General features: G+C 47.5%; 1 long non-coding RNA gene across 1 annotated transcript; it reads right to left on the bottom strand.

The window, feature by feature from the left end:
• Positions 1-24,150: 24,150 nt before the first annotated feature.
• On the bottom strand, positions 24,151-45,137 carry LOC133243473 (uncharacterized). Its single transcript, XR_009735089.1, has 4 exons — positions 38,640-45,137; positions 37,422-37,583; positions 32,771-34,174; positions 24,151-32,678 (listed from the first exon to the last, which is right to left on the bottom strand). It is a non-coding gene; the product is annotated as an uncharacterized LOC133243473 (long non-coding RNA).
• Positions 45,138-72,089: the final 26,952 nt, after the last annotated feature.

The following is a 72,089-nucleotide window of genomic DNA, read 5'->3' as shown; positions in this document are numbered from 1 at the left end:
CACCATCGTTGTTGTTGTTCAGTCACTCAGTTGTGTCTGACTCTTTGTGACCACATGGACTGCAGCATGCCAGGCTTCCCTGTCCTTCACCATCACCTGGAGCTTGCTGAAACTCACGTCCAGTTGCCCCCTTCTCCTCCTGCCTTGATCTTTCCCAGCATCAGAGTCTTTTCTAATGAGTCGGCTCTTTGCATCAGGTGGCCAAAGTATTGGAGCTTCAGCTTTCAGCATCAGTCCTTCCAAAGAATATTCAGGGTTGATTTCCTTTAGGATTGACTGGTTAGATCTCCTTGTGGTCCAAGGGACTCTCAAGAGTCTTCTCCAACACCACAGTTCAAAAGCATTGATTCTTCAGCGCTCAGCCTTCTTTATGGTCCAACTCTCACATCCATACATGACTACTGGAAAAACCGTGGCTGTGACCATACGGCCCTTTGTCGGTAAAGTAATGTCTCTGCTTTTAAATACACTGTCTAGGTTTGTCATAGCTTTTCTTCCAAGGAGCAAGTGTCTTTTAATTTTACGGCTGCAGTCACCATCCGCAGTGATTTTGGAGCCCAAGTAGGTACACAATATCTGTTAGAGGTAGGAAAAAAGCAGGAAAGGGGCCTCTTTAGGTACTCATCTTTGATAAGTGTGTGTTTTTCCTCTCTCCGGGGGGCCGGCCAAGTCTTATGATGTCTGCACTCAGTGTTCTCCTCTTAGGGAACCTGTCTGCCCTCACACCCTCCCATCTGGGTCACCATATTCTTTTCCATCTAATCCATCTCATTCCATGACTGCAGCTGATTAGGCTAGAAAGGGCCCTTGATCTAGGACCAGAGGCTGTCCTGGTCTGGTAAGGAGACAACTTGGTCAGTCTAGTTCTGCCTCCTGAGAAAAATGTTTCACTTAGCTGCACAGAGAATCCAAGTCACTCAGCCATGGACAGAAGGCAAGATCAACCTGTTCAGGGCTGGTTACATTGTGAGAAACAGAGAATGACTGATGGAAGGAGAACAAAGAGAAGCAGAACTGCGTCACAACCCCAGGAGAGCCACAGAGAAGATGCTTAGGGCTTCCTCAGTACCCTCAGGCTGTCTAGCACCTGACCTCATGTTGCCTCACAACAAGCCACCCCCACCCCCACCATTTTTTGGGAAACATTTGAGTCTCATCTAATCGTGTAAACAACCCTCATTGTCTATGATGGCCTGTGTCTTACAGCTGGGCATTTCTCCTTTCCAGATGTCCTCTACATATCTTCCTCTATTTCTCCCTTCTTGCCTTTTTATTGCCTTCCCCCCACCTAGTGCTCTGGCTAACCAGACATTACATTTTTACTGCACACTGTTTTTCATAAAGTCATGGACCATCAGTCCTGTAAGGCACCTTCTAGAACTTTCTGCCATGATGGATATGTTCCATACCTGTGCTGTCCAAAATGGCAGCCAGCAGACACATGTCGCTGTTAAGCACTTGAAATGTGGCTGGTGTGACTGAGGAGCTAAACATTTTACTTTAGTTGAATCACTTAAAATTGAGATAGCCCCACATGACTAATGGCTACCCAGTTGGGCAGCACAGTTGTTCCGTCTTCTGATCCATGACCTCTTTTTACAGAGAAGCCTCTTGTTTTGAGTGTAAGAGCCGTGGAAGATCTGTTTCCTCTTGCAGTGGTTGCCTCCTCAAGTCAGCGCCCAGCTGTAGGACATAGCAGCACAGGGACTAGGGTGACGGGTCCCCACTGAAAATCAAGTGGTTGCACCACAGGTTTACACTCAGAGGCTCTCCACGCAAGGGCCTGTGTACAGTGGGAGTTGAGGGGCAAATCAGGGGATTGGGTGGAAGCAGGACAACATCGTAACCTCAAATTCAGGGCCACCTTTCTGATTCAGGGGACCTCCTCAGAGATGGTCCATGTCGTAGGACAGAAATGAGCTAGCTGATCTGGGGAAGAGCACGTGGGAGATTTTCATGGGCCAGATCGAAATGTGACAATTATCTTTATCGCTCAGATGCCATTGGCCAGAACAAAGTCATGTGGCCACATCTGGGCCATGCAGTCCAGCAGAAGCGCTTAGTCTTTTCACCTTCCACACTGTGGTACAGATGAGTCCAGAAGAGCTACAGGGATGGAAGGAGCCTGAGTTTCTGAATGACTCCTGGGGAGGAGAGCCTCCCATCCTTCAGGAACACCCATTTTACGACTTTATTTCAGTGATCATCTTTCGTTGCAGTAAGCTATTGCACCTTGGGGGTTTATCTGTTGCAAAAACCAGCATTTCCCTGGCTATTCCACCCCTAGGAAGCATATTTTCTCCTGAATGAGTCCTTACGTTGTGGATGGTAGGGATTGGGGTCTCTTTGGTGGTACAGTGAGGGGATGCCATCTTGTCAATTGCCATCTGAGATCTCAGACCGCAGTGATGCTCAGCGCCTGTGTTGAACTCAGAACTGACAGAGTGTAGGAGGGACCTTCCTGTTTCTCCCAGCCTACCCTCTGGGTGGCCATGGCTTGACAGACTCGCATTCCCCATGCTCTCCTAGGTCTCTGAATGGAAGGTCTCTGATGCCTACAAGGGATTGGAATTCTTCTGGGGGAGTTAAGGCCTACAGAGCAACCTGTCTGAGGAGCTGATGGCCTTCACTCTACATGGGCCACGTGGGGCTTCCCTCCTCTGGCTGGACCAGTGGGCCTCAGTGCGAGGGACAGGGAGACCCTTCATGCCCAAGAGCTCATGAGCCTCATTCTAACATGAGCAGCAAGGAGAAAGTCAGAGAAACTGCAATCACGATTTGAGTGAGGCCCATGATGGGTATTTCTTGGCAGAGGAATAAGGATCCTGGCCAAAATTCCCTGCCAAAATTACCCAGCTCTGAGAGTCACGTATGAAGGGCGCAGAGACTTTCTGCTTCATTAACCATAGTAGGGAATACAAGAGGAGGGTCAGGCTTGGGAGGGGAAATATTGAGACCACTTTGGAGCCCACCAAGTTTGGTGAGTCAGTGGGGTGCCCACATTGATGCTTCTAGCAGCTGCATGGGCATGGGAACCTGAGAAGGCTGAATCGAGGAGCAAACCCATGTCTGGAAACAAGGGATGACGGAAACTGTGGTGAGGGGAGGGAATGGCCAAGAGAGTCAAATGACAAGCAGGAGGAGGAGAACGAAGGGACACAGGAGAGGTGGGTGTCAGAGGAGCCACATGATGGGAGGGTGTAAGGGAGGAAGGAATGCCCAGCCAGGTGGGCCAGCGAGAGGACAGGAGGGCCACGGGCATGGAAAGGCCATTGCATCTGGTGACACGAGCTTATTGGTGGCCTGCGAGAACACAAGTTAACCCAGAATGACACTCACTGGTTGGCGGGGAAGCCAGGTGGAGATTTAAAATTTATGGCAGAGAGTCTGCAAAAAGGATAAATTGCCCCGTCGGGACTGTGAGCTAATTGTATCACGTGGTACGCCTGGGGCAGGGATGATCTAGCGGCACAAAGTAGAACCCACTTGTACAAGCTTAAGTAAAAAGGGAGAATTTATGGGAAGAACATGAGGCTATCTCCGAGATCCAAGGACAGAAAATGCAGCCGGCATGTGGGGGCAGGAACCAGCAATTGGGGAGCCAGCAGGCACCTTGGCAGCTCAGTCCTCATCTTTCTCTATCTCTGCTGCTCTGAGGTCTCTGATCTCTGCTTTCCTGCCATATGGCCTTTTTCTTCTCTCTCAGCTTTTTCTGTTGCTCTGTGCACACAGTGGAAAATGACTACCTAAGGTGGCCCTCCTGGTCTGTTCACTTCTTTCTCCTCCAGGCTCATACTGTGCCTGGCACAAGGCACTCAAGCTGCCAACAAAGACTGCCTAGAACCACCAAGGTGTCCCAAGGCCCAGTTTCTGGGAGAGCATTTGATTGGTCCAGTCGGGTCAGGTGACCTTCCCTGATCCAATCCGCTGTGACCAAGGGGAGGGTCTTGTGCCCTTCCTCAGTGGGAGCTGGGGAACAGCATCTTTGGAAGATGACACAGGGTGGTTGTTTTATTTTAAAATTATTTTATTATTTTATTTATTTAGTTTTGTCTGTTCTGGGTCTTTGTTGCTGTGTGCAGGCTTTCTCTAGCTGCATCAAGCAGGGGCTACTCTCTAGTTGGCCGAGCACAGGCTTCTCATTGCGGTGGCTTCTCTCGTTGTGGAGCCAGAGTTCTAGGGCATATGGGCTCAGTAGTTCTGGCGCAGGGGCTTAGTTGTCCCAGGGCATGTAGGATCTTCCTGGACCAGGGATCGAACCCATGTCCCCTACATTGGCAGGCAGATTCTTATCTACTGTACTACCAGGGAAGTCCCCAGGCAGGCTCTTGAAGAGGAGAATATGGTGGCCATAGTACTCTGATGCTCCAGACAAGCTGCAAACCCCTGATGTACCCAAAACAGAGGTCAGGCTCCACTTTAGTGATGGTCAGTAAACACTATGGAGGCCGTGAGAGATGAGGCATGTGCACCCACTGACAAGTGGCAAATGCGACTTTCCTGTGCCTCCTTTTTCTCCTCCATCACCAGTCCCCCTGCCCTCCCCCCACCCACACACCCAACCCCAGGGATACAACCCGAAGAGCTCATCAGGACCTCTCTCCCCCTCGACATCTAGGAGATTTCTCCAGGCTCTGCTCTCATCTTCTTGGTTGCCTTCCACTACCGAAATGAGAAGAGCTAAACTGGGGGTTGCGAGAGAGGGGTTGCAATGCTTGTCTTACTTGGAATGGCCCTGCCCCCACAGTACTGGGTCATGCAGTCTCAAGAGGAAGCAGTTAGGATAGTTTGACAAGTATTTATGTACAAAGGGACCGTCCACAAAGATGGACGGTGTAGGGGAACCACAGGGATAGCACAAGAGGCAGAAGCTGTTAACAACGGAGTTTTTTGTCTGTTTTGTTTTGTTTTTTACCACCCAGGGCCCAGAGGTGAGTAGAAGAGGCCACCTTAAAAGGAACCAGGACCGTCAGTGGGAGGGTCAGTCAGCCCAAGCAGATTTCTTTGGGAGAAAGTTGGGGAATAAACCTTCACCTCACTCTCCTCCTGCGCTCTGAGTTCTTGGCGGGGCTTCACCATTTGCTAGAACTGGCCAACAGAAAGTCGGAGGGTGGGGGGGCCCTTTGAGATGGGTGCAGACGGGTCAGCTTCCTGGGCCATAGGGCAGGGAGGAGGGAGATGGGGCGTGCCCCCTGAAGGGGAAAACGGAAGATGTTGCTTGCACCTGGGTCGCATCCTCTGCTGTGGGCTCCTCCAGGGCAAGCCACTCGGCTCCTCTGTTTCTGTCACCAGCTCCCAACCTACTGCCCAGGTCACGTTCCCAACCCGAGTTCACTGATGCCCCGAACGAATTCCGTGGCACCTCTTTGTCTCTCACATTGCCAGTGAACTGGCCACAAATGGCATTTGACTGAATGGGACCAGAAACTCTCTCCAAGGCAAAAGTTTAGAAAGTGGAAGGAGGAAAAAAACCAAATCAGAAATGCCCCAAGATGGAGGCTGAATGATGCTGCTGGAGCTATTTTTCACTTCCTCTTCAGGAAGTACAAATCATGAGCCGTACTGTCTTCCTCCTTTTTATTATGGCCTTTATGCTTATAATAAAACCAACCATAACTGGCACATGCAGTACTTTAAGGTTTACCAAGTGGTTTATGTGCCTTATCTCATCGGATCCCCTCAACAACGCTGTAAGTTGCACTGTATTATCTTTCCAGTTTTACAGACAAGGCTCAGAGAGGTTAGATGACTTGCCCAAGGTCACCCAGTGGGTATCATTGAGATCTCAGCTAGGACTTCAAGTCCATTTCTATTGCTGCCCAAGGTTAGATGGCCTCTCAGGCTTGTTCCTGGCTGGCCACACTGTCCGGAATTGGAAAGTTTGACTTTCAAGAGGATAAACAGCCGAGCGGAAACCAGAGTGAGCAAGAGCCAGAAATGATGCCGATGAACTGTGGAGCATGGGCCCTGTTGTTTTCTGCTGCCACCTCCTGGGTTACCAATACCCTTTTTTTCTATCTGTTCTTCTCGGCTTCAGATCCAAGCAGAACTAGGGTGGGGGTGGGGGAATGAGAGGAACACCCTCCCTACTCATTGCAAAGCTGCGTGCTTACTTTAAAGATTTTTAAATGGAATTCACTTGAAAAGGAAGGCAATTCTGACACATGCTGAAACATGGATGAAGTTTGACGACATGCTAAGTGAAATAAGCCAGGCATAAGAGGGTACATATTCTAGAATTCCATTGTTTAAGGTATTTAAATTCATAGACAGAAATCAGAATGGTGATCACCAGGGGCTGATGGGGAGGGAGGAATGGGGAGTTAGTGTTTAATGGGGGTGGAGTTTCAGTTTTGCGAGATGAAAAAGTTCTGAAGAGGGATGGTGGTGATGGTTGTATAACAAGTGGACTTAATGCCACTGTGTGCATGCTAAGTCGCTTCTGTCATGTCTGATTCTTTGCGACCCTATGGACTGTAGCCCACCAGGCTCCTCTGTCCATGGGGATTCTCCAGGCAAGAATACTGGAGTGGGTTGCCAATTCCTTCTCCAGGGGATCTTCCCAACCCAGGGATTGAACCCATGTATCTTATATCTCCTGCTTTGGCAGGTGGGTTCTTTACCACTAGCGGCACTTGGGAAGCCCTGCTGCCACTAAACATTCAAAACTGGTTAAAATGGTAAATTTTTGTTATGCATATTTTGCAGAATTTAAAAAAATTGAATCTGGTAAACATCTAAGGAGCCTCTACTCTGTGCTCTGCACTAGGAATTCCGAGCCAAAAAGTATCAGCCTTACCTTCAAGGTTGACCCTGTCGGGCAAAGTGACATGAATGAACTCAGAGCTGGATGAAAAGTGCAGTAATGCAGTGTGGGTGGGGCTGTAGGGGAGTGGGGAGGATCTGCTCCATCGCAGGAACCTCAGCCGGGCTCTCCTGAGACTGAGAGGGCTTCAAGCGTGAGAAAGAGATTGGGCAGGAAACGAAGGAGCAGGGACACACAGAACATTCCAAACAGAGAAATAGCATGAGGGAAAATATAGAGGTGTGAAATAGCATGTTGTTCTCTCCTTTCTTTGTTGGGATGTAACTGTAACCTCCTGAGTCTCTGGTGAAGAATGTGTGTGTGTGTGTGTGTGTGTGTGTGTTTATATTTATTTATTTGGCTGCGTCAGGTCTTAGTTTTGGAAAGTGGGATCTTCGATCTTCATTGCAGCATACAGATTCTTTAGCTGAGGCATGCAAACTCTTAGTTGCGGCATGTGGGATCTAGTTCCCTGACCAGGGATTGAACCCAGGCCCCTGTATTGGGAGTGTGGAGTCTTAGCCACTGGACCGCCTGGAAAGTCCCCTGAGGGGGTTTAATTTCCAGCCCCTCACAAACTGAGATGTGTGGCCCTACTGTGTATGATGATTATGGAGCTGATGCCACATGCCACCATGGAGCTTTGACCCCATCAATTTCCTGTTCAACAAGTGTCCACTGATCACCCACTTGGATGTCACAGCAAGGTCAAGCTGTCTTCAAGCTTCCGAAGTGGTTACTCTCAATTTCTGTGCTTTTCTTATTGTGGACTAGCAGTGGTCCATGGACCACACTTCAGGTAGCGCTGGTTTAGAAGATGGTGAATCCCTTACAGGGAGGAACCATTTCTTTATATTTTATCCATCCATTGGATTTGTAGCAGACCACTCAAAAGAAGGCCTCTCCTTTCCCCAAAAGGGATGCCTACCTGTTAATTAGCTAGTGTTTTCCCTGTGTTTTGAATATGAAAAGCCCTGCCTGTATTAAATACTATTATTATTATTAGCTTCGTGTCCACTATAGTGGATGTCATTTAATTAGAACTGCATAATAGGCAACTCTGCCTTAATTGGCTGGGATGTGGCTAAGAAACCCTTTCACGTCCGTGTCTGCATTCTCTGTTCTGTGGCCATCACATCACATTCTCTGGCAATGGGTCATTTTGGAGACCTTGGGTAGGGTTCAGGGAAGGTTATCTGGCTACTGATTAACACTTAATTAGCACCTTTTTCATGTAGCACAGCAGTGACTTTGTAAATTTAAAAATTTCAGGGGACCACTTAATGTGGAATTAAAGTACAAGTGCAATATTTAAGATGCATGAAATTGTTTTACGCATTACAGCATTAACTAGCTCTTAATTTATGCAGTGCATGCCAGCGAAGGGCAATTAAAGTGTAGCAGGGAAAAAAATTATAGATCTCTACGTTGTCCTGTCTTTTCCTCTAACGATGCTTTTGAAGGCTTTTGCAACATTCATATCTCAACTCCTATTCTAGATTTAGGAGTAAATGGTAAGTTCTGAAACTTGTTTGCCCCACAGGAATTGACATTATCTTTAAGCTGAACTACCTCCAACCATGATGTCCCTCTAGGGCCCAGAAATCCACCCAGGCCTTGGTGATTGGCCCAGGGATAGGCACATAAGCCCACTAGCCATTGAGATGTCAGGGGACATTTGTTGGAATTTATGGTACAGTGAGGCACACAGTGTCTTTCTTCATAGCCATTGGAAGGCGTTGTTCTCCTTTCCCCTGGTCAGTGTGGTGTGAGGATGTGAGGTTGGGAACAGTGGCAGCCGTTTTGTAAGCAGTCTGGAGTGGCAGGGGAGTCATTGTTTAGAATTTGGCCATGAATCCAACACCATGGGAAGCCATAAGGCCAGGATGAAGAGAGACCTAATCCTGGAAGATATTATGGGAGACACTGGATTGGGACTAGTCTGAAGGCCATTGGCTTCTGTACTCGTGAATTATACTGGAGCCTATAAATATACTGCACTTTCTCACCTCCTTGCCTTTATTTATGCTGTTCCCTTTGACTGGAATGCTCTTTTCCTTCCTTCTGCGTCTTTCAAGTCCAAGTCCTAATGCCACCCTTTTAAGAAGCTTTCCTCAAGCTGAACCATGCTTGGGATGCCCAGAACCATGCCCCCTTCCTCTAGGACACTCATGCCTCCTCTCACTTGAAATTCTTCTGCAAGGGGCACACGCTGCCCTGAAAAGATTGACACTACAAACGTGACTCTCCATCTCCCCCGAGAGGACCTAAGCTCTTTCTTCTGTCCCCAGCATTAGCATTGCACTTGGCACACTGAGTCCACAGAGTGCTGCAAACTTGTTCCTAGAAAGGAATGTTAGCGATATTAGGATGGTGTAGTCGGAAGAAGAGACAGCGCATTTGAGCATATGGTCTTCTTAGCTAATGCCAGTAGGAGAAGGAAAAAAAAACCTGGGTAAATGCTGCAGCTGGGTGGATTCCTGGGCCACTGCAGCTGCTGAGAGCAGGCAAGGACTTGCGAGGAGGAGGAGGAGTCAGTTAAGAGCCAGGCAGAATATTTGTCCCTCTGGTTGTAACTTACATAGATGGATACAGTCTCCAAGTACAAAGTCGAAGGCTAGGAAACTAAAAGTTTCCCGGTCACCCTCCTCCCTATACTCCACGTCATCTTGGCAGACACGAGGCTGAGCTACTCTGACCCCCCTCTAATCATTCGGAGTCTGGGCAGCTGACAGCCTCACAGTCCACACAGTGTTACTCTGGGTGCTGGCTCCAGCCAATGGCTGAGCAAGCTGGTAGCACCCAAGCCCGGCCATTTCCGCCCACATGGTACTGCTCTAATGGGCTCCCTTTGCTGGGAGCTGTTCAGATCTCCCGCTATGGCTGCTGGTTTCCCTGCCCCATCCTGCTTCTGCCCTGCTCCTTTCAGAGGTGTTTCCCCAATAAACCCTTGATGCTTCTGAGTCCATCTTATACCCATTTCCGAAAGAACTCTCCCAGAGGTAAAAACTGCTAACTCTTAGGGCTGTATTCTTCCAGCCCTTTTTTCTATTCAGTTATGTATATGTATGCATGCATACCAGCTAAAGGTTTGTTGTAATTCATTTTGTTTTTACATAAATGAGATTATACTGTGTATGTGAACTATTCTACAATTTTTAAAAATTTAGCACTTCTCTTGTGCACAGTAGATATCAGTACGCATAGGTATGTCTTTTCTTATTTGCTGTATACTATTCCACAGTATGGCAAGCTCATCGTTATTTAACCATTCTTATACTGATACTTCGGAGAAGGCAGTGGCACCCCACTCCAGTACTCTTGCCTGGAAAATCCCATGGATGGAGGAGCCTGGTAGGCTCCAGTCCATGGGGTTGCTAAGAGTCGGGCACAACTGAGCGACTTCACTTTCACTTTTCACTTTCATGCATTGGAGAAGGAAATGGCAACCCGCTCCAGTATTCTTGCCTGGAGAATCCCAGGGACAGAGGAGCCTAGTGGGCTGCCCTCTATGGGGTCGCACAGAGTCGGACACGACTGAGGCGACTTAGCAGCAGCAGCAGCAGCAGCATACTGATACTGATGAATGCTTGGGTTTTCTATCTTCTATTACTTTTTTTAAAGTATGTTTTTAAATTAATTTCTTTTTTTGGCTGTGCTGGGACTTTGTTGCTGAGAGCAGGCAAGGCATGAGAGCATTCTCTAGTTGTGCCAAGTGGGGGCTGCTCTAGTTGGGGTGCACAGGCTTCTCATTGTGGTGGCTTCTCTTGTGGAGCACGGGCTCTAGAGTGTGGGCTCAGTATCTGTGGCGCACAGGCTTAGTTGCCCCGAGGCATATGGAATCTTCCCTGACCAGGGATCGAACTTGTGTCCCCTGTGTTGGCAGGCAGATTCTTAACCACTGGACCACCAGCCAAGTCCCTTCTATAAATTAAGAATATATTTATTTATTTTGGCTGTGCTGGGTTTTAGTTTCAGCATATGGGATCTTTAGTTGTGGCATGTGGATCTAGTTCCCTGACCAGGAATCGAACCGAGGGCCCCCTGCATTGGGAATGCAGTCTTAGCCACTGGACCATCAGGGAAGTCCCTTTATCTTCTATTATTAATAATGGTGCTAGGAATGTGGTATGAGGGGATTTCAAATAACAATAAACTGAACATTATTCCAGACAGTTTATAAACTTGTATTAACCAAACCTTTTTGTGTGTTTCTGATGCTTTGACATCCGGGGCTTTTGCTAACCTAGGAGGGACTGCCCTTCCTAGGATCTGCCAGTTTCAGAGATGGTGAACAAACATCTTGCCTGAGCGTACCCTTCAAATGCAAATAAACCAATCCAGAGCCATACTCCTCACCACCTGTCTATCTGACTCTCACATTCCAGGCCACCATTCCCCAGCCCTAATCAGACAGCTAGGGGCTTCCCTGGTAGCTCAGCTGGTAAAGAATCCGCCTGCAATGCGGGAGACCTGGGTTCGACCCCTGGGTTGGGAAGATCCCCTGGAGAAGGGAAAGGCTACCCACTCCAGTACTCTGGCCTGGAGAATCCCATGGATTGTATAGTCCATGGGGTCGCAAAGAGTCAGACCCCACGGAGTGACTTTTACTTTTATTTTCAATCAAACAGCTAGGGGCAGCCCCAGTGCTCCGGAGCCTAGCCAATCCTCAACCTGCTTACCCGGGCTTGCCTGTTCCTTTTCGCAGAACCCACATTAAAGGCCCTTGCCCACCAGTTCCCACTCTCCCTCTGCTTCTTGACCAACCCCAGTGCTTCCCTGTGTGGCCCTCCTCCCGTGGCCTAGCCTGCCCCCTCCTCTTGGGATTTGTAAGTATAACCACTTATCTTGTCTATGCCTGTCATCATCTCTTGCTCTGTTGGCATCACCAGACCTGAATCCTAATAAAAAACCTATGTTCTGAACAGGAGGACCTCACACTGGCAAGGTGGAGCCAATATTTTCCTTTTCTCCCAAAGGTTCCAGCAGGCTTTCATTTGTGAACTTTCTGGGTGCATGTGAAATGCTAAATGTGCTGGGTTACTTAGGGCAGACACAAGAAAGAACTTCCCGCCAGTAAGCAAGTACACCAGAATAACCTTATTCCGGGAGCATCTTTAGAATAGTGGCGTCAACAGCCTGCAACAACAACCCAGTGAGCTGAATCCCCCACAGAGCAGAGGCAGGGACGGAGGCTGGCGGCCGGCTCCTGCTGGCAGAAGGCGTCAGGAATTCACCACTCAGCGGGGCACGGCCCCACCCCTCGCTGAAGGAGGCCAAGAGGTTCCCTCCGGCCGGTTCCTGCAGACAACTGCGGTCATCTGCACCTGAGAAGGGAGGGGGAGTGGGATTACCGCCTTCCCCGTTGCCCTGGGGCTCTGGGCCCGGTGACGCGGGGCATCCTGGCCTGTGTTCGCAGCTGCCTGCCGGGAGCCGGAGCCTGTCAGCTCGAGCGGCAGCGAGGGAAGACATTTCTGACACAAAACCCCAGGGGAATCCACGGAGGAGCTGGGCTGTCATTACTTATTAACAATGGGCCTGATCCCCAGCCAGGCAGGCCCAGGGAAATAGCCTGTAGGGAGGCCGGCCTCCCCGCTACGAGGTGGCTTAACACTCTCAGTGCCGGAGGGAGCTGTTGGGGGAGGGGTGTCAATTGTCACATTTTTTGCAGGGAAGAGGGGCCATTCTTTACATATTAGACAGAGGCGCGCCGGTCCTCGTCTTCGCCTCCTCCTCTCGGTGTCCGCATTCTTTTCCGCTTCCCTGCCCCCTCTGGTTTGAAGCCGGCAAACCCACAGGATGTGGGGGACTGCGCTCCTCCGGAGAAGGAAGATTTGAGCGTGCACACAGCCTGAAACCTGCGGCTAACATCCTGGTAACAGACCAGGAGAGGTGCACAGACTAGCTGGTCGTTCAATCTGGTTATTGCCTCTTTTCTCCCCCTCGATGATTCCTGGGCTCCGGCGCCGGCACTCTCTCTCCCAGCTCTGCGATCTCAGGTGGGCAGAGTCACCACCTGCAGGTCGAGCTTCCTGGGGAAGCAGAGGCTGAGATGGAGATTGGCATGGGGGACGTTTTTTTAGGGAGGATTTCTAGGATCAGCACCTGGAGATAGGAGGGGGGTGGAGGCCGAAGCCAGCAAAGGGGGAAACTGAACTACAGGGGTAGCTCGACGGAAGCCTCCGCTGGAGCCCCACGGAGATCTCTGGAGCTGGGGTGACCCTTCGGAGTGGTTCGCAGTTGGGCTGGAGGGGTGAGCCTCCAGACGCGGGCGTGGACCAGCCCCGGGCGTGGGCTGCTCCGGAAGCCGCCATGGCCCTGGGCAGGGCGGTTTCTTCAGCCTTGGGGAGGGGCTGAAGGCCACTCTCCAGCAGCCCAAGGTGTATGGATGGGGGAACCCGGCCACCACCCCCTTGCCTCCCCCGGAGGCCAGCCTGGCCTCCTTTCCTGTTTCATCTCCTCCCATTCTTCCCGCTATCCCTCCTCTCATCCCTCTTTTCTTCCCTCTTCCCCGCAGGAACTATCCCAGAGGTTTTCAAAATTTTAAAGGCCGTCCAATCCGGCGGGCCAGTGCAAGTTTACAATCAGCGAAACTGCCCTAATTGAGGCAGAAGGTCTGAGAACCACCCCCACCCCTCCCAACTCGGGCCACCGTCGTCTTTGCTATAAAACACTTCGTAATCCCTAAAAGAGCTGGCTGGCTGAACTCTGAGCATTTTTTTCCTCTCTAATTGGGCGGTTCCAAACTTCACCACAGGGGGTGCTAAATTGTCACGGGTTCTTTTATTTGTGTCAACGGGAGCAGGAAGCGTAGAATTGTTATGTGTCTGTAATGTAAATTCCGCGGCCGGATGTATCTGTTATCTATTCGGTTTCATGTACTTTAGGAGAAGGTACTGGACCTAACTGGTGACACGCACTTAGGAATAGTCAGGTAGCATGTTATCACCAAGCCCACGCTCTGGAGCCCACCAAGACCTGAGTTTCTTCAATCAGCCCCAGAGGTCTTGTTTATTAGCATAAAGGGCCTTAGTAATGAGTTCCCACTGGCGGAAGCAGTTCGAGGGGGGAGTGGATTGGTCAGGCATCAGAGCTGGACTTCAACACTTGGAGGGCTCAGGCTGGGAAGATGCGGTTCGCTCTGTGGTTGGTTCTCGAAGGAATGGCCCCGCGGGCTTGATTCCTAAATGATCCTACGAGCATCCAGTGACTGAATTGGTGAATCTTGTGCCCCTGGAGTCAGACTAGAAGGTTAGAGAATCCCGCTGCAAGACTTTCCTTGCATTTGCCTTGGGCAAACTTTCCTGAGAGGCGCTGCTGGAGCTTGTAAAGGATGGGGGGCTGGAAGGTCATGGAATTTACAGGACCAGTTATACGGCTGCTTTGCGTAGCTTGTTCAGAAGTTGGCTTAAAGACTTCCTCTGACAGTAACCTGGTGGCACGGTATGGAGAGGGGCCCTAAGACCTCACCCTCCTCGAATTACTGAAAGGTACAGGGCTTCCCTCATAGCTCAGTTGCTAAAGAATCCACCTGCAATGCAGGAGACCCCGGTTCAATTCCTGGGTTGGGAAGATGCTCTGGAGAAGGGAAAAGGCTACCCACTCCAGTATTCTGGCCTGGGGAGTTCCACGGACTGTATAGTCCATGAGGTCTCAAAGAGTTGGACAAGACTGAGCGACTTACACTTCACTTCACCTCTCTCACAGATTTACCAAAAAGAACCTAGTGGGTTTTTATGCAAGACCAAACTGGCTTAGGTCAAATAGCGCCAGCCTAAAACCCCACCTCATCTATAAAACTTTAATCAGCTGTGAATTACCACCTTCCCACATTAATAACCACTGTGTACCTCTGTGTTTTCTCTCGGGTATGATAGGGGTCTGCTCCTTGCATCCTCTGTCATAAGAAACTGTAAGGACTATATGCATTGCGTTCTTAAACCCTTCCCAAACTGGTTGGATTCACAAATTGGAGAGTGATGTCTTGGGGTTGTGGGGAGGTTAAAAAAAATCAGTGCTCAGAAGTTTCCGCAGCAGGGAGGCCCCCCGTGTTCATTATGAGCGGAGTGTGGATTAAGGGCTGGTATGCACAGGTGCCATGAACTGCACTGCCCTGTGTCTACACAGTGCTAGGGCAGATGAAGCTTGACTACTAACAGTGTCTGTCCAAGCACAGATCCTGTACACAGTCAAATAATCAATGCAAAACCCTGGCAAGGAGAGGAGATTAGGTCATTAGATCTGATGGCTTGGAATGCTGGTTGCCTGCTGAGGATGGGAACCAGGGTTGTGAGTTACATTCTCAACTTGGGTTAAATCTTCTCTCCGTACAGCCTGGTTCTGAAGGGTGGAGTCAGAGTCATCAGGAAACAGAGGGTTCTCAGCCAGCAGAATCATGCTTATCTGTATCAGGTAAGTCCCAGTGTGCAAGACCTTCGAGCACAACTTTGGTACTGAGTGTCTTTCGGCCCCTTGAGTGGACAAAGCATTTTCTCTGTCAGTGTCTGGTTGGATCTTTGTTGTTGTTGAGTCACTAGTGGTGTCTGACTCTTTGTGACCGTATGGAATGTAGACTGCCAGGCTCCTCTGTCCATGGGATTCTCCAGGCAAGAATACTGAATTGGGTTGCCATTTCCTCCTCTAGGGGATCTTCTTGACCCAGGGATTGGTTGGACCTTTACAGCTGCTGAAAATGTGAGGGTTGTGGGGCAGAGAGCTGCATCTCCTTGAGCTGACCAATAGCTATACCTCCCACGTTGCTTGCTGATGAAAGTCTAGATTTTTCCTGATGTTGGATAGCAATGTGTTTGTGAAAGGCGGGCTTAATTCCAGGACATGATTCATAATTGTACTAAACCATAGTACAAATAGTACTTTTTTTTTTAAACTGTAGTTGATTTACAATGTTGTATTAATTTCAGGTGCACAGCCAAGTGATTCAGTTATACATATATATATATATATTCTTTTTCAGATTCTTTTCCATTATAGTTTATTACAAGCTATTGAATATAGCTCCTTGTGCTATACAATAGGTCCTTGGTGGTTATCTGTTTTGTGTATAGTAGTATTTATATGTTAATCCTAAGCTCCTAATTTATCCCTCCTCTCTTCTTCTTTGGTAACCATAAGTTTGTTTTCTGTGTCTTTGGGTCTATTTCTGTTTTGTAGATAAGTTCATTTGTATCATTTTTTCAGATTCCACATGTAAGCAGTATCATATGATATGTGTTCTGTTTGGCTTGCTTCACTTTGATGATCGCTGGGTCCATCCATGTTGCTGCAAATGGCATTACTGGGTCCTTTTTATGGCTGAGTAGTATTCCATTGTATGTGTGTACCACATCTTGTTTATCCGTTCCTCTGTCAATGGACATTTAGGTTGCTTCCTTGTCTTGGCTATTGTAAACAGTGCTGCTATGAACATAAGGGTGCCTGTATCTTTTCAAATTAGAGTTTTTGTCTTTTCTGGATATGTGCCCAGGAGTGAGATAGTTGGATCCTATGGAAACGGTGGTTTGTTGTTGTTGTTGTTTTTACAAACATTACTTCTTGATGATTTAGTTTAGGGAGTCCCTTTCCTGCCCAATAGAACTTAACAGGGATCCTGGTGGCGGGTTTCTCAGAAGTCTTTTTCTCTTCAAGAAAAGAGAAATGTTTAAGGAGACTGTTGCCACCATCACCCAGCCAACGTTCTTCCTGCTTTTGGATGCTGTTTGTAAGGGTATAAGATACTGGAGCAGCAGCAGTTATTTTGTGACTGTGAGGAAATGATCAAACAGGTCGTCAAGGACCCAAGATCTTTCTACCTATCTGGCCATCAAATCTCAGACCACCTACCTCTGGGCTGCTTGTTCTATATGAAATGCTTTTTATTGGAAACACCTGAGAGCATCCTGATGCTACAGTCCCTAGTACAGTCCCTAATTTAATAGTTAAGAAAGCTGGGAGAGATTAGGTCATGGAGTTAACTAGTGGCAGAGAAGGGCCTAGAATCGAAGGGTTCCAGTTTCATCCAGGATACTCTATCTCTGAACTCTTAGGGAACCCCAGAGGCCACCTCATGGCCAAGGGCACCGATGATCAGGCTCTGTGCCTCTGCTCAAATCAGAGCAGTGTGGCTTTTATCTGATTTATCTTATTGGTTCCTCATTAACATTCTGTTTGAACTATGAGGCTTAAACATATTTTATAAACAATGTCCCACCCTTTACAACAGTGGCTGACTTTTTACCCCACCACAGTGAAAATTGTAAAGAAAATCTTTTCTAAGAGGAAACACCCAGGAGGGGTGGTATTTTATTTCCCAGGTTTAAGCCCAGAGATCCTAGCAAACCACTCACTCTCACGCTTACACACACAAGTCTCAGGCGTGCACACACACACACACACACGCACTTCTGAAGCATTTGTATGCTGTGTGTGTGTGCTCAGTATGTCCAATTCTTTGCAACCCCACGGACTGTAACCTGCCAGGCTCCTCTGTCGATGGGATTCTTCAGGCAAGAATACTGGAGTGAGCCGCCATTTCCTCTTCCAGGCGATCTTCCCGGTCAAGGGATCAGACCTGCATCTCCTGCGTCTCCTGTATTGGCAGGCAGATTCTTTACTGCTGAGCCAGTGGCGAGGCTCGAAGCATATGCACGCAGACATGCTATTCACTTGATTTTTTCTGTCCTGTTAGGTGTTCTTGGGTTGCAAGGCAGAATGAGATGCAAAGAGGCTAACACAGGTGTGAGAGTTTATGAGAGCCCCTGGAGGGCTGCTGCCTTGGTTCTGGAAATAGCCACAGCAGAGGCCACACTTGTCATCTGTCTTGTCCTTGGGTGTTCCAGATTCTGGGGCCACCTCCATTCTTGAGACCCAACTTGTCTTGGCTTCCATGCTTGCTCTCAAGGTGCCCAGAGCTGGATCTGGACACCTTGGTCTGATCGGGTGGGCTCCACACTACACTGCATGGACCCACCAGCCTTGCTTGGGGCAGACAGAGTTCTCAAGCCAGGGTATCTCCTGTCTTTCCTGGGGTGCTGAATCCTGACCCGGTCAATGGTAACAAGACAACAGAGTTAAATGCAAAAGGAACCTGGCTCTCCTGAAGATGGGGCTATGAGCATGGCAAGTACCTGACATTTACTCAGCCCCAGTACAGCCTCCTGAGAACTGGGACTTGCCTTTTTCTCCCTCATCTCCTCTGGGCGACCTCCTTTCCTACCCTTCCTTCGCTTTTTCATTCAGGAAGCATTTCTTCATTGCCTACTATTCCTGTGATCTATTGCTGGATAATAGTCCCCAAATAGTGGCTTCCAAAGAAAATCATTTTATTATATCTCACAACTTTGGGGGTCAGAATTCACATAGGGCTTGGCTGGGCGATTCTTTTGCTCCTTGTCACATGGCTGCGATTACTCAGTGGTATTTGCTGGCAGCCTGGTTGGTCTGGAAGGTCAAGGTGGACCAAGTCAGGTACCTGGGCAGGAAAGGCTAGAAGGCTTGGGTTACTGAGCTGAACTCCCTCTTTATGTCACTCAGGGTCTCTCCAGTAGATGAGTATGACTTTGCACATGGCGGCTATAAGAGTGAGTGTTCCAAGAGACAGGAAGTGCTGCCAATTGCTTGAGGCCTGAGCACCCAAAGTGGCATATTTCCCTTCTGCCGTATTCTATTCATCAAAGAAGTCACAGAGGCCACCCAGATCAGAGGGGTTGGGACGGGAGCCTAGACTCTCTTCTCTCAATGGGAGGAGTGTGAAACCAGAAGTGGCCAGCTTGAATCTGCTACCTCACCTATCTGCTGGGTATCATGAGAGATGCTGTTCAGTAACAGGGCAAATAATATGAGTACCGCTATTTTGTTTCCTTATTCCTTCCTCTAGGTTAAGTCCAGATCTCGGGGTAGACTTTCCTGTTTCCCCAAATTACTGGAAAAACTCCACTGGACCTTGTAATGGGGGTGAGCGGAGCAAGGGCAGAGAATCTGGGCAGTACAAGAGCTGCTCTCAGGAGGTCATGTGGGCTGGGAGCGAGATCCAGGAGAGAAGACACTGACGCGAAGATGACTGGGGCCAGGGAGGGAGAGGGGAAAGAGGAAGGCACGGTTGGCAGTTGTCGGGAAGGGTGGACCTTTGATGTGGTCTAAATCTGAGTTCCTTCTAAAAGCAGAGCCTAAAAATGAAGACTTGGAGACAGGGAGTTCATTTGGGAGGTGACCTCAGGAAGCACACTGAGGGGGAGGGGCAGGAAACCAGTGAAGGGTAAGCTGAGGAGCAGGTGGGCATCTAGGGGCTCAGTCATGCTGGAGCCCCCCGGAGACTCTGCAAGAGCTACTCTGGAGTTGTCAACCCAAGAGCAGCAAAATTGTGTTATTTAAACACTGAATTCCTCCCAGCGTTGACCAAGAGTTGATCCTAGCATCTTAAGCTCACAGTACCTTTGCCCTACTCTGCACCAGTGAGCATCCCAGGATAGTCACTGTGTCCAGAAGCTGCCTGTTGGTGGCCTCCAGGGTGGTTATAACTGTCTGATTTATGATGAGAATTTCTAGTCCCTTTGCCACGGGACATGCTCAGCACCTCTGCCTCTCACGCCTCCACACTGAATTCCGGGTGAAAGATGCCCCCTCCCCCAACACGTGCCGCATAGCCCTGCTCCTCCACCTTCCCACAAATTCAACATTACAGCCTGCATGGCCCACGGATGCTTTGGGAGCCAGTGGATTCTCTGTGAGTTACATGAAGAATGCCAACTTCTAAGTCAAGGTCAGGTCTGGGCCAAAACAAAGGTGCTGGTGGGGACAGTGGTGCATGCACTTACCCCGCGCTGGACAGCACGGTACTCCGTGCAGCACAGAGTCCAGGCGGAAAAAGGAAGAGGCAACTTCAGAAACACAAGGCCAACTTCTGGGACCCCCTTCTTGTGTTTTCCAGGGCTTAAGAGACATGTGGCAGTACCTACTCCATCGAGGCCAGACCAAGTTAGCAGGTTGGTTGGCCCTCTGTGGAGGAAGTGACTTGCCCTCTTTGAGTTTCTGTATAGTCGTCTCTCGGGCTTCTTAATACCCTAGCGGGCTGTGATCTGTGGCTCTATGAGGAAAGAGTGAGACAGTGCATCTTGGTGAACACTGGGGAATTCAGAAGAGTGTTCAGACTGAAAGCTTTCACGTGATTATGACTGTTATGGCAATGCAGAGTGCTCTGTGGAGACAACCTCCACCTTGGTTTATGCTCCTCCCATAGGAGTCCCTACTCCATGCTCTGTTGCCCTGCCTCCCAGACTCCTAGCAGGATCTCTGGGTCCTTGGTTACTCCATGAAACCTGTTAAGAAATTCTGCTTTTCTAGTGGTCTCTTCTTGACAGAAGGGAGTGCCCCAGACCTCTAGCTCACGCATATGCCCTAAGATGTCTTGGGCCATACCACGGGGGCCTCATTTACCAGTTCATGCCCATACCTCATTCTACCTAGACTCTCATGGGTGATTGTGTAATGAGATAGGCAGGCCTTTCTGTTCCAACTGCCCTCAGTTAGGGGCGCCTTTCAAAGGGCTCAGATTATGTCTAGGCTGCCATCTTAGGATGCTATTGGCTGCAAGTGACAGAAACTCCCAACACAAGAAGATCCCTAAGACGATACTTCTAGGTTCTCTCTTCTCTGATCCTCTCAGCTTTGCCTTTCTGGGCACATGTGTCAGTGTCAACCTCCAACTGGTCCCAAAAAGGCTGCTGCAGTTCCAGGCATCACATGCAGGTACACAACCTCTAGTAGGGAGGAGCTGTTCCTTCCAGCCAGAGATGATATTCCAAACATTCAGCAACCAGTACAGCAGGGTATGGACCAGTGGGAAGAAACTCTAGGTGTGCTGGCACGGGCCTGCTGAAGGTCAGGACGGTTTCCAGGGTTGCATTCCTAAGAGGAAGGAAGCCCCTAACAGAATTAGCTTACACAGCAGTGGAACACATGACTCCATCCACAAAACCTGTTTCTAGAATGGTGAAGATTTTGCCATGAATTGTGAATGAAATCTCCCTTCTTGAAGGTGGACATGTGAGTTAGATTCGGGTTTGTTTAGCAGGTTGGAGGCTAGGGAACCCATCAGATTCACCTGTTTCGCGGACTTACACCTCCCCGCCATCATCCCTCTGAAATCACAGTCTTCTTGTGCCGACCTGGGATCCACTGTTAAATCTGACCTGAGCATCTCGTATGTATATTTTTCAAAATTTTAGTTTGAAAATTGAAATTGCAGGAATAAAGCCACAGACTTCAATATATACTTCACCCAGATTCACCCATTGTTGACATTCTGCTATTTTCTCTCTCTCTCTCTCTCTACACACACACTGATTATTTTGATGGAATAATTTCAGTCAGTTACAGACATTGGGTCCTTGACTCCTAAATCTTGAGTGTGATTCTCCAAAGAACAAAGACATTTGCTTACATCATCCCAGTACAATGATCACATTCAGGAAATTTAACATCAATGCAATACTATTATCTAATACAGAGCACATATTCAAATTTCAATAGTTGTCCTGAAATGTCCCTTTTAGTAGTTTTTCTGCTCCAGAGTTTAATCCAGGATCACATATGATCTCTGGTTGCCTGGTTACTTCATTCCCTTTCAGCCTGCACCAGCTCTCCTTAGCCTGACCTTTGATGTTACTGATGCTGACAGTTTTGAAAAGTACAGGACCATTTTGCAAAATGTCACTCAATTTGGGTTTGCTTGATGTTTTCTTAGGGTTAGATTCAGCTAAGCATCTTGGTTTTGCCTCCTTGCTGCTTTCTGTAACTGCAAGTGATTTAAGCTTTTATGAAAGTTATGTTTTTGATGTCTGCAAAGTAGAAGTACTGTTTGGTTCAGTTAGGCCCATTTCATGGATGGACAGACTGAGCAGTTCTTAGTCATTTGGGAGAGCCAGGATAAGGTTAATCCGAGAGGCCTTAGACAAACCAGCAATTTCTGCTCAACTGCCTGCCTTTCTCCCTCGCTCTTGCTCACATCCTGTCTCCTCCAGCTTCTCATAGCCTTCTCCTCGGGCTTAATTGATAGGCGAATTATTGAGTGTTTGGCCAGGCGGGGGGGCCAGGAGGCTGTCTAGAGCCTGCAGAGCTTGCTTTTTAGGTTAAGGTGGGGATGAGTCTGCCAGCAGCCTTCCACTGACAAGGGCGTGATGGATTTCCTCCCATTCTTTGCTAGCAATGCTTTTGTTATTTTGCATTTTGTGCAGCACATTTCCTCTCGGCAACTCAAGGCCTTTTGCAGAGTCTTATGTGATGAAAAATAATTCTGCAAGGTAGGCAGACCGGGCAAGGCCTGAATACGGAAACTGCATTCCTATCCACATGTACAAAATCCCTGCTGGGGCCCGTCTGTGTTGGGGCAGTGACATTCGACGTCTGTGGCACTTGGAGACCATAAGAGAGCAAGGACATGGGCAGAGGGGGATGTAGTTGCCTTTGGTAAACTCCAAAAAAGCCCCTCTCCCTGTGCTTGGGCGACTGGCTCTTAAATAAGAAAAGGGAGGACTTTGAGAGAGAAATAAGGGAGGAAGGAATGGGCCAGTGATCGAAAGGAGGAAGTCAACACGTACAGGAAAAGGTGTTCAACAACCTTGGTCATCCAGGAAATGTAAATTCAAACCACTCTGAGATTGTAATATACCCATCAGAATGACTAATACATCAAAATGTATCTTCACCTCAGTCCTGAAGAACGTATGAGTTTACTTTGTAGAAATTCATTGAGCTGTACACTGATAACATGATACTTCACAAAAGATTTGCAGTAAGACAGGAGAAAGAGTAAGGGAAACACAGACTATTGGTGAGGTCCTTCTGTTGGTGAGCAGGTTGGATTCCCATAACTGTCCTTGGGTCCGTTTGTTCCTTAATCCAAAGGGACCACCACTCACTCCTCCTGTTCATGTCAGCAGAGTCAGTATGCTTTTTAATTTTCTGGTACTTAGTTTTCTATCAAAATTTGTGGGCCAAAATTTCATAAACGGCAAAACTTCTATTTAGAGCAAGGCTAAGGGCATTAGTGATTTTTGACTTCATTCATTCACTCATCCATTCATTCAGCCATGAAAGGAAAAATTATGATTCTGGAAGCCTTTGGCTAGGACTTTTCATGTCTCAGTTCAGTTCAGTCGCTCAGTTGTGTCTGACTGCAACCCCATGAATCACAGCACGCCAGGCCTCCCTGTCCATCACCAACTCCCGGAGTTCACTCAGACTCACGTCCATCAAGTCAGTGATGCCATCCAGCCATCTCATCCTCTAGATGTCTAGATGGCCTCTTATCAGCAACAAGACATTTTAGCCCATCTGGGGAAAGCGTCAGAGGTGAGATGGGGGTGTGTGTAAAAACTGCCTTCTGTCACTTTTCCCCTAGATTTCTGAACTGGGGGGCTAATTCCTGCCAGAGTGAAAGGTGACAAGGTCGCGACAGCCTTGAAAGAGGATGTATTAGTTTCCGGGGGTTGCCGTAACAAAGTACCATAGAGTGAGCGTGGTATAAACGACAGAAACGTATTAATATTGTCCCATTGTTCCGGGGGCTAGAAGTCCAAGATCAAGGTGTGGGCAGGGTTGGTTCCTCCTGAGGGCGTCTGGGAGAATGTTTCAGGCCTCTCGCCTAGATTCTACAGGTTTGCTGCAGTCTTCGGTGTTCCTTGGTGTGTGTCTTTCTCCTAATTTCCCCTTTTTATAAAGACGCAAGTCATACTGGACTAGGGCCCACTCTAATGACTTCATTTTAATGTGATTACCTCTATAAAACCTTATACCTTAATAAGATCACATTCTGAAGTACTGAGGGATTAGGACTTCAACATACAACCATGCCTCATTTTACTGTGTTTGCTTTATTGTGCCTTGTGGAAGTTGTGTTTTTTTAAAACTTGAAGGTTTGTAGCAACCCTTGGTCGGGCAGTCTGTGGGTGCAATGTTTCTAACAGCATCTGCTCACTTCGTTTCTCTGAGTCACGTTTTGGTAATTCTTGCAATATTTATGACTTTTTCATTGTTACTACATTTGTTTTGGTGATCTGTGTTTGGCGTTTGGTGTTACTATTGTCATTGTTTGGGGGTGCCAAGAACCGTGACCATATAAGATCATGAACGTAACCAGTGTGTGTTCTGACTCCTCTTCCACTATCCAGCCATTCCCCCATCCCCTTTCTCCTCCTTGGGCTTCCCTATTCCCTGAGATAACAATATCAAAATTAGGCCAGTTAATAACCCTGCAGTGGCTTCTAAATGTTCAAGTGGAAGGAAGGGCTGCATGTTTCTCACTTTATTTTATTTTTTTTAATTTAAATTTATTTATTTTAATTGGAGGCTAATTACTTTACAAACTGGAGCCTATTATACAGAGTGAAGTAAGCCAGAAAGAAAAACACCAATACAGTATACTAACACATATATATGGAATTTAGAAAGATGGTAATGTTTCTCACTTTAAATCAAAAGCTAGAAATGATGAAGTTAGTGTGAAAGGCACATCAAAAGCCAAGATCAGATCAGATCAGTTGCTTAGTCATGTCCGACTCTGTGACCCCATGAATCGCAGCACGCCAGGCCTCCCTGTCCATCACCAACTCCTGGAGTTCACTGAGACTCACGTCCATCGAGTCAGTGATGCCATCCAGCCATCTCATCCTCTGTCGTCCCCTTCTCCTCCTGCCCCCAATCCCTCCCAGCACCAGAGTTTTTTCCAATGAGTCAACTCTTCGCATGAGGTGGCCAAAGTACTGGAGTTTCAGCTTTAGCATCATTCCTTCCAAAGAAATCCCAGGGCTGATCTCCTTCGGAATGGACTGGTTGGCAAGATAGGTCAGGTCAGAAGCTAGGCCTCTTGGACCAAACAGTTAACCAAGTTATGAATACAAAGGAAAAGTTCTTGAACGAAATTAGAAATGCTACTCCAGGGAACACACAAATGATAAGAAAGTGAGAGTTCCCTGGCAGTCCAGGGGTTAAGACTCCACACTTCCACCGCAGGGGACACGGATTTGATCCCTGGTTGGGGAACTAAGATCCCACTTGCCGCATGGTATGGCAAAACAAACAAGCAAATGGGGGAAGAAAAAACAAATTATAAAGCAAAACAATCTTATTGTTGATATGGACAAAGTTCTAGTGGTCTGGATAGAAGATCAAAGCAGCCACAACATTCCCTTAACCAACCAGAGTGAGGCCCTAACTCTCTTCAGTTCTGTGAAGGCTGAGAGAGGTGAGGAAGCTGCAGAAGAAAAGTGTGAAACTAGCAGAGGTTGATTCATGAGGTTTAAGGAAGGAGGCTGTCTCCAGAACAACGAAAGTACACCATGAAGCAGCAAGTGCTGATGGATAAACTGCAGCAAGTTGTCCAGAAATCTAAGATCATTAATGAAAGTGGTTACACTAAGCAGCAGATATTCAGTATAGATAAAACAGCCTTCTCTTGGAAGATGATGCCTTCTAGGACTTTCATAGCCAGAGAGGAGAAGTCACTGCTCGGCTTCAAAGGACAGGATGACTTGTTAGGAGCTAATGCTGCAGCTGGCGCCAGTAAATTGAAGTCATTGCTCATTTACAATTTTGAAAATCTTAGGAGCCTTAAGAATTATGCTAAATCTACTCTGCCTCTGCTCTATAAATGGAGCAACAAACCTGGATTACAGCCCATGTGTTTACAACAGTTTACTGAGTATTGGGCTTCCCTTGTGGCTCGGCTGGTAAAGAATCCACCTGCAATGCAGGAGACCTGGGTTCAATCCCTGGGTTGGGAAGATCCCCTGGAGAAGGGAAAGGCTACCCACTCCAGTATTCTGGCCTAGAGAATTCCATGGACTATTCCATGGGATTGCAAAGAGTCAGACACGACTGAGCGACTTTTTCTTCTCTTTCTGTCTTATGAATATTTGAAGGTCTCCACTGTTGAGACCTACTGCTCAGAAGAAAAGAGTCCTTTGAAAATATTATTGCTCAGTGACAATGTACCTGGTTACCCAGGAGTTCTGATGGAGATGTGCAATGAGATTAGTGTTGTTTTCATGCCTGCTAAGCACAGCATCCATTCTGTAGCCCATGGATCAAGGAGTCATTTCAAGTCTTATTATTTAGGAAATACATTTTATAAGGCTGTAGCTGCCACAGATAGTGATTCTTCCTCTCATGGATCTGCTAAATCACTTCAGTCATGTCTGACTCTGTGCGACCCCATAGATGGCAGCCCACCAGGCTCCCCCGTCCCTGGGATTCTCCAGGCAAGAACACTGGAGTGGGTTGCCATTTCCTTCTCCAATGCATGAATGTGAAAAGTGAAAGTGAAGTCGCTCAGTTGTGTCTGACCCTCAGCGACCCCATGGACTGCAACCTACCAGGCCCCTCCGTCCATGGGATTTTCCAGGCAAGAGTACTGGGGTGAGGTGCCATTGCCTTCTCCACTCATGGATCTGGGCAAAGCCAATTGAAGACTTTCTGGAAAAGATTCACCATTCTAGATGCCATTAAGAATTTTCATGATTTGTGGGAAGAGGTCAAAATACCACCTTAACGGGAATTTGGGAGAAGTTGATTCCAACCCTCCTGGATGACTTTGAGAGGTTCAAGACTTCAGGGAAGGAAGGAACTGCAGATGTGGAAATAGCAAGAGAATTAGAATTACAAGTGGAGCCTGAGGATGCGACTGAATTGCTGCAGTCTCATGATAAAACTTGAACAGATGAGTTGCTCTTCATGGATGAGCAAAGAAAGTGGTTTCTTGAGATGGAGTGTACTCCTGGTGGAGATGCTGTGAAGATTGTTGAGATGACGACAAAGGATTTAGAATATAACATAAGCTTAGTTGATAAAGCAGTGGCAGGGTTTGAGAGAACTGACTCACATTTTGAAAGAAGCTCTACTGTGAGTAAAATGCTATCAAACAGCCCTGCATGCTACAGAGAAATCATTCATGAAAGTAAGAGTCAATTGATTCAGAGAACTTCATTGTCGTCTTATTTTGAGACTCGCCAGAGACACTCCAACCTTTGGCAACGAACACCCTGATCGGTCAGCAGCCATCCACAATGAAGCAAGCTTGTCCACCAACAAAAAGGTTACCATAAACTGAAGGCTCAGATGATGGTTCCCTTTTTTTTTTAGCAATAACATATTTTCACATTGATATATACATTTTTGAAGACATAATGCTATTGCACACTTAATGGACAATGGTATAGTGTAAACATAACTATCATATGCGATGGAAAACCAAAAATGGGTGTGACTTGCTTTATTGTAATACTCGCTTTATCGCAGTGGTCTGTAACCAAACCCACAGTATCTCTGAGGTCTGCCTGTATATTTGGGGGTGGGATACACAATTTAGCCCATGCTAGAGGGGAATGACTCCACTAAAAGAACTGTTCCTCCCTGTCTCCACATTGTGTCTGGGTGATGAGGGACCAGTAGCTTCTCTTTTTCTTATTTTAACTTTTTAAATATTAGAGTATAGTTGATTTACAACAAAGTGATTCAGTTATGTATATGTAATATCCATTCTCTTTCAGATTCTTTCCCACATAGGTTACTACAGATTATTGAGTAGAGGTCCCTGTGCTATGCAGTAGGTCCTTCAGTTCAGTTCAGTCACTCAGTTGTGTCCGACTCTCTGTGACCCCAAAGGACTGCAGCACACCAGGCTTCCCTGTCCATCACCAACTCCCGGAGCCTACTCACACTCATGTCCATTGCATCGGTGATGCCATCCAACCATCTCATCCTCTGTCTTCCCTTTCTCTCCCACCTCCAGTCTTTACCAGCATCAGGATCTTTTCCAATGAGTCAGTTCTTCGCATCAGGTGGCCAAAATATTGGAGTTTCAGCTTCAGCATCAGTCCTTCCAATGAATATTCAGGATTGCTTTCCTTTAGAATGGACTGTTTGGATCTCCTTGCAGTCCAAGGGACTCTCAAGAGTCTTCTCCAACACCACAGTTCAAAAGCATCAATTCTTTGGCACTCAGCTTTCTTTATAGTCCAATTCTCACATCCATACGTGACCACTGGAAAAATCATAGCTTTGATTAGATGGACCTTTGTTGGTAAAGTAATGTCTCTGCTGTTTAATAAGCTGTCTAGGTTGGTCATAGCTTTTCTTCCAAGGAGCAAGTAGGTCCTTGTTCATTATTTATTTATATAGCAGTGTTTATATGTTAATCTCAAACTCCTAAAGTCTGTTTTCTATGTCTGTGAGTTTGTTTCTGTTTTGTAAATAAGTTCATTTGTATCATTTTTTTACATTCATATATAAGTGATATCATACAGTATTTGTCTTTGTCTTTCTGACTTCACTCAGTATGATAATCTCCAGGTCAATCCATGTTGCTGCAAATGACATTGTCTCTTTTTTTTAAATGACTATATATATGTATGTGTGTACCACATCTTCTTTATCCATTCCTCTGTCAGTGGACATTTAGGTTGCTTCCATGTCTTAGCTATTGTAAATAGTGCTGCAATGAAGATTGGGATGCATATGCTGCTGCTAAGTCGCTTCAGTCGTGTCCGACTCTGTGCGACCCCATAGACAGCAGCCCACCAGGCCCCGCTGTCCCTGGGATTCTCCAGGCAAGAACACTGGAGTGGGTTGCCATTTCCTTCTCCAGTGCATGAAAATGAAAAGTGAAAGTGAAGTCGCTCAGTCGTGTCCAGCTCTTAGCGACCCCATGGACTGCAGCCTACCAGGCTCCTCCGTCCATGGGATTTTCCAGGCAAGAGTACTGGAGTGGGGTGCCATTGCCTTCTCCTGGGATACATATATCTTTTCAAATTATGGTTTTCTCTGGATATATTCCCAGGAGTGAGATTTCTGGATCATGTGGTAGTTCTGTTTTTAGGTTTTTTTAAAGGAACTTCTGGGAGTTAAGGTGGGAAGGAGGTTCAAGAGGAAGGAGATATATGTATATTTATGGGTGATTTATGTTGTTGTACAGCAGAAACCAACACAACTTTGTAAAGCAATTATCCTCCAATTAAAAATAAATTAAAAAAAACTTTTATAAAAGGAAATTCCATACTGTTCTCTGTACTGGTTGTACCAATTTATATTCCCACCAACAGTGTAGGAAGGTTCCCTTTTCTCCACAGCCTCTCCAGCATTTAGTATTTGTAGACTTTTTGATGACGGCCATTCTGACCCATGTGAGGTGATACCTCATTGTTGTTTTTATTTGCATTTCTCTAATAATGAGCAATATTGAGCATCTTTTCATATGTTCATTAGCCATCTGCGATCTATTTAGATCTTCTGCCCATTTTTTGATTGGGCTGTTTGTTTTTTTCGATTTTGAGCTGCATGAGCTGTGTGTATATTTTGGAGAGTAATGTCTTGTTAGTTGCTTTGTTTGCAAATATTTCCTCCCATTCGAAGGGTTGTCTTTTCATTTTGTTTATGGTTTCCTTTGCCATGCAAAAGGTTTTAAGTTTAATTAGGTCCCATTTGTTTATTTTTATTACACAAGAGGTGGATCCCAAAAGATATTGCTGCAGAGTATCTGCCTATTATGTCAGAGTATTCTGCCTATGTTTTCCTCTAAGAATTTTATAATATCCAATTGGACATTTAGGTCTTTAATCTATTTTGAGTTTATTTTTGTGTATGGTGTTAGAGAATGTTCTAATTTCATTATTTTACAGGTAGCTGTCCAGTTTTCCCAGCACTACTCATTGAAGAGATAGTCTTTCCTCCATTATGTAATCTTGCCTCCTCTGTCATAGATTAATTGACCATAGGTGCATGGATTTGGGCTTCCCTGAGCACTGAAGAATTGATGCTTTTGAACTGTAGTGCTGGAGAAGACTCTTGTGAGTCCCTTGGACTGCAAGGAGATCCAACCAGTCCATCCTAAAGGAGGCCAGTCCTGGGTGTTCATTGGAAGGATTGATGCTGAGGCTGAAACTCCAATACTTTGGCCACCTCATGCGAAGAGTTGACTCATTGGAAAAGACCCTGATGCTCAGAGGGATTGGGGGCAGGAGGAGAAGGGGACGACAGAGGATGAGATGACTGATGGCATCACTGACTCGATGCACATGAGTCTGGGTGAACTCCGGGAGTTGGTGATGGACAGGGAGGCCTGGCGTGCTGCGATTCATGGGGTCACGGAGAGTCGGATATGACTGAGCGACTGAACTGAACTGATAGCTTAGTTGGTAAAAAATCTGCATTTCTGGGCTTTCTGTTCTCTTCCATTGATCTGTATTTCCGTTTTTGTGACAATACCATGCTACTTTGATTACTGTAGCTTTATATTATAGTCTGAAGAGAGGGAGCCTGATTCCTGCAGCTCTGTTTTTCTTTCTCAGGATTGCTTTGGGTATTTGGGGTCTTTTTTCAGTAGCTTCTTAAGCATGTGGGGAAGGGGAAATGGTTGGTCCGAAGAAGAATTAAAGTGTCTCCGAGAGAGAAGGAGGAAAAGCTGTGGAAGCATCATCATGGCTGCCAGCATAGGCTCAGAAGCCAGGCAGTTTTGGTTCAAATTGTGGTTCCACACCTGGGCCCCTACTCTTACTGTATGACTTTGAACAAGTTAAAGTTAGGTTCTTTAAACCTCAGTGTCCCCATTACTAAAGTTGGGTCTTGACTTCCCACCTCCCAGGGTAGTCATACAGCTTGGCTTCTATACTGTGTGTAAGATGGGTTGAAAGTGAAAGTCACTCAGTCATGTCCAGTTCTTGGCGACCTCATGGACTATACAGTCTGTTGAATTCTCCAGGCCAGAATACTGAAGTGGGTAGCCTTTCCCTTATCCAGGGGACCTTCCCAACCCAGGGATCAAACCCAGGTCTCCCGCATTGCAAGGTGGATTCTTTACCAGCTGAGCCACAAGGGAAGCCCAAGAATACTGGAGTGGGTAGCCTATCCCTCCTCTAGCCCCAGGAATTGAACCGGGGTCTCCTGTGTTGCAGGTAAAATGGGTTTTGCTATGCTTAATCCACGTAAGACATGCAAGGAATTATTGTTTGGTTCTGGAAAAGACTCAAGGAGGGCAGAAACATTCAGTGGGGGCTTTAGTAGCTGTGGAGGGAGCAATTTTAAAATGATTAACCATTCTTTTCAATGATTTCAGGAATATGTGGAATTTTTTTTTTAATGCAAATCCTATAGAAGGGGTCAAGGTGAAAAAGGCCTCTCTGCAGCATATGCCCTAGGCCTTCAGGCCCACATCCCTAGAATTTCCCCAAATATATCTATGATATCTATATATTTAAATATTTTTTCTCTGGGGGCTGTGCTGGCTCTTCTTTGCTGTGTGGGGGCTTTCTCTAGCTGTGGTGAGCGGATCTGCTCTCTAGCTGTGGGGTGCCGGCCTCTCATCGCAGTGACTTCTCTCGTCGTGAAACATGGACTCTAGGATGTGTGGGCTTCAGTAGTTGTGTCACTTGGGCTCAGTAGTGGCGCAGGGACTTAGTTGCCCCGTAACGCGTGGGATCTTCCCGGACAAGGGATCAAACCTGTGTCCCCTGCATTGGCAGGCAGATTCTGAACCACTGGACTGCAAGGGAAGTCTTAAAAATTTTTTTGATATGCAAATAGGGTCACAGCAGATGCTGTCTGTCATACCCACTCACCACCCCTAGATCTCCCCCACCAACTCCCAGAGGTACCTGCAGACATTTCTGTCAAAGCCTACCTTTTCCTGTATCTCTCTGCATCAGGATGATCTCTGGCCAAGAAGATAACCCGCTGATACTCGGGATTGGCTAGATGTAAGAGTCCAGAAATAAATACCTCTCAATCAATGAGGGGCCAGAGTTCATGGATAAATACCCTGGCTTACCAGCGCCTTGGTGGCATGATCCTGAGGCATGTTCCACATGGACCCTCAGCGGGTCTCCAGGTGACTAAGCCCCATTTGCCTCCAGCAGGGACCCACTCACTGACACAGCCTTTATTGGCATCCCCCTGCCCCCGTCTCACTTCCCTCTTCCCCACTGTGCTTCTTGGATCGCCTCCCAAATAATGACATGCACCCAGATTCTTGTCTCAAGGTCTGCCTTGGGGGACATCCAACTAAGACTGAGATGATATGATCACACATTGGTCTGCATGGAACTTTCTGCAGCCAGCAGTATTACTCCCAGAACTTTCCCTGCCAGCACATACTGAAGGACTGTTTATTATTCGACAGTCTGGGCACATCAGATTCAATTTAGCCAGTCCTGTTCCAACGGGCAATTAGGTTTCCAGTTTGGGGCTGTTATGGACACTGCAGCAGTGAGCAGCTTTGTGCCTGTATCGTTCTGCAAATGGGAAAAATCGATCTGAAGGATTACTTTCTAGTTCAATAGCTAGGTCAAAAGCTAAGGGAACACTTTAGATCAGGACCCAAGGGTGGCTGTGGTGCTCAAGACTGGAGGTGACAGGACTAGAGTGGCTCAAGCAAGCCTGGGGGCACTGTCTGCAGCGAAGACCTAGTGTGCCTGAAGAGGGCCTGCCTGCCTGGCGATTCTCCCCGGGGGTCTCAGTGCATTTGTGGGGGGCTCCTGTGTGCTGGATGGTGAGGCTACTGCAGCAGAAGGGCCTTCCCCCGGAGTCAGTATCTTCAGGAAGAACCCTACCATCCTGTTTCACATGCCCACATCCCGCTGCCACGTTCGTGCCATAGGCAGTTGTTTTTTCGAGCCAAATTCTCCTGATTTTCAGATGAAAAACAACTTGTTTTGAGAGCACGCACTCCTGAGATCTTCAGGCTCTTCCTTCCGGCTGATGAAATTAATTTTGAAGGTAGGAGGAATTGAGGAGGAGGCTGGGAATGGGTCCACAGCACACACAGGGAGTGTTTTCTATAATTTGGTCGCTCTGCCCACTCGTGAACACTTACAGTGTTTACCTGATCATCAGCCTGTGCAGAAAACAAAATTTAAAAGCATCAACATAGTTCTTTATTCTCCTCTAGAGCTATTTTCTGCTTGCTGGCTGCCTACTTGATCTTACCTTAAGATGCAGAGAAAGGTGCCCCAGATGTTCCCTGGGGGCTTGAACCATCAGAGAGTCTAGACGAGGCTGGAAGCAGCAGCGGTCGCAAGGATAGAGAGGAAGGAGAGAAGTCATTTCCTTTTCCCTCTTTCTCTGGTTTTTCCTGTTCATCTTCTTTGTTTTCCTTTGTCATCGAAGGTGGGACGCAGGGACAGGGATGCCACCCCTCACACACACACTTACACACACATGCATGCGTGCACAAAAACACCAGTTTAGGATCTGAGCCCTGGTGAGAGCTTCTGACTGCCACTCCCTACCCAGTTCCCACCCCAAGGCCACCCATGGGCATCAAGCAAGGAAAAGCTCAGACAATTATCAGTCAGCTCAGCAACCACACTTAGGAGGAGGTGACCTAGGGAGAGGTCTGCCCTCCAGGAGGGCCCAGGAGTCACCTGGCCTCTGGGGATGCTCTCTCTGCTGTATGGGGACCGTTCCATTCCAGGAGCTGTGAGCCCTGGCGTCTGGGGAGAGGTGTGGCAAAGGGAGCTGGCCTCCTGGGCACCCCAGCAGAAGTGGGAAGTTGAATTCTGACCTTGTTGCCAGAGGTGTGCAGTTCACAGGAGGGACGTGGTCAGAAGCGGGTGGGAGGGCTGCTAATGCTGAGCAGTGATCTTCTGTACTGAGCACAGGCTGATGCCAGGCCCGTGTCATCAGACAGCCCCGAGTTCTCTTCCTTCATATCCAGGGGAGGCCCCTGTTCTTGAAGGATGTGTCTGAAGAGTCTCAGGTGTACATGCAAATCACCTCCCTCCCCCAGCTCCTGCTGCCCATCCTTCATGCAAGCACAGCAGAGTAGCTGGGGGCAGGGACTCTAGGGCTGTGCCGCCTAGGGTAGAATCCCTGCATTACCCCTGAACAGCCTGGAGACCTTGGACGAGTTACTTCCCTGCCCTGTGCCTGTTTCGTCCTCTGGTTGATGTGAGGGTCAGCATTCGGGAAGTGATTCTAACCGTGCCTGACACACAGTCAACAGTGAATATAAGCATTTGTGAAATTAAAATGGGGGCACGTCCCCCAGCCTACGGAATGTAGAAGCCGTCTACTGAAGATTCGAGGCTGCTGATGGGCAGTCACAGGACAGTGAAGGATGAGGAGTTACCTCAGGATGGGGTCCAACATGGCGCCATAGGACGATCCTGAACATCCCTCCTCCCTTGGACACGCCAAATCTACAGCTCCATATGGAACCATTTCCACAGAAATGTAGCTGAGCAGCTCCTTTACACCAGCAAACCAGGCAAGAGCCACATCAAGGAGGGAAGGATGGGAATTGCCTGGTGGTCCAGTGGTTAGGACTTGGTACTTCCACTGCCGGGGCCCTGGGTTCAATCCTTGGTTGGGAGACTAAGATCCCATAAGCTGTGCAGTGAGGCAAAAACATAAAGGGGAAGGAAAGGCTGAGACACAGTGTCACCATAAACCCCACCCTGGCATGGCAACCCACCATCAGGAGGGAACGTACAAGCCTGGAGCTTCTCCTTAAGGAATGAGTCTCCCAAGTGCCTGGCTTTGAACACCTATAGGTCTCACATCTGTGAGACCCAGAATTCCATAGCAAACCAAGAAAGAGTTCTCTAAGGGCTCATGCTCAGAGTTCAGTTCAGTCACTCAGTTGTGTCCGACTCTTTGCAACCCTATGGACTGCTGCACGCCAGGCTTCCTTGTCCATCACCAAGGTAGCTCATGCTCAGAAGCAACTTCAAATTAAACATCCCACAATTTCCTGGCTGATTGCACTTGTTAGATATTCATCTCTGGCCTCTCTCACCGAGGGCTCGGAGGTCTGCCATTTTGCAGTTTCCTTCCTCTCCCTCTTGAGATCTTTCTCCTTCCAACTCTCTTGTCTCAGCCTGGAGGAGTCCCAGACTGCCTGTGGAAAAGCCCAGTTTCTCAATATTCCGGTTCCAGAGCAATTTATTCCCCCTGTATTCCAACTTCTCCATTCCAGATGCTGCTCTGCTCTGATTTTTCTTCATGAAAGTGTTGATGTGTTTTTCTGAACAAAAGCACCAGCCACCCTGAGTTTCCATCCTTAGTAACCTGTATGTGATCTTAATTAATCCTTATGATGCCTCACGAACCAAATACCACTATTATGCTTTTCATAGCTGAGTAGATCATGACCTAAAGAGATTGTCAAAAAGCCAGTTGTTCATGGAACTGAGATTCGAACCCAGCTCTGTTTGCCCTGCTCCTAATCATGACCCCGTACTGCCTTCACATACCAAAACAAAAAACCATTTTGAAGGAGACCAGAATTTCTGTGCCTTACTCTCTGAGTGACCCTAGGTTCAGCTAAAAACACTATGGCTTCTGAAAGTGAAGTGAAAGTGTTAGTCACTACCACTCTAGAAAACAGTATGGCAGTTTCTCAAAAAATTAAAAATAGAACCACCAGGTGATCCAGCAATTCCACTTCTGGGTATTTATGCAAAAGTTTTGAAAGCAGAGAAGGGAGATTTTTCACATCCATGTTCATAGCAGCATTATTCATAGTAGCCAAGAGGTGGATGCAACCCAAGTGTCCATCAAAGGATGAATGGATAGAACAAAGTGTGGCCTGTCCACACATTGGAATATCATTCAGCCTTAGAAAAGAAGGAAATTCTGACATGTGCTACCATGTGGATGAACCCCAAGGATGTTATGCTAAGTAAAACGTCAGTCACAAAAAGGAACTAGCTCAGGAAATCTATTTAACATTGTCCCCTTAAAAAATGCTTGGTCCATTTTATATGCCATGGTTTTTTCGACAGTTGAAAACTTTGAAAATTAAAAATAAAAAAATTTAAAACATTTTTGCTTCTCAAACGCTCAATGTTTAACCCACTCTCTGACCCTGCATCATTATTTCGAAATCTCCTTTGCAGAGCACAAGTCCTAGACTGGTAGATCTGACTCCACTGGGAAATTGCTAAAGCTTGCCCAGGTCATCTCTTTACACCCGCTCTGCCCAACTGTGCCAAGTTCAGAGACTCTTAACACTTCCAGGGGCTCAAGACTCTCTTTAGAATCTGATAGAAGCTTCTACCCTCTCCCTACCTCCACACCCTGAATGTACACATGCATTGACACAGATAATTTTCCTTATGATTCCGATGATCCCTAGATATTCTGGGGCCTCCCTGTAGTCTTTCAAGGACCCCAGAATGAGATTCCCTAAGTCCCTCACATCACAGAGCTGCCCCTGATGGGCTTAAAGATTTCATTGTTAGTCATCTGTCTTCCTTCTTGGTGAAATCAAAGAAAGGGTGAGCTTCTTATAAAAAGGTCGTATGTGGCATCTCATCCCTTTAGAATGGTGCTATATTATCTGTGTGACAAGTCAGTGTAAAACATCTCTGTGTGTACAGAGTGATGTGTGTATGTGTAAGTATAGCTCTTCTGTTTTTGTTTTTTGTTTAGTCACTGTTGTGTCTGACTGCGACCCCATGGTCTGTAGCCCACCAGGCTCCTCTGTCCATGGGATTTCTCAGCAAGAATACTGGAGTGGGCTGCCATTTCCTTTCCCAACACCTACCCTGCTGCTGCTGCTGCTGCTGCTAAGTCGCTTCAGTCATATCTGACTCTGTGCGACCCCATAGACGGCAGCCCTAGGCACAGTTAATTAGCATTTGGAACAAACTAATCAGGAACCTAGACTCCAGAAGTGGCTGCTGCTGCTAAGTCGCTTCAGTCGTATCCAACTCTGTGCGACCCCACAGACGGGGGCCCACCAGGCTCCCCCGTCCCTGGGATTCTCCAGGCAAGAACACCGGAGTGGGTTGCCATTTCCTTCTCCAATGCATGACAGTGAAAAGTGAAAGTGAAGTCGCTCAGTCGTGTCCAACTCTTTGCGACCCCATGGACTGCAGCCTACCAGGCTCCTCCGCCCATGGGATTTTCCAGGCAAGAGTACTGGAGTGGGGTGCCATTGCCTTCTCCCCAGAAGTGGCTACCAGATCAAATCTACACCAAAAAGATAAAAAATCTACATCAGAAGCTCTTTGAATTAGCAGAGGTATCTTAGAAATATTAAGATATATGATTTAAGAACAAGGTCCTATGTAACATGGGAAACTATATTTGGTTTCTTATAATAAACTATAATGGAAAAGAATCTGAGAAAGAATACATGTATATGTATAACCGAGTCACTTTACTGGACACCCGAAACTAACACAACATGGTGAATCAACTATAGTTCGATAATTAAAAAAAAAAAAGATTACGGACCCCTGGCACCCTCAGTACCATGCTCTAATCCGGAGTTCCATTTGGCCCCCTGCCACGTCCCCATCTTCAGAGGACTGTGGTGCCTGGGCCCCCCGAAATTTGGCTGACCCCGCCAAGAGAGGATCACTGTCAGAAGGAGCCCTGCATACAGAGTGCCTATCGGAGAACCTGCGGATGAGCAGGACGTTACCAGGCCTGCGGGAACAGGTCACAGTGCTGTCCTTGTACCTGCTTCCTAATGACCATCCATCCACCTGGCCAAATTCCACCTGAGGTTTGTTTTTATTCTCTCATGCCACCTGGCAGTGGGTGATGAGGAAGGACAGGAAGAGCCTCAACCGATTTCCCTGGCACATTTCCAGGGTAGCAGGATCAGCCTGGGGATACCCACCAGCAGTCCAAGTCAGACGAGACTTTGCTGTATTCAGAAATTAGACAGTGTCATCAAGACTCAGCTTCTCCCGGTCTGTCGCCCTGGCTTCATCCTTAGGCTCTCTACTGATGGTAAGATGGCGGCAGCGTCTCCTCATGTTTACTCTGGTTCAAGTTTGGCCTGGAAAGTAAAGAGGATATTTTCCTGAGAGCTCTAGTGAACGTCCCCTGAGTGAGTCTGATTGCTATTCTGACCTGACTGGCATCAGGTGACCATTCCTGGTCCAGTCACTGTTGCTGACGAAAAGATGTTCCAATAGGTTGGCATGAGTCAAGAGCCACTCCAGGCAGGGGTGTCAGCTCCACGGGAACCCCATGGTTTGGGAGCAGTTAGGGGTGAGTGGCAGATGAAAGCTGCCTACAACTTCTTTTCCACTCCTCCCATTGAGAGGTAGAGCCCATTTCCCTTCCCCTTGAATCTAGGCCAGCCTTAAACCTTGTTTTAACCGCAAAAAAATATGGTAAATTTCAAGGCTGGACCTTAAGAAATCTGTGGATACTGCTTTTGCATGTGTGGAATGTGCCCTCACGGAATGCTCTAAGAAAGCTTAAGCAGCTGGGTGGAGAGGCCCACATTGGGGAGAATCTTGGAGCCCTGGCCAGTATCCTCAGTTGGACTCCCTGCCAGCACCCAGCATAACCTGCCAGCTGTGTGGTTGGAGCCATCTGAAACAGTCCAGATTGTAACAGGGAAGAGTCAGTTTTGACTCTTCCATGCTAGATCTGTTTCTGTGACTTTTATGATCATACATAATGGCCTGTGTCAGAGAATCCTGCCCCCCTCTGCCTGACCCTTAAATTAAAGTGCTCACCTGCGAATGACTGTAAGAAAAATGAAACTAACACATCCCCCCTGCCTGAGGATTGCCATTCTAGGAGATACTTGCAAGAATTAAATGGTCTTTTTTACTTTGTTTCCTCACCTCCCCCATCTCCGATCCATAAAAGAACCTGGCATCCAGACCCTGACAAGATGGTTATTTTGAGATGTTAGTCTGCTATCGTCTCAGTCAGCTGGCTTTCTGAATAAAGTCATATTCCTTGCCTCAACATCTCGTCTCTTGGACTCACTGGCCTCTCATGCACCAAGCAGAGCAAGCTTGGATTCGGTAACAAGACCAGCTGGGCCTCCAGACACCACAAGGATCAGAAGAATCACCCAGTTGAGCATACTCACAGAATTATGGGAAATAATGCTTATTGTTGCTTGAAGTCATGCAGTTTGGGAAGAGTTTTGTTACACAGCCATTGATAGCTGGTACACAGTGGCTCTGCAAGTGAAAATCAGAAGGGTTTTCCTGGAAATTAAAGAGAGTAAATACCAGATAGACAACAAACAGGAGTCCACCACAACGACCTATTCTGTGTAGGTAACTGAGTCACTACTGATGGGCTCAAGAAGACACAGAATTTTCCACAGCAGCATACCAGTTCCCACTCACCAGTTTTGTTAGTGTCCTGAGACAGTTGCTGTAGCAGCAGAGACAGTTTCTTAATTCCAAGCTCTGAGCTCCAGCAATAGATTTTTAAAGACAACTGTTCCTTTGGGGGCTCCTATGGCAAAGATGTTGGCCCTCCCCCACTGGCAGGTCACAATTGCAGGCTTCTGGGAGTCATTTTTGGAGTTCTGGAGACCCCGCCTAGAGTTATCACAACAGCCCTTCTGTAATGAGTTGGATGGTGGCTTCCCAAAAGCTATGCCTGGAATCTGTACGTGGGACCTGGTTTGGCAAAAGAGGCTTTATAGATGTAATTAAGTTAAAGAGATGAGATGAGATCATCCTGGATTACTGAGGTGGGCCCTAAATACAGTGATAGATGCCCTTATAACAGACAGAGGAGGAGAAAACACAGAGATGAGAGGGCCACGTGAAGACGCAGGCAGAGATGAGAGTGATACAGCTACAAAGAATCCAGACAGCCACCAGAAGCTGGAAGAGGCAAAGGATTCTTCCCTAGAGCATCCGGAGGAAGCATGACTTGACCTCCAGGATTCTTGCCTGGAGGATCCCCATGGACAGGGGAGCCTGGCGGGCTATAGTTCACAGGGTCACAAAGAGTCGGACATGAATGAACACACACACACATATCCCAATGCCATTAAGAGGCTCCATCCATAGTCACTTCCTAAAGAGCAGGTTGTATTTGTCTGCTTTATTCCATGTGTGTATGTGGGTGTATCTGTGCTTCTGTGTGTGCGTTTGTGTATGCATTTCTGTGAGTTTGTGCTTGGTGTTTGGATGTGTGTATGTGTATTTATGTGTGTGCGTATAAATATGTGTGTGTACTATATGTGCATATTTGTGTGTGTTTATGTGTATATATTTATATGCTTGTGGAGAGGGGGCATCGGGACAAATGAAGTGCCTGTGGTAACTGTTAATACCATAAACTTGAGCTATTGTTTTCATAAATGGGAGGCTGGAGTTGGCCTCGTGCTGCTTCTTACCACTGCGCTGTTAAAATGACATTGCTCTGGAAGAATCCTTTCGTTCTGTGAGCGTAACCACGTAAACCAGGAGGAGCAAATTCCACTCCGTGGGAACTCGCAGGATCTGCTTCGCCCGTGGAGCCCCTAAGCCAGAGCGCGACAGCCCCTCGTGGCCTTTGTGTTGGGGACCAGAATAAAAACCGTGGAATTCTCCGCTGGTACAAGGGACATCACCGCAGTGCTTCTTCATACTTTCCCTGTGGCGCCTGTATTGTTGGTTATTAAGCATGCATTTTGCACCTGAGGCTCTTCTAGCCCCTGGCTTGACTGAGAGGAGTCCCTCCCCGCCCCGGTCCTCAGGAAGCTCCTGACCTGATGCTGGTGGCTGAAGCCAGCTCTGTCCCTCCTACCTTGAGCCCAGGTCTAGGTGAGTGCTGTGAACCTGGGGCTCAGCCAGGCGATACAGCAAAGCCAGCCTTTCCAAGTGGGTTTAGAGGAACAAGAGGCAAAGAACTGAAGCTGAGGGGTGGGGCGGGGGCTGAGGAAGGTGGGAGGGGGACAGCTGGGGGCACCCACAGCCCTCATTCCCCCCAGAAGTTCCTTCCTGCTGGAGAGGATAGTTATTAGCGGCAGTATCAGTTTTTGAGTGCTCGCTGTGTATCCTAAGTGCTGGATGTGTATCTTCACACCAAGCCTCACAACAGCATAAATTATATTCCTGCCTGGTAAGGCCCCCATGGCTGATGCTCCACTAAGGATTTCTCAGACCTGATGCTGCCCCACATCCCCTGCCTGAGTCTGCATGAGTCTGGACTTTGGGAATAGACACAGCTGATTCCAACCTCCTCCTCCCCTGGCTCTGTCTGTGCTCAGGGGTGCCTGGGCTCCGGTCCCTGCTTCCCTCCCTCCTTGAGGCTCAGAGCATGCTGGTCGCCAACAGGGCTGGGACTCCGGCAGCCTCTGTGCTGATTCCTGTGTCATTCATCACACAGGGCTCTCTTGGATGTCTGCGTTGAGAAACAAATGTTTTTCCCCTTTAGTAAATCAAGTGAAACATCACACACGGGGACAGCTGGTTAGAGCACAAGCTACTACTTTTCTCCAAGGTGAGGACATTGAAGGCACAAAATGTATGCAGGGCTGTGCATGGGCAATGCCCAGCCTGCCAGCTCAGCACATCCTGGCTCCCCTCCCCGCGCCCCTTTGCCTTGGGCTCCAAGCCAGCTGGGCACTGTGTCTCGCTCCCCAGCCCTTGAGGAAACAAGGTCGTCTTTCTGGCTGCTTACCCGGACACAAGGCAGGCTTGGCAGACACAGCCCTTCCAGGTGCCTCCCAGTATCTCAGCTTGTTTGGACTCTCCTCTCTGGTTCTTGAAACCAGAAATCTCCCCAACATGGCCCCTGCATTAGAGCGAGGAAATGGGGGATAGGAGTGTATAAAGCAGGTTTGGGCTGTAGACTAAGCGTGCTACTGGACTCTTGTAGCCTCTGCTCTTTCAGTTGCTCTTTCACCCCTCTGTCTTCAAGCTCTTAGACCCAGGCTCCCAACTGTCAAGACCTACTTTTAAAAATATATTTTGTGGCAGTCATTTACACTTTAGTCTAAAGTTAACTGTGAAGTAATTCTCTGTCTGGAGGATTTGCACTTACATCTTTCTGGATGGAAATCATTCCTTAATGGGAGATGTGTCCCCATTAAAGGGATTTTTGACTCCTAATCTCATAAGGCAGAGACGCATGGGTGAGGGGGCAGGGTTTGATGCTCCTTCAGACTGAGACTCCTACAACTTCATCCACTTGTCCTGCTTCCAGACTGCCTAGCTTACATCAACATCTTCCCTCTCTGCTCTCTTACTCTCTCCAAGCTTAAGTTGATCCTGGGGTTTGAGAGGTTTTGGTGACTCACCTTGGTGATTCATGTGAGAATTGTAAGATTTCAGGGCTGGTGGGAACGTGGAAGTCAAATAATACAAGTTTCTAGATGAAGAAACAGAAACTCAGGTTAAGGGAGAGGTGAGATGCCCAAGATCCCATGGCAAGTTATAGCAAAGAGCGGGGACCAGACCCCAGATTTCCTGGCTCCTAGCAATGTCCTTTTTACCAAGACCTGGAAATAACTCTCAAACACTGGCACCATTCGCAAAATGAAGTCCAGGCAGAAGCTGTCTGCTTTGCTGAATCACAGAGCATGTATCAGGGGTCTGGCCCTTCCAGGGTTAATGACACAGGCAGCCTCTGTGTGGCTTGGGAGGAATGTTCCTAGAAGAGTTCTGTCTAGAAGAGGAGGCTCAGGGTGTGCTCCTTATGGTTACAGGGTCAAGCAGAGCTCGCTGTTTTCACTGTCCAAACATCTCTCCTCTATTTGGCAACAGGGGTCTTTGATTTTGTTTTCCAAGCAGTCCAGAGCCCCTCATGCTCCCAAAGCAGAGTCGCCCTTGGCCATACCCTCCAGGCCAGCCTTCTGAGTTACTTCCTTCTCACCTCAGCACCAGGCCCCTCATCTATTTGAAATCAGCCTTGACCTAAAGTTGCCTGGAATCATCCTAGGAGTACAGGCCAAAGGCAGAGGACCAGAATCAGTACGTGGTCTACTGGATCAACAGACAATACCCACAGACCACCTGGGTTCAACTCTCCCCTCTGCCGCCTCCCCGCTCTCTGTCTTCAGGCTGTTTGCTTAACCTCACCAGGTCTGAGAATCCTCCTTTGTCAGGTAGGGATCATTCTGGGGCTTGCCTCCCAGACTGTCATGACAGTTCAGTGGAGCCAATACATGGAAAACATTTAGTACTTACATACTAGAACAGTGTCCGCGTGTAGTAAAGTGTTAACTTAAAGTGACTCATAATATCTTTGCTGCCTTCTCTCAGAACCTCCCAGATGCCTCTCCCCCATGAAACTAAGCACTCCGAGCTTTGTTTTGAAAGGAGGGGTGGGGATGGGATATGTTAAAAGGAACCTGTGTGGAAATGTGTGAGAGTTATCTGAAAAAATTGAAATGTACCAGCCATACCCACTTCATCCTGACATCAGGCCAAACCAAGGCAAGAAAACTAATAAGATAAATAAGTCTTTATGTGATATGGAAAGAGAGAGAGAGACATGAAGGGAGGGAGGGAAAGGGAGAAGCAGCAGCAGAAGCAGGAGATGGAGTGTGGGGTCCTCTCTGCTCTGCTCCCCAAAATTAGCATTATTGTGCATGTGTGCTAAGTTGCTTCAGTTATGTCCAATTCTTCGCGACTCCATGGACTATATCCCGCCAGGCTCCTCTGTCCATTGGATTCTCCAGGCAAGAATACTGGAGTGGGTTGCCATGCCTTCCTCCAGGGGATCTTCCTGACCCAGAGATCGAACCCGAGTCTCTTATGTCTCCTGCATTGGCAGGCAGGTTCTTTACCACTCGTGCCACCTGGCATCAGGTCATTATTCCTTTTCTTTTTGACATGGTCTTTGTTGCTAATGGCACCCCACTCCAGTACTTTTGCCTGGAAAATCCCATGGACAAAGGAGCCTGGTAGGCTGCAGTCCATGGGGTTGGTAAGAGTCGGACGAGACTGAGCGACTTCACTTTCACTTTTCACTTTCATGCACTGGAGAAGGCAATGGCAACCCACTCCAGTGTTCTTGCCTGGAGAATCCCAGGGACGGGGAGCCTGGTGGGCTGCCGTCTATGGGGTCGCACAGAGTCGGACACGACTGAAGCGACTTAGCAGCAGTAGCAGTTGTTGCTAATGTACAGGTTAGTGCTGAGAAACAAAATAATGAGGAAAATGAAATGGGATGCTCTGAGGGAGCCAGTGGTACATAAATATTTTAACTGTCCAACAAACTTGAGTTCTATGCACATCAGCACCTTCATTCTCGCCCCTTACACCGTGCGCCACTGCACCTGGGTAGCTCTGAGCTGGCCACCAGCGTGGTCCAGAAACCTCACCTCTTCCCCTTCGACAAGCTGAGTATTGATTCTCAGGCCGGGGAACCGCCATGCGAAAGCTGCTGTCCAGGCTGCTGTGAGGGCCCCCTGTGGCCACAGTTTGGTGTTTATGGGCTGAGGGCAGATTGAGCGGCCAGCTGTCTGCAGCAGGAAAGTCCCTTGGTCGAAAAATGTATCCCCTACTGTCCTGTGGTAAATGCCTGAAATTCCACCATTAGCAATGCATTCCTTTGGGTATGCCACACCATTCTGAGGCCACAATTTTCACGTAAAAATGCCCCTCTGGGGAGTAACTCATGAAGACCCTGACACTTAAGATGAAAGAGTATTTCCTGAGAGAGAAGGTGAACATTGGCTATCTTGCTGGTGGGAGAGCGGCGGGGGTCAAGGGGAGAAGGCGTGTGGAAAAAGGGCTGTGGCTTGGAGTGCCGAAGCCAAACTTGGACAGCTGGGTTCTTATAACACTTTTAAAACATGGCCTTAAAGTCTTTGACGATCCTTCCAATGGGAGGTGGGGTTTATGGCCTCTCTCCTTGAACCTGGGTGGGCTGTGACTGCTGAAGCACCCTTTGTAACCTCTGAGGCGTTCAGTTATACAAGGTCATGAAGCTTCCTCCTGATTCTCTGGAACATTCATTTGGGAGTCCAGGGTCCTCAGGTAAGAAGCGTGACTACTCTGAGACCTCATGCTGGAAAGCTCACTCTAAGACCAACCTGGCAAGCAGCCCTGCTGAAGTTCTAGATACGCGAGGAAAGCCTCCAGAAGCAGAAGAGTTGTGCCATCAACCCCACCCAAATTCCTCACCTATGAAATTGTAAAATAGAAAGAATCAGTTGTTTCTAGCTGCTCAGGACTGTGGTAGTTTCTTCTGCAGAAGAAGCTAATAGAACAGCCAGTTGGCCTCACAGAATCAGGGCTGGTGGGGGTGGGGCTGGATTTGCCCACAGGACAGCCTGAATCCCTCAGAAACCAGCTACCTCAGTTCCCTGGAAATAATGCCGAGCCCACACTTGGGGCCTTCCAGCCCATGATGGGCCATTATCTCCTGGAGCAGAAGAATTTGGGGAATTCTCTACAGATAGGGACATTGACCTTCCAAGATGCAAGGCAACCAGCTGCTCCCCTGGTGCCCATGATTTGACCTGGTGTCTGGCCCTTCAGACTCCTAGAGGAGCAGTTGTGAGGTTTGGTGAGGAAAAGCATAGGTGTGGGCTCAGAAGCCAGAAAGGCCCGGGTTCGAGACCTGACTTAAGTCTAGAAGAGGGTGGAAGGAGCGAGGAGAAGCTGATCCATAGATAAGGCTCTGTGTCTCCAGCAGTCAGCAGCATGTGGCAGCCAGAGTCACTCTAGGCTGGTCACAGCTGGACTCCTGTCACCAGGAAATCTTTTCACTCACAGATGGACAAGTTCTGTTAGCACCTTGTTGCAGTTCTGGAAAAATAGAGACTGTTCATAAGGGGGAGAAGATGGAATTTAAAAAAGAGAGAGAGAGATTTTGATGAGCATGGACATAATGTCTTTTTTCTCCTAAGTGGCAACCACTTGATTTGTTTATGGCCCTGTGGTGTTTTCCAGACTCTTGCTTCCTCAAATCCCTTCTTTCCATTCTGACCTAGTTTGGGCTCCCTCAGAAGCAGACTCAGAGCAAGATTTGAGCTTAACTGGTTTGTTGGGGAGGAAACTCAGTGGTATAGGGGAGGCCAGCCAGGAAAGGGAAGGTTGCATTATCAAGGGAATAACTGCTACAGGCCACGGCGTTCAACACGCCTGTCTCCGAGTCCCCTACCTCGGGGCCAAAAGCTGACTAATTATCTTCTGACTCCTGTGGGCACCTGCTGAGAGCTTGGCCTGTGTGGGGCCAGGAGCAGGCCCTCCTGTCCAACGGAGGTCACCCGAGCGCACAGAGGACCCTGCTGATGTGCAGACACTGGGAGTGCGGGGCCATCGGGGCCACACCTGTGCCTGCTGTAGGCTCTTTCCCTTCGGACCTGTCCCTGGCCTTCCCGGTGGGCCCTTTATTCACACACGATCAGCTGAGGATTCATTTACCACAATCTCGACAATCCATCTCTCACCTCAAGTGGAACGAAAGTCGCCGTAATCCCCAGTTTCTCCCTCTGAGTTCCTCAGAAGAAAGGGATCAGCCTTCCTGCCTTGGAGACAACAGAGACAGCCTCAGAGAGTGGCAGGGCAGACAGAGCCACCCCTCCAGCATGGGGGCAGGACTCCCCTCCCCACACCATCCCGCTTTCTCTTCTGGCCCTGAGAGGGCGCAGACCCTGGCCACTAGCCGCTCTTGATTGTCTTTCCAGAAAGGCCTTGCCCCATCCTGCGCACCCCCTCAGACCCTGTGCCCCAGGGCCTGAGGACCTCCACCTTCCTGCTGGTGCGCCCTGGGCCTCACCTCGCTTTGCTAAGCCTCCACGCTCTGTCGAGTTGGGCCCAGCTGTCATTGCTGTGGCCAAGCCTTGACACGGAGCGCTGAGGTTTGTTTTTATTTTCCGTTTCCAAGGCGCCTTCTCTCCCAGGAGCAGGAGGTGCTGGGGAAGCTGTAATTTGCTAAACAGGCATTAATCTTCACATCAATCCCGAGAGGCAGGTAGAGCTTCTCGGTCAAAACACACAGGGTTGTGATCAGACGTGGCTGGCAGGGTAACGCGCAGATATTTGCACCTCTCCAGCCCAGCCCCTGCTCTCCCTCCTGGCAGCTGCCAACTTCGCCCCTGGGCGGTGGCCCACAGAGAACGTTGTCTTGGGAGAGCCAGGCATCAAGGCCATTCTGCTGCTCTCCCCTGGCCCCCTTAGTCTCTCTCCGGCCTTCCCCTCTCACACAGGGTAACTTAAAAGCGGCGTGGCCTTGGAGGAAGGCAGAAGACCTGGGTGTGAATCTTGCTATGTCACTTTTTTTCCATTCCACAAATATTAATGAGCCCCTGTTAGGTTCCTGGCACTTTTGGGTTCTGGGAATACAGTGATAAATGTTGGGGTTTCCGGAGGATCAATTAATAATACTCCTTTCTTCTCCTCCCAGCCAATTGAGAAATAGACATAGAAGTCCAAAAGGTGGAGTTCAAAATGTTCCTTATTACGGAGAAGGCTATATTGGCAGATGGGGCTTGAGATCTATCACAATTGTCTTGCTGACACTTGCCCCAGCATTGATCTGACCTGCTCAGCCCCAGGCAGGGCTGAGGCCCACAGGGAGCAGAGATGATGTGCTCTTTGGTGGGGTCGGGGGGTGGGGGGCGAGAGCTGCCTTCCAAAGGGAACCCAGAAGGTGCTGAGACTGCCCCCCCGCCCCGGGGCCTGGATTCTTTGCTCCAACTCATTGCTTTGTTAGGGTCCCCTGAAGGTAGCCCCTGGGATGAGGATATGAGTACACAGAGGGTATTTGGAAGGGGCCGCTAGGGAAGATGGGGAGGGCATGTGGCCACAGGCCAAGAGTCACAGAGCCTGGCACATGCTAAGTTGTCAGTAAATGATGGTTCTGTTCATCTCTCATTCTGCAGGCAGGAACAGGTGACCCTCGGATATGGCAGTTTGACTCCCACATCATCTGGCTGCTTGGAGGGTGGGGTGTGGACAGGGGATATTAATGGCAATGGAGATGCTGGCACTTGGGCTCCAGCACCCCTGACCAATAGCGACAGGGCAGAGATGAGGGTGGAAAGGGCAAAGGCGGGGTCATTGTCAGGGAGCCACAACTCCTGCCTGTGATTGGAGGGGGAAATACCATTACCAAGTGACTCTCAAGGACTCCGGATTTCACCTCTAGTTCTTAGGCCTAGAGAGTTCTGTGACCCCTTGGTCCCAGAGATGTCGCAGCCTAGATGGGCACACACATGCATACACATACACAAATACAGACATGTGCACACACAGACATGCATGTGTACACAATACGCACACACACAAATTACCCACATTCTCAAATACTTATGTTCTCAAACATATATACAAAGGCACACGCTCACACGCACACACATTCATTCACCCACACATACTTTTTCTGCTACTTGCTGTGATCTCATTAGGCAGGAAAGGTGTTAAAGGGCAGCCGTAGGGACATGGCCTCTTCAACAGGACTGTCGGTGAAAAGGTCTGTACCCTCCCTCCTACCCGCAATTCCCACCCTCCCATTCCCCAAGAACTAGTCAGGAAGTAGGCCTGGTGCTGACCTCTGCCATTTCTCCCACAGACTCACAGCTCCAGAGGTGTCCAAAGTGAGGGCCTCTCCCCTGGAGCATGACCGGGAGGCCCAGCTGCGGCAGGCCCCCATTCGAGGGAAAGGTAAAAACGAGGCTCAGGGACAGGCCTCTGCTGGGAGGACCTGTGCTCTGGGCTCCAGGCTGGTGCTCGCCAGTCAGCCATGCACTTCCTCAGTGTACACTCAGAGGCCAACGTGTCTGCCCACTAGACCAGGCCAGCGTCACTACCTGTCTTTGATACTGGACAGGGGATGTGGCTTCAGCACAGGCAAACGGTGCCAGGAATGTGCCGCCCCCCCCCCCCCCACCTTATCCAATGGCAGGTCAGCCTGGCACAGAAAGGCCATGTGGCCCTCATGACCAATTTAGCTTTAGCCAAGAAAAGGGCATTTCTAGGGACTGGCGGTTCTGTGGACACTGCTGGTCAAAGGGAGAGAGATTGTGGTCATTGAGAGGACAGGAGGGAGCAAAGAAGTTACTGCTTTTAGAACCGTGGACACTGGTCACATCTTAAAAAGTGAGCGGGAAAGGAGCCATTTTTTCTAGACCTGACTGTTTTTGGTTTTGTCTCCTTGAATGGCTGCTGTGGGCGCCCCCTGTGTTTTTCAGTCTGGCAGTAAGTGAAGTAGAGATGGAGTCTAGAACATGCCAGATTGGGCTTCCTCGGTGGGGGAGGTATGTCCATCAGCCTGGCCGGAGGCAAAGCCACCCAGCCTGGGCAGTGGCCCAGTAACCACCTACCTCCTAGGGAAAGGGGTGTGTTCTTTGTTTGCGTTAAACTCAACCCCCAGAGAAGCCCCCCTGCCTGCCCCCCTCTTCCACCCATTAAAATGAGCTTACAATCTGGGGACTAACCTCTAGTTAGAAACAAGATCAAAGCTTTCTCAGTTCTGCTCGTTACTCCCATCGTCAAAAAGCCTCCAAAGGGAATGGAAAGAGAACTTCGTTTTTCTGGAGGAGCATTAAGGTCAAGGTTGGAAATTGTTCTAGGCTGGAATCAGCCTAATAATAAAGCCCAAGTGGCCCCACTGGAAGCTCAGATGGGTACTCCTCATTTGTTGTTGTTTACTTACTAAGTCGTGTCCAGCTCTTTGTGGCTGCGTGGATTATAGTGCACCAGGCTTCTCTGTACATGGGACTTTTCAGGCAAGAATACTGGAGTGCGTTGCCATTTCCTTCTCCAGGGGATCTTCCCAACCCAGGGATGGAACCTGTGTCCCCTTCATTGACAGGCAGAGATTCCTTACCACTGAGCCACTAGGGAAGCCAGGGTCCTCATGGGGACCACCAAAAGCTGAGATGTGAAGTCCAAAAGCTGAGATATCAGAGCCCCCAGTGGTCCCTGATAGGATTGCACCCCCGCTGCCTCAGTGGGGACCTGCCCAGTGGTGTTTCCTTTATTGACTATGGCCCATCCCTGGCCCACAGACTGTGGTCAGCGAGGAAGCTCTGCTTCTGGGGGTCTGGCTGTCAGCTGGAGCAAAGGGCTAACTGGACCACGGCTCTGGTCCTCTGCGCGACTGGCTTGGGCTCCATGACACGGTAGCCAAAGATTCCAAGAGCAGCAAGTGGACGAGCACAGCCATGCAAGTGCTTTTTTAAACCTTGGCTTACCATACTATTTGCAACTTGCCAAACCAAGTCAATACCCAAGTTCAAGGTCGGTGTGGGAGTGTACTACCAAAGGATACATGTGAAGTCACTCAGTCGTGTCCAACTCTTTGCGACTCCATGGACTGTCGCCTACCAGGCTCCTCAGGCGACAGTCCATGGAGTTTTTCAGGCAAGAGTACTGGAGTGGGTTGCCATTTGGGGCCAATTTTGCAGTCTGTCCATCACAGGCAGAGAGCGCCACCTAGCCTAGTGAGCAGGGTTTACTGGCCTAGTCTTCCACGGGCCACACTATGCTGTGGGTTTATGCAGGATATAACTGGGTCAGACTTATTTCCCCAGCCCCAGATTGGAACACAGGGCAGGAACATAGAAGAGGCTTGCTGAGGACGGAGTTGAATATTGAACGCACATCACTTCTGGCGGCCCAGGGACCAGTGAGAAGCCTTGAGCCTCATCCTGACTCTCCGAAGCCCTCTGTGGCCTGGGGGCCCCATCGGGTGTCCTTGTTCCAGACCAGGGACACCTAGGGCTTGTGCCGACAGATGATTATTTTCACTTCTCTCTTTTGAAAAATGGCCCATGTTTAAGGATTCATAAAACTTAGGGAATGCATCACTGAGCCTATAACGCCGTGAGAGCTCCATGTAGGGAACGACTTAAAAAGAAGATTCATCAAACTAATTACTTCTCCCCCCGCCCCCACTCCCACCCCGCCCCTCTTTCCGCTTGGCCTGCTTAGGAAGACGTATGGCCTCATCCGTCATCGGCTGGGCTGCTGCAAAGCCCAACTCCCGGGCCTGCTTGTGTGGGAGGGGCAACACCCTGAGCCTAGATCTTTCTCTGGCTTTCTGGGCAGACAAGAGTTTTTCCTGCTGATTCATCTATTCCAGAGGCCGAGGACGCCTAAGGAGTTGGGTGAGGGAGGGAGCAGGGGGAATACTGAGAGCAGTGCAGGAAGGCTGTCTGTCATCCGTCTCTCCGAAGCAGATGCTACGCATCCCTGTAGGATGGTCCTGCCATGTCCCCTGGGCCACCTTTGGGTGCACCCGCCACCGTGGTAGACAGTGCCTGAGCCTGCTGACCACTTCCCACGTCAAATACCTACCCCTCCCTCTCTGCCTCCCTGCCTTGGACTTTCTGTGGAATCACCGGAGCTTGCTTGGTAGAGGACAAGGCTCTGCGCCAGGGTTTCACACCACCAGAGGCAACCGCAGCTAAGGTGGAGGGAGAGCCTGTGCATAAATACTGCAGCTTCACAGCTGTAGTGGGCTGTAGGGTGGCCCCCCAAAAAATAGGTCCATAGGGAACCTGTGAATGTGACCTCCTTTGGGAAAAGGGTCTCATAGACATAATGAAGTTAAGGATCCTGAGATGAGATTATCCTGGATTATTCAAGTGGACCTGAATCCAAAGATAAGTGCCCTTAGAGAAGTGACAGGGAGAAGACACATAGAGGGGAAGCTGACATGAAGATGGAGGCAGAGATTACAGTGATGTGTCCACAAGCCAAGGACAACCAAGAAGTGTCAACAGTCCCCAGAAACTTGAAGGAGAGGCCTGGGATGGATTTTCTAAGGCCTCCAGAAAGAAGAGATCCCACTGACACCTTGATTTCAGACTTGCAGCCTCCGGAAATGTACGTGTGCACTAAGTTACTTCAGTCGTATTCAACTGTGTGACCCCATGGACTGTAGCCCACCAGGCTCCTCTGTCCATGGGATTCTCCAGGCAAGAATACTGGAGTGTGTTGCCATTTCCTCTCCAGGGGATCTTCCTGATCCAGAGACCTAACCTGCATCTCTTGTGTCTACTGCATTGGCAGGCAGGTTCTTTACCCCTAGTGCCATCTGGGAAGCCCCCAGAACTGTGAGGCCATCAATTTCTGTTGTAAACCACCCAGTCTGTGGTGCTTTGTCACCCAAGCCCTAGGGCACTAATATAGATGTCCTCAGTGGGATGATTCTGAGATGTGTTTAAAACAGTTCCAAAGAGGGTCCCTAACAGGATAGGGCCCCAGTTGCCCACAGGGACAACCAGCTCGTCTCTATACCCCTATCAGCTTTTTAATCCTGCCTCGTTGCCCTGCTGGGGTTTTCTGGGAGTGCTTCCAAGTAAACCACCTGCACCCAAGTCCTTGCCTGCTTTGGGAAGCACTCAAACTCGGGGCACTCAGTCCTGTACCACTTGTTTCTTCATTAATTCATCCCATCATCATTTGTAAGGGAAGCAGTACAGAGAGTGGCTGTAATAGACCAAATAATGGGTCCCCAAGGTGGCACTAGTGGTAAAGAACCTGCCTGCCAATGCAGGTTCAATCCATGGGTCAGAAAGATCCCCTGGAGGAGGGCGTGGCAACCCACTCCAGTATTCTTGCTTGGAGAATCCCATGGACAGAGAAGCCTGGCGGGCTACAGTCCATAGGGTCGCAAAGAGTCAGACAAGGCTGAAGTAACTTAGCACACACACAAATATATCCACATCTTAATTCTCAGAACTTGCAAGTGTTACCTTATATGGCAAAAGGGACTTTGCAGATTGTGATGAAGTTAAGAATCTTGAGATGGGAAGATCACCCAGGCTTACCCAAATGGACCGCATATAATCACAAGAGTCCTTCTAAGAAGGAGGCAGGAGGCCAGAATAGTGGGAGGAGAAAGTCATGTGACCATGAAAGCAGACTTTGGAGTGACTCAGCCACCAGCTAAGCAATATCAGCATCATCTAGAAGCCAGAAGGAGCAAAGACTAGATTCTTCAGAGCCATTAGAAGGGACCAGCTCTGTCAGCACTTTGATGATAGCCCCATAAGACTCATTTCTGAAGGTTGGCTTTAAGCCAACTTTTTCCTCTCCTCTTTCACTTTCATCAAGAGGTTCTTTAATTCTTCATTTTCTGCCATAAGGGTGGTGTTATGTGCATATCTGAGGTTACTGATATTTCTCCTGGCAATCTTGATTCCAGCTCGTGCTTCTTCCAGCCCAGTGTTTCTCATAATGTACTCTGCATATAAGTTATAAGCAGGGTGACAATATACAGCCTTGATGTACTCCTTTTCCTATTTGGAACCAGTCTGTTGTTCCATATCCAGTTCGAATGTTGCTTCCTGACCTGCATATAGGTTTCTCAAGACGCAGGTCAGGTGGTCTGGTATTCCCATCTCTTTCAGAATTTTCCACAGTTTATTGTGATCCACACAGTCAAAGGCTTTGGCATAGTCAATAAAGCAGAAATAGATGTTTTTCTGGATCTCTCTTGCTTTTTCGATGATCCAGCAGATGTTGGCAATTTGATCTCTGGTTCCTCTGCCTTTTCTAAAACCAGCTTGAACATCTGGAAATTCACAGTTCACGTACTGCTGAAGCCTGGCTTGGAGAATTTTGAGCATTACTTTACTAGTGTGTGAGATGAGTGCAATTGTGTGGTAGTTTAAGCATTTTTTGGCATTGCCTTTCTTTGGGATTGGAATGAAAACTGACCTTTTCCAGTCCTGTGGCCACTGCTGAGTTTTCCAAATTTGCTGGCATATTGAGTGCAGCGCTTTCACAGCATCATCATTTAGGATTTGAAATAGCTCAACTGGAATTCCATCACCTCCACTAGCTTTGTTTGTAGTGATATTCCTAAGGCCCACTTGACTTCACATTCCAGGATGTCTGGCTCTAGGTGAGTGATCACACCATCGTAATTATCTGGGTCATGAAGGTCTTTTTGTACAGTTCTTCTGTGTATTCTTGCCATCTCTTCTTAATATCTTCTGCTTCTGTTAGGTCCACACCATTTCTGTCCTTTATCGAGCCCATCTTTGCATGAAATGTTCCCTTGGTATCTCTAATTTTCTTGAAGAGATCTCTAGTCTTTCCCATTCTATTGTTTTTCTCTATTTCTGTGCACTGTTCACTGAGGAAGGCTTTCTTCTCTCTCCTTGCTATTATTTGGAACTCTGCATTCAAATGAATATATCTTTCCTTTTCTCCTTTGCTTTTTGCTTCTCTTCTTTTCACAGCTGTTTGTAAGGCCTCTTCGGACAGCCATTTTGCTTTTTGCATTTCTTTTTCTTGGGGATGATCTTGCTCCCTGTATCCTGTACAATGTCACAAACCTCTGTCCATAGTTCATCAGGCACTCTATCAGATCTAGTCCCTTAAATCTTATTTCTCACTTCCACTGTATAGTCATAAGGGATTTGATTTAGGTCATACCTGAATGGTCTAGTGGTTTTCCCCACTTTTTCAATTTAAGTCTGAATTTGGCAATAAGGAGTTCATGATCTGAGCCACAGTCGGCTCCCAGTCTTGTTTTTGCTGACTGTATAGAGCTTTTCCATCTTTGGCTGCAAAGAATATAATCAGTCTGATTTCGGTGTTGACCATCTGGTGATGTCCATGTGTAGAGTCTTCTCTTGTGTTGTTGGAAGAGGGTGTTTGCTATGACCAGTGCATTCTCTTGGCAGAACTCTTTATTAGCCTTTGCCCTGCTTCATTCTGTACTCCAAGGCCAAATTTGCCTGTTACTCCAGGTGTTTCTTGATTTCCTACTTTTGCATTCCAGTCCCCTATAATGAAAAGGACATCTCTTTTGGGTGTTAGTTCTAGAAGGTCTTGTAGATCTTCATAGAACTGTTCAACTTCAGCTTCTTCAGCGTTACTGTTCGGGGCATAAGCTTGAATTACCGTGATATTGAATGGTTTGCCTTGGAAACAGAGATCATTCTGTCATTTTTGAGATTGCATTCAAGTACTGCATTTCGGACTCTTTCGTTGACCATGATGGCTACTCCATTTCTTCTAAGGGATTCTTGCCCACAGTAGTAGATATAATGGTCATCTGAGTTAAATTCACCCATTCCAACCCATTGTAGTTCGCTGATTCCTGAAATGTCGATGTTCACTCTTGCCATCTCCTGTTTGACCGAAGCAAAAACAACACCCAGTTGTGGATGAGACTGGTGATGGAAGCAAGGTCTGATGCTGTAAAGAGCAATATTACATAGGAAACTGGAATGTTAGGTCCATGAATCAAGGCAAAAACTTTCCTTCCAAGGAGTAAAGAGAAAGAGGACAGTGAAAACGTTGGCTTAAAACTCAACATTCAGAAAACTAAGATCATGGCAACTGGTCCCATCACTTCATGGGAAATGGATGGGGAAACAGTGGAAACAGTGGCAGACTTAATTTGGGGGGGCTCCAAAATCACTGCAAATGGTGACTGCAGTCATGAAATTAAAAGATGCTTACTCCTTGGAAGGAAAGTTATGACCAATCTAGACAGCATATTAAAAAGCAGAGACATTACTTTGCCAACAAAGGTCCATCTAGTCAAGGCTATGGTTTTTCCCGTGGTCATGTATGCATGTGAGAGTTGGACTGTAAAGAAAGCTGAGCACTGAAGAATTGATGCTTTTGAACTGTGTTGTTGGAGAAGACTCTTGAGAGTCCCTTGGACTGCAAGGAGATCCAACCAGTCCATCGTAAAGGAAATCAGCCCTGAATATTCATTGGAAGGACTGATGGTGAAGCTGAAACTCCAGTACTTTGGCCACCTGATGCGAAGAACTAACTCATTTGAAAAGACCCTGATGCTGGGGAAGATTGAAGGTGGGAGGAGAAGGGCACAACAGAGGATGAGATGGTTGGATGGCATCACCGACTCAATGGACATGAGTTTGAGTAGGCTCTGGGAGTTGGTGATGGACAGGGAGGCCTGGTGTGCTGCAGTCCGTGGAGTCACAAAGAGATGGACACAACTGAGCAACTGAACTGAAGACTCATTTCAGACTTCTGACTTCCAGAGCTGTAAGATGATAACTTTGTGTTTTTTTAAGCCACTAAATTTGTGGTCATTTGTTACAGCAGCAATAGGAAATTCATACAGCGATTAAGATTACAGGCACTGGGATTGGGTAAAACCAGGTTGAAGTCTTGGCACTCACCGCTGTGGACATTGGGCAAGTTACTTACCCTCTCCAAGCCTCAGTTTGCTCAGATGTCAAATGAGGATAGTCCTTCCTGATGCTGCTGTTGTGTGGACCACAGAGGATGAGTGGTCCAGTCCCAGCAGTGCTCATAATTCACTGAGCACTTACTATTAGTCATTCACTGTGCTCCATGATCCTTGCCTTTGGTAGAGTGTTAGTTGCTCAGTCATGTCTGATTCTTTGTGACCCCATGGACTATAGCCTGCCAGGCTCCTCTGTCCATGGGATTTTTCAGGCAAGAATACTGGAGTGGGTTGCCATTTGCCTTTGGTAAACAAAATGCAGTTCTGGTCTTTAAAGGGATCAATAGCCTAGAAGCATGGATGAGACAGTGAATGTCTGTGAAAGGGAGATTCCTAAGCCGTGGCCCCAAATGGGACAAAGTCATAGTTATAATAGCGGTGGTAATAGCAGTAATAATCACTGTTGTTACCAGAAGGGGGACCCCTTCCAGAGCCCGAGAGCGGGCTCTTGTCTAACACTCAGGAATGAATTGTCCAAGGAGACACATGTGCTGACAAAACAAGAGACTTTATTGGGCATGGGGGCCCAGGCAGAGAACAGCGGGGTAAGGGAACCCAGGAGGACTGCTGTGCCACGTGGCTCCCAGTCTTAGATTTTATGGTGATGGAATTAGCTTTTGGGTTGTCTTTGGCCAGGCATCTTGCTTATGTCCATATCTGGTCTAACTCAGGGTCCTTCCTGGTGGCGCACATCTCTCAGCCAAGATGGATTCTAGAGTGAGGGTTTCTGGGAGGTTGGTGGGACATATCGTGGGCTGGTTTCTCCTCCTTCCTTTCGGCCCCTCCTGTATTCTCCTGTTAATTTTCCACAGCAGCACCATGTTCTTTATTGGAACTTCCTGTTGTGAGACAACTCACAGTTAGTATCCTTCCTGGCCAAGGTGGGCAATTTTGGTCAACGGTTCCCTAACAGTATCACCACAGCTCTGACAGCACCAGTGCCCCAGAGTCACTCAGAATGGCAGCTCTTTTGGGTTCCTGGACCCGATTCTAATGTGTGTGTGTTGGGTGGGGGGAGGGGTCCCCAACAACGAGCAATTCTCTGTGACACCAGCTGGGTGTCCTACAGTTCAACTCAATTCTGACACCATCTACCCAGAAATAGTATCAGATCCCACAGGGTAAGGGCTCAGTCCTAGAAGACTGCCCTCCACACACACACTGATTTTAGAAACCGGTCAGAAGCTCAGGTTGTCACTTGTACTTCTGACCAACTGGCTACAGTATAGAGGTTCCCATGACCCCCTGGTTCTGTTGCAGGAAGGGGGACCCCTTCCAGGCCCCGAAACTGAGCTTTTAACTAACACTTGGAAATGAATTGTTTGAGGAGACACATGTGCTGACAAAGCAAGAGATTTTATTGGGAAAGGATGCCCGGGTGAGCAGTAGGGAAAGGGAACCCAGGAGAACTGCTCTTCCAGGTGGCTTGCAGTCTTGGGTTTTATGGTGATGGGATTAGTTTCCAGGTGTCTTTAGCCAGTCATTCTGACTCAGAGTCCTTCCTGGTGGTGCACGCCTTGTTCAGCCAAGATGGATGCCAGAGAGAAGGATTCTGGGAGGTGGTCTGACATGTGGTGTCTCCTTTCAACCTTTCCCAAACTCTTTCTGTTGGTGGTGGTTTATTAGTTCTGTGTTCCTTACTAGGATCTCCTGTCGTAAAACAACTCATGCAAATGGTTACTATGGTGCCTGGCCAGGGTAGGCAGTTTCAATCAGTGTGCTTCCCCTAACAGTTCCTTGAGTTGGATTAATTTGCTAGAGCAGCTCATAGAACTCAGAGAAACATTTTACTTACTAGGTTATTATAAGTCAGGAACAGACAGATGGATGAGATAAGTAGGGTAAGGTCTAGGGGAAAGAACATGGAGCTTCCATGCCCTGCCTGGGCTCACCACTGTCTCCGCATCTCCATGTGTTCACCAACCTGGAAGCTCTCTGAACCCTTTCCTTTTGGGTGTTTATGGAGACTTCATTAGCTAGACATGATTGATTAAATCATGGGCCATTGGTGATTGATTCAAAGTCCAGTCCCCTCCTTTGCCCTGGGGTTGAGGGGGATGAAATGGAAAGTTCCTACCCTCTAATCACATGGTTAGTTCCTTTGACAACCAGCCCCTATCTTTGGGTTACCTAAGGCCTTTCCATGGACTTCCTTCATAGCTCAGTCAGTAAAGAATCTGCCTACAATGCAGGAGGCCCGGGTTTGATTCCTGGGTTGGGAAGATCCCCTGGAGAAGGGAATAGCAACCCACTCCAGTATTCTTGCCTGGAGAATCTCATGGACAAAAGAGCCTAGCAGGCTACAGTCCATGGGGTAGCAAGAGTTGGACACAACTTAAAAAACCACCAAGGCCTTTCCAGATGTCACCTCATTAATATCACAAAAGACAGCTTTATCTCCCTAATCACAGGAAATTCCAAGGGTTTTAGGAACTCTGTCCTAGGAACCGTTCTAAGACCAAATATCTATTTCTTATTACAAATCACAATATCAGAGCAACCTTGCTCCTGCAAAGTCTGGGCTCCCTAGTGTCCTAGAAATTCTGCCTCAGCTGAGGCAAGCCTTGTATGTAGTGTGGGGCAAACATGGAGGGTTCCAGATGGAATTTAGAACTGCTTTGTCTCTCTCTTTGTTCTTTCTCTGGTCAAACACCCACCTCTTCCCTGCCCACTGAATCTGTGATGTAGCCCCTTGGAGAGCTGGGGCCTAGAAACTCCACGGTACACAGTGTCACTTGCCTTTTGTAAAAGAAATAATGATGTCACCTTAAGAGACAGCTCTGCCTAGAAATAGGAATAATGAAACTGAGCAGAACCCTGTGGGGCCATACTGGAGACAAAAGTCCCTCCCTGGCCCATGTTTCTTGTTTGTAGGGAAAAAAATAGTTTCCTCCTCTTCTAGGCCTTCCCTGAGCAGACTCAAACAGTTACTATTTAGGGAAATGAGATAACTCAGAAACAAAGGAAAAGTAATAACAGTAAGGAAGAAAGTAATGACAATAGTTCAGTGATAAAACAGAGTCCTAGTTCCTCCTCTAGGGATACACATAGCAATGTGACACGTATCTTTTAGTTGTTCTGCAGAAACCAAGACCCCACCCAGGTGGAGGATGGTGCCTACATGCTGACCACAAGCACGTAGACCCCAGACTGGTTGGAACCAGAACATTGATGATTAAGATTCCTGAAACACCACCCTGTTACCTCACTACCAACCAATCAGAACAAAGTCCACAAGTTGCAACCCGCATCCCAAATGTTCCCTTTATTTTTTTATTTTTTTAACTTTACAATATTGTATTGGTTTTGCCATATATCAACATGAATCCGCCACAGGTATACACGTGTTCCCCATCCTGAACCCTCCTCCCTCCTCCCTCCCCGTACCATCCATCCCTCTGGGTCGTCCCAGTGCACCAGCCCCAAGCATCCAGTATCATGAAAACCCTTCCCTGGGGACTTCCCTGGTGGTCCAGTGGCTTAGACTCTGCAGTCCCAGTGCAGGGGGCCTGGATTTGATCCCTGGTTGGGGAACTAGATCCCACATACGGCAACTACAGATTCCACATGCCACAATGGAGACTCGATACAGCTAAATAAATATTAAAAAAAAAAAAACAACCCTTCCCTGAAAGCCATCAGGGAGTTGAGTCTTGAGCATGAGTTGTCCATTCTCCTTCCTTTTGTTGTTCAGTCACTCAGTCGTGTCCAACTCTTTGCGACCCCACGGACTCTAGCATGCAGGCTTCCCTGTCCCACTCTCTCCAAGAGCTTGCTTAAACTCATGTCCATCGAGTCAGTGATGCCATCCTAGCATTTCATCCTCTGTTGCCCCCTTTTTCTCCTGCCTTCAATCTTTCCCAGCATCAAGGTCTTTTCCAGTGAGTCAGTTCTTTGCATCAGGTGGCCAAAGTATTGGAGCTTCAGCATCAGCCCTTCCAGTGAATATCCAGGGTTGATTTCCTTTAGCATTGACTGGTTTCATCTCCTTGCTGTCCAAGGGCCTCTCAAGAGTCCTCTACAGCACCACAGTTGGAAAGCATCAATTCCTTGGTGCTCAGCCTTCTTTATGGTCCAGCTCGCACATCCATACATGACTACTGGAAAAACCATGGCTTTGACTATACAGACCTTTTTCGGCAAAGTGATGTCTCTGCTTTTAATATGCTGTCTAGGTTGGTCATAGCTTTTCTTCCAAGGAGCAAGTGTCTTTTAATTTCATGGCTGCAGTCACTGTCTGCAGTGATTTTGGAGCCCAAGAAAATAAAGTCTGTCACTGTTTCTATTTTTTTCCCCCATCTATTTGCCATGAAGTGATGAGACTGGATGCCATGATCTCAGTATTTTGAATGTTGAGTTTTAAAGCCAGCTTTTTTATTCTCCTCTTTCACCTTCATCAAGAGGCTCTTTAGTTCCTCTTCACTTTCTGCCATAAGGATGGTGTCATATGCATATCTGAGATTATTGATATTTCTCCCAGCAATCTTGATTCCAGCTTGTGCTTCATCCAGCCCAACATTTCAGATGATATACTCTGCATATAAGTTCAATAAGCAGGTGACAATATACAGCCTTGACATACTCCTTTCCCAACTTTGAACCAGTTGTTCCATGTCCAATTCTAATGATCACTTCTTGACCTGCATAAAGGTTTCTCAGGAGGCAGGTAAGGTCATCTGGTATTCCCATCTCTAAGAATTTCCCGCGGTTTGTTGTGATCCACACAGTCAAAGGCTTTAGCATAGACAGTGAAGTAGATGTTTTTCTAAAATTCCCTAGCTTTTTCTATGATCCAACGGACTTTGGCAGAGTTTGATCTCTGATTCCCCTGCCTTTTCTAAATTCAGCTTTTACATTTGGAAGTTCTTGGTTCACAAACTGTTAAAGTCTAACTTGAAGAATTTGGGCGTTACCTTGCTAGCATGTGAAATGAGCACAATTGTGCAGTAGTTTGAATATTCTTCAGCATTGCCTTTCTTTGAGATTGGAATGCAAACTGACCTTTTCCAGTCCTGCGGCTAATCCTGTGGCCACCGCTGAGTTTTCCAAATTAGCATCATCGTTAGGATTTGAAATAGCTCAGTTGGAATTCCATCACCTCCACTAGCCTTGTTCGTAGTGATGCTTCCTAAGGCCCACTTGACTTCACACTCCAGGATGTCTGGCTCTAGGTGAGTGGTTACACCATCATGGTTATCCCGGTCATAAAGATCTTTTTTGTACAGTTCTTCTGTGTGTTCTTGCCACCTCTTCTCAGTATCTTCCACTTCTGTTAGGTCCCTACCATTTCTGTCTTTTATTGTGCCCATTCTTGCATTAAATATTCCCTTGGTATCTCTGATTTTCTTGAAGAGATCTCAAGTCTTTCCCATTCTATTGTTTTCCTCTATTTCTTTGCATTGTTCACTTAAGAAGGCTTTCTTCTCTCCCCTCGCTATTCTTTGGAACTCTGCATTCAAATGAGTATATCTTTCCTTTTCTCCTTTGCCTTTCGCTTCTCTTCTTTTCTCAGCTATTGTAAGGCCTCCTCAGACAGCCATTTGGCCTTAGCTTGCTTAGTGCCCTGCCGTAAATGCCGCACTTTCGTGCACAACCCAGTGTCAATAGATTGATTTTGCTGTGAGGGAGGCAAGTGGACCCAAGTTTGGTTCAGTAACAACAAAACAATGGCACCAATATCTACGCAAAAGGGTCTCCAAGGCATGGGCCAGAGGGATCCTTCCTGTCTGGAATCAGGGGCAGCAAAGTGGAAGTGGCATTGGCACTAAGGACTCACAGGGATGGGAGCAGGGGTTTCTGGGAGCTACTGGCAGGAACAGAGGTGGAAGTGGGAGGGGATTTACAGAGCCCCAGGAAGGAGCTATCCCAGATGACTGCTGCTGTCTGGTCACAGGGCCCGCTGAGCCTCACATACCCAAAGCCCTGACAGTGCTCCATCATGGCAGGAGGGACCACTCAAAGGCCAGCGGCCTAGACAGGCAAGTGGTAGGTCGGGGGGCCAGGAGGAGGCGTGGGGCTGGTCTTTCTTTCTGGGGCAGGGGGATGCCATGGAGGGCTTCAGGAAGGGAATACAGTGACTACAGGACTGGAAATGTACTTGCCTCCTTCTCCTTCCCTTTCCCCTGGTGAGAGGGAAAGTCAGCCATGGGTCAAAAGCTTTTCAGCTGACCCAGCAACTGTCGCAAGTTGTCACTGTGGAATACTGACACAGGTGAGCTTGTTACAGTGTAGTTTATAATAGCAGAAAATTGCAAATGACCTAAATGAACCATAGGAGGTACATTTAATAAATGATAGTGTTTTCATCCAACAGAACACTGGGCAACCATCTAAGAACTCAATGTTGGTCTATTTTTATTTTGGAAAATATGATTTACTGTTAAGTGAATAAAGCAGTTTTTGAATGAATTCATACAACACATCCTAATATTGTTTACAGAGATCTGTTTGATGCTGCTGCTAAGTCACTTCAGTCGTGTCCGACTCTGTGCGACCCCATAGACGGCAGCCCACCAGGCTCCCCTTCCCTGGGATTCTCCAGGCAAGAACACTGGAGTGGGTTGCCATTTCCTTCTCCAATGCATGAAAGTGAAAAGTGAAAGTGAAGTCACTCAATCTTGCCCGACTCTTAGCGACCCCATGGACTTCAGCCTACCAGGCTCCTCCGTCCATGGGATTTTCCAGGCAAGAGTACTGAAGTGGGGTGGCATTGCCTTCTCCGAGAGATCTGTTTATATGTATATATTTGCATGGTGAAATTTGATGAAATGTACACTACCCTGTGTTAACAATGGTGATCTTTGAGCGGGTAGAACTTTTTTCAGGATGTTGCTCATCTATGTTGTTGGTTTGTAGGTTTTGTTAAAAAATATAGTTAACACCCGTGACTTATGTCATTTAATTTTTTAAATTTTTTATAGTTTTTATTGAAATAATTGATTTACAATGTGTTAGATTCAGATGTACAGGTACAGCAAAGTGATTTACTTAAATCTATATGTTGTTTTTCAGATTCTTTTCCATTATATGTTGTTATAAGATATTGAATATAGTTCCCTGTGCTATATAGCAGGTCTTTGTTGGTTATTGGTTTTATGTGTACATATTTATGTGTGTGTTTTAATCCCGACCTCCTAACTTATCTCTCCCCGCCTTCCCCCTTTGATAACCATAAGTTTGTGCTCTATGTCTGTGAGTCTCTTTCTGTTCTGTAAATAAGTTCATTTGTATAATTTTTGTAGATTCCACTTACAAGTGATATGTGTCTTTCACATATTCATACAATGATATTTGTCTTTCTCTGTCTGACTTCCTTAACTCAACAGGATAATCTCTAGGTCCATCCATGTTGCTGCAAAGTTTTCATCATTTCATTCTTTTTTAGGGCTGAATAATATTCCACTGTGTATATGTACCACAGCTTCTTCGTCCATTCATTTGTCAATGGACATTTAAGTTGCCTCCATGTCTTGGGTACTGTGAATAGTGCTGCTATGAACATTGGGGTGCGTGTATCTTTATGACTTAGGTGATTTTATAAGGCAAGGGTTTCTTTAGTTATATTTCCACACTTGTGGTGGTGTTTGGATTCTCCTGTCTGGGCCTGCCTGAGCTCCCTAGGGAGAAATGCCGACAGTGGGGGACTCAGAATCCTGGGTTGACTGGGTGTGTGGTCAAAACGGTCCACAGTGCGATGAAACAGAATCCCAGCTCTGGAGAAGGAGGGTCATGGCAGTTCCTATTGTCTGAGAGGCAGGACCAGGCAATAAACTCAGAGGGAGGCCCGAGGGCAGAAAGCAGAGGCTGGAAGGAAGGGCAGGAACGGCAGGCAGGGGGTCCAGGGCTGTGGCCAGTCAGGAGGGCCAGAGAGCTCCACCGTGCCCAGGTCTCATAGCAGCCGTATAGGCCCAGCACAAAGACCTGCTTGGTACTCTATGAGTTTGGCATCCTTCCTCACTCCACGGTGAGAAAGGAAGAGTTAACATCTGGAATCTTCTGATAGAAACTGTGCTCAGAGCGAGCATGCAAAGCCACATTTGTGAAAAATGGGCTCAATTTGATATTTGGAGAGCAATAAAATTGAAATCATTTCAAATTTTAAATGCCCAACATATTGAGACCCACCCTCCGATAGATCTTCCAAATGAGTCTGCAAGCTCTCCCTGCCCAGTTTCAGGGGGGGATTCACTTCTTTGCCAAAAATGTTCCTCTTCTTGAGTTGGAAGACAAGAGGCTCGAGGCTGGCAGTTCTCCCGGGGCCCTCCATGTGCTGCCGAGCAAGAGCCTTCTACACGGGGCTGGAGGAGGAGTGGTGTTCCTTCTTCTCTCGGGTAATGAATTTGATCTAATGGGACTGTCTGAATGTCCAGATAGTGTGGTGATAGGTACCCCATAAACACAGAGATAAACAGGTAGAGAGATAGATGGAGGCAAGCATAATTTGCTTCTAAATGCCTTTTCACTGGTATAAATAAAGCAAGAAAATAAAGTTGGATGCACTTGCAATACTAATGCAAGGGGGAAATTAAGTGCTAATTACAGGCTTGAGGATAAATGAAAAGGACGTATATGGAGAAGGCAGGAGTGTCAGAGGTTGCCGCTCTCCTGCCATCGCCGTGAGTCCACTACAAGGTCATCTGCAGACAGCTTCCACATCACCTCCACTTCCCGTGACTCTGCCACAAGGCATTCTTAGCTCAGGGGGCATGAGGAAGTGGGGGTAGGCTGGGTACATGGCCCAGGAGTACAGGTGACCCTCAGCCAGTGAGGAATGGAAATTGAAAGACAACGCAGCTCCCTGGTCTCTCTGTGGAAGGCTGATTTAAGGTGTCTTCTGTGTAATCCCCCCAAGCCCCCCACCCCAGCAGCATTGCACCCCAGTTTCCCATGGGACAATCCAGCCATTGACAGACCTTAGTTGGTTTTCCCCACTTCCCTTTCTCACACTCTCACCCAGTCACTGTGCTTCCTCTGATCACCTCCCAGCTGACAACCTGCACCCACGTCCTTGTCTCAGGACCCATCTGCTTTGAGGGCATCTGAAATCAGAACAGGCAGGTGGGTACCAGCTGCCTAGTGAACAGGTCAGACGTGCAACCTGATGCCTGCATACAGTGTCAGCAATGGCACGGGACCCGCTCTCAGCAGGATTCCATGCTTGGTTGACACTGTCTTGAAATTCTTAATCATTTTATCTTTGAACCTGTGTTGCATAAGTAACATGTGATGGGATGGTGGAGCATGCACACAAGCGGCACAGGGAATGCTGGCTGGCACCTCTGACTCTGCAGGCAGTGCAGCCCAAGCGATTCCCTGGTAATCCGGGGCGCTCACGCACAGCTCCAGGCAGTCTGGGTCACCGCAGAGCCCCAAGGTCCAGACTGATGGTGCTGATGGTGGCGGCTGCAGCAGAAGCCACAGCTGTGGAAGAGAAGAGAGGAGGGGCTCCGTGTGGGGTTCACCCTGGGACCTGCGGTGGGAGGGCAACTTGCCCGTCAGCCTGGACCCCATCCTTGCAGCATCGATACAAACATTAACTCTCCAACTTGAGCCGCTGGACAGGAGCTGCCCAAGCTCAGACAATATGCGTTTATCAGTAAATTATTAAAAATAAAAGCATACACATGGATATTGCAATAAAACACATCAGGGAGCTATTAAAAGTTTTTCAAAGTGTTTAGAATCTCGAGTTTTGAAAACCATTGCAACATTGCATGGGAAATACCCACAGGCTCAGAAATAGAAATTAAATTTAAAGATCACCGAGTTCAGCTGAAAAGAATACAGTTTTCACAGGAAACTTTGGATGAACCAATTATTAATCAAAAGGACAATTTTTAAATTAAGTTTTCCTTACAGTTGAAGATATGGCAATAGAATACATAAACAGGCATTTTGAATGTATTATACATAAATCCTGAAGCCACTTCCAGTTTCTTCTGTGACTTGTACAAGTTACAGAAAATGTCAGACAAAACATTAAAGTGCCTTATATAAATTTATGTTTAAGATTAAATTCAGATTTACATGAAACTGATTTGTGTAGAAATTGTTTTAGAAAAAATGTTCTATCAGAATCATCAGGTCTAGATATGCTGAAATTTTTGAATTTCAAAATATATTTTGACATAATTGATTAGATATGTATCCCAATGTTGTCACAGCCTATAGAAACACTCATAACAATTCTTGTAACAGTTGCATCAGCAGAAAGATCCTTTTCAAAATTAGAAGTTTTCAAAGTTATCTGTAATTTCGCATTTGCCAGGAGTGACTGATGTTGCTTTCAATTTGTATAGATTGAAAATGAAGTTGCTAAAAGTATAAATTTTGATGACCTAATAAATGAAAAAGCAGAAAAGTGAGCCACAGAAATATGGTCAGTCAAGATATCACATTAATAAAATATCAGACTTCCCTGGTGGCTCAATGGTAAAGAATCTGCCTGCCAATGCAGGAGACATGGGTTCAATCCCTGGTCTGGGAAGATTCATAATAAAATAAAATAAAAATTTTAAAAATGAAGTATCATTTACTGTACTACGTAATATTATGACACCACAATGTTATTGTTTGCAGTTTGTACATTTATATTGTTATGTGTGTATCACTGTTACTGTGTTTAGAGGTCATAAAACATTTTTTAAAGGAAAAAGTCTATATTTTGGTAACTTGAACAGTACTTTTTTCCTGCTTTTGGAACAGGGGCCCTGCATTTTCATTTCACGTGAAGCCCCATGGGTTATGTAGGCAGCTCTGCCTGCTTAACTTGTTTACCAAGTTTTCCAGGACAGATAAGTTAGGCCTGTGGCCTTCAGGTCCGACATTGATCTTCTCTTTTTTCCTATTCTGAAATTAAAAAAAAATTTTTTTTAATTGAAATGCAGTTGATGTACAATATTATATGTTACAGTTGTACAGTATGCTGCTGCTGCTAAGTCACTTCAGTCATGTACGACTCTGTGCGACCCCATAGATGGCAGCCCACCAGGCTCCCCCGTCCCTGGGATTCTCCAGGCAAGAACACTGGAGTGGGTTGCCATTTCCTTCTCCAATGCATGAAAGTGAAAAGTGAAAGTGAAGCCGCTCAGTCGTGTCTGACTCTTAGCAACCCCATGGACTGCAGCCTACCAGGCTCCTCCGTCAGTGATTGACAGTTTTAAAGGTTCTATTCCACATATAGTTATTGTAAAATATTGATTTTGTTCCCCATGTTGTACAATGTATCCTTGTAGCTTATTTTATACCTAATAGTTTGTATCTCTTTATCCCCACCCGCTGTGTTGCCCCTCCCTACTTCCCTGTCTCCACTGGTAACCACTAGTTTGCTCTCTATATCTGTGAGTCTGCTTCTTTTTTGTTATATTCACTAGTTTGTTGTATTTTTTAGACTGTCTGTATAAGTGATATCATAATTTGTCTTTGTCTGACTTATTTCACTTAGCATAATGCCCTCCAAGTCCATCCGTGTTGCTGCAAATGATAAGGTTTCATTCTTTTTTATGGCTGAATAGTATTCCATTGTATATATGTAACACCTCTTCTTTGTCCATTCATCTGTCAGTGGGCACTGAAGTTGCTTCCATGCCTTGGCCATTGTGAACAGTGTTAGTATGAACACTGGGATGCGTGTATGTTTTCGAATTATGGTTTCCTCTGGGTACATGCCCAAGACTGGGATTGCTGGATCATATGGTAACTTTGTTTTTTGAGAAACCTCCATACTGTTTTCCTCAATGGCTGCACCAATGAACATTCCTACCAACAGTGTACAAGTGCTCCCTTTTCTCCACTTCCTTTCTCTCTTCTTAATCCAGCTGCATCACATGGTTGGCAATAGTAATAACAAGAGGTAAACTGTAAGGACTGCAGAGGAAGGAATTCTTGGACCCGAGACCTCACAGACTGGGTCTTTGTCTTTGGCTGCAGGCTTCCCTGGGGAAGAAGCATAACCTTGGGCAACGACAGTGTTCACTGTACCTGAGGACACAGCTGTGAGCCATCAGCGGCAGGGCGGGGCGCCGGGTAGGCTGGTTCTAAAAGAGCACGTGGGTAGAACAGGACAGTATTTCCCACAGTCTGCCCCTTGCGCCACTTCATTCACTTACTTCTTATGATGAACTGACTGTACTCGAGAAGAGCTTGTCCAGGATTCTGGGGTCATGTTTTCTGGGAAACTTAAAGGAGTAGGTAGGAGAACTCTAGCCCCTACTGCTGCTGAGAGTTGATTTTGAAGCCATAGTAGTTACTCCTCCTCCACCAGCTTTCATAGATTCCCCTCGGCTAGCACGCCTATTGTCTAGTTGCTGTTAGTGGTGAAGTGATAAAGACCCTCATGCATGGAAGGTCTGAACACTGGGTTACCATGGTCTCTGACGCTGTGACAGCTGTACTTATCCATTTACCATTACCCCTGGGCGTTAAAGGCACCAACAGATTCCTCAGTGGATGATTTGGGAGCCGGATTCCTGACTCTCTGGGTTGCATACCTGCGGCTCTACATCCTTCTAATGATTGGGAGTTTGTTACCACTGCCAGGATGGTGGCACTTTCTTTGCCTGCTAAGTCACTTGGCATAAGGAGCCCAGAGACTGGGAGACCACTGAATCTTAAAGTGTAATGAAAACCTTACTGTGTCCCCTGATGTAAGCATTCCTCTTCTGAGAATCAAGACCTGTAGATCCATATTGTGTGGACTAGAAGCACACGTTCCCCCAGTGAATCAATGGGGTTGATATGAACTGGGCCACTCCCACTTTCATCTCTTGGTTCCTAGATGCACATAGCCTACTTATGAGGCCACGACACCTTCTAATCGTTGTTTTGGAGGATGGACAATGTCCTGAAAGATGGAATCCCATCCTTACAGGACATTTTCTCCAAACTGGGGCATCAGCGGCACCATTCACAGGCCTTTCCTCTGCTTTATTGTGCCCACAGCTCCTGGGTGGTGCAGTATATGATAGAACCAGAGCATCCTGTGGTTATCTGCCCACACTCATGCCTGATTTGCTGTAAAGAGGGCTCCCCTGTCTGAGTTGATGCTGTGTAAGATCCCATCTCAGTGAGTCCAGTGCCTTCTGGTAGGGGTGCTTGCTGAGCCCCAGTAGTCAACAAAGGTAAACCCATGCCACACACATCTGTTGATCCCAGTCAAGTTGAATTATTGCCCTGTCCAGGGTGGAAATCAACTTGCTACCAAGTGGTCAACAGGCCCCTTTGAGGAATGGCGGCATATTGGGAGTTTAGCATTGTTAATGACAGGTTGGACATTCAACTGTGCCAATAGCTAAATCAGCCTTAGTGACAGAGGGCCCTATGCAGTTGGGCCCATAAATAACCTCCATTCCTATGCCGTAACTACTTCATTCACACATGTATTATGCCATTGTGCCAGCACCGGGGTGGCCACTGACAGAGGATGGTGGATGTCAACTGGCAGAATCATTCTTTCTACCTGGTTGGTTGGTGCCTCTTCCGTGGTCAGTGCTCTCTGGTGCATATTTATGTCTGACACAAATATCTTCGTATTTAGTGCATACCCCCACAGGTCCCTTCCTCCACACACCTCTTCCCCACATTTGCTGGTCCCTGATCTTTTTTAAAATTTGTATTTATTTATTTTTGGCCGTGCTGGGTTTTCATTGCTGTGTGGGCTTTTCTCTAGTTGCGGTGAGTGGGGGTTACTCCCTAGCTGTGGTGAGTAGGCTTCTCATCTCTTGTTGCAAAGCATGGACTCTAAGGTGCGTGGGCATCAGTAATTGTGGCGTGTGGGCTTAGTTGCTCCGCGGATTGTGGAATCTTCCTTGTGAATCTTCATGGGATCAAAGCCATGTCCCCTGCTCTGGCAGGCAAATTCTTTTTTTTTTTAATTTTTGTTTTGTACTGGGTTATAGCTGATTAACAAACAGTGTTGTAGCAGTTTCAGGTGAACAGTGAAGGAACTCAGCCATACATAGACATGTATCCATTCTCCCCCCAAACCCCACCTCCCATAACATTGAGCAGAGTTCCATGTGCTATGCAGTAGGTTCTTGTCGGTTATTGGCAGGTGGAGTCTTAACCACTGGACCACCAGGGAAATCCATCCTCGATCTTCTAATCTTTCTCCTTTCTGGACCCTGACCAACCAACCTGGCCATTTGCCACTGCCTATGAGTCTATATATTTTCTTACTTCGGGCTGCTTCTCTTTCTGTACAAGGTAAATTATCAGGCGCATTGGCTAGATCTCTGCCCATTGAGATTTCTCCTCACTTCTGTATTTACGGCCACCCCTGACTGAGGCTATAGTGTGACAGTCACTCATTTTTGGCTTGCAACAATCTACCAAGTTGTTCCATCTGTAACTTGAGCTCAGCCCTGTCACTTACCCATCAGCTAGTCATAAGGGACCCCCACACATGGCCCTTTGAGGTCAGCTAAAGAGAAGAGGCTTATACAACAGTGGTGGATGTCATGGCATCTAGATCACCCCTTCGTGCATCTTACTTGTGCTCTCTGCTCCTCCTCGTCTCCAACACAGGAGTATCATTCTCATCATGCAATGGCTTATGCCGGGTCTGCCCAAAGTTGTGATTTGGTAGATCTTACAATCTGAGCTCATCATGGGTGGTTATGGTCATATGCAGAGTACATCATGAGAAACGCTGGACTGGAAGAAACACAAGCTGGAATCAAGATTGCCGGGAGAAATATCAATAACCTCAGATATGCAGATGACACCACCCTTATGGCAGAAAGTGAAGAACTCAAAAGCCTCTTGATGAAAGTGAAAGTGGAGAGTGAAAAAGTTGGCTTAAAGCTCAATATTCAGAAAACGAAGATCATGGCATCCGGTCCCACCACTTCATGGGAAATAGATGGGGAGACAGTGGAAACAGTGCCAGACTTTATTTTTCTGGGCTCCAAAATCACTACAGATGGTGACTGCAGCCATGAAATTAAAAGACACTTACTCCTTGGAAGGAAAGTTATGACCAACCTAGATAGCATATTCAAAAGCAGAGACATTACTTTGCCAACAAAGGTTCGTCTAGTCAAGGCTATGGTTTTTCCTGTGGTCATGTATGGATGTGAGAGTTGGACTGTGAAGAAGGCTGAGTGCCGAAGAATTGATGCTTTTGAACTGTGGTGTTGGAGAAGACTCTTGAGAGTCCCTTGGACTGCAAGGAGATCCAACCAGTCCATTCTGAAGGAGATCAGCCCTGGGATTTCTTTGGAAGGAATGATGCTAAAGCTGAAACTCCAGTACTTTGGCCACCTCATGCGAAGAGTTGACTCATTGGAAAAGACTCTGATGCTGGGAGGGATTGGGGGCAGGAGGAGAAGGGGACGACAGAGGATGAGATGGCTGGATGGCATCACTGACTCGATGGACGTGAGTCTGAGTGAACTCCGGGAGTTGGTGATGGACAGGGAGGCCTGGCGTGCTGCGATTCATGGGGTCGCAAGGAGTCGGACACAACTGAGCGACTGATCTCATCTGATCTGATGGTCACTTGATATCCCAAATTTACATGCTCTGACTCCATCAGGGCCAGTATCATGCAGGGAGCTGCTTTCTGAATGGCATGGCATGGCCTTGCTCTAGAAGCTAGGTCTAGGCATCTCCACTGTGATCGTCTGTCAGGACTGGCTATCACCTTTATCCAGCATCTTTCCCCGCTACACTGATCTCAAGTATCAGGCTATATAGTCTAAGACGGAGGGCTGCTGGCACCTCAGTCTGAACTTGCTGCAGAGTCCCTTCCTACTCTGGGCCCCACTCAAGACTGGCAGTTTTCTCTATCACTCAGCTGATGGATATTCCCTGAGGAGGATTAACAAACACGGCACTCCTTTCTTAGTGGTGGGACATGTGAAATTCAGTAAGTCGTCTTTTACTTTCTAGGGGATGTCCCAGCATGCTCCAGTTCACTGGGTCGCTCCAACCTTCACTGGTGGGTAAGGCCCTAATTTTCATAGAGTTCATCTTTCACTCTCTGGAGTTCATGTGTCTTTTCAAGGGCTCCAACGTACCACTTCTCGCCCATTTGGTTCGAGTAATATGATGCCAGCAATATGGTACATCCATACAGTGTTTTGCAGAATGTCCAGATGGTCCAGAGCTCTTTAGGTTATCAGAGAGATTGGGAAGTTAACTTAGTCCTGAAGCAAGACCATGTGTACTGTTGTCCATCCTACGCAAATGCAAGCTATTAGAGATGGAAAAGAATATATTTTCTGGATCCCCATACATGTGCCAGAAGTAAAGATTGAGCAGAGTAGCTGCAGTTGGGGCTACTACTTCATTAAGTGATCTACTCTTGTTCACCATAATCCATCCAGTTCTTTTAGGGACCAGTGAAGTGAAAGTAAAAAAGTGTTAGTCGCTCAGTCATGTCCAACTCTTTGCGACCCCATGGACTGTAGCCCACCAGGCTCCTCTGTCCATGGAATTCTCC

Source organism: Bos javanicus, chromosome X (assembly GCF_032452875.1).
Source record: "Bos javanicus breed banteng chromosome X, ARS-OSU_banteng_1.0, whole genome shotgun sequence".
NCBI lineage: Eukaryota > Metazoa > Chordata > Mammalia > Artiodactyla > Bovidae > Bos > Bos javanicus.
Note: the sequence above shows the minus strand (reverse complement) of the source record. Positions and strands in the feature narration are given on the sequence as shown.